Consider the following 62062-nt stretch of genomic DNA (forward strand, 5'->3'; position numbering starts at 1 on the left):
ATACTACTACTGCTTCTACTACTACTACTTCTACTACTGCTTCTACTACTACTACTACTACTACTGTACTACTACTACTACTGTACTACTACTACTACTGTACTACTACCACTACTACTGTACTACTACTACTACCACTGTACTACTACTACTACATGTACTACTGTTCGTGTGTTGCTAAACATAGAGTTTCGAGTTTCGAGTTTCGAGTTTCGAGTTTCGAGTTTCGAGTTTCGAGTTTCGAGTTTCGAGTTTCGAGTTTCGAGTTTCGAGTTTCGAGTTTCGAGTTTCGAGTTTCGAGTTTCGAGTATCGAGTATCGAGTATCGAGTATCGAGTTTCGAGTATCGAGTATCGAGTATCGAGTTTCGAGTATCGAGTTTCGAGTTTCGAGTCTCGAGTCTCGAGTCTCGAGTCTCGAGTCTCGAGTCTCGAGTCTCGAGTCTCGAGTCTCGAGTCTCGAGTCTCGAGTCTCGAGTCTCGAGTCTCGAGTCTCGAGTCTCGAGTCTCGAGTCTCGAGTCTCGAGTCTCGAGTCTCGAGTCTCGAGTCTCGAGTCTCGAGTCTCGAGTCTCGAGTCTCGAGTCTCGAGTCTCGAGTCTCGAGTCTCGAGTCTCAATTTCAAATTTCAAGTTGCAGATTTTCGTTGATTGGTAATTGAAAAGCCAGCGATAAATCGGGAGCCTGTGTCTCCTTTTTTCTCATTGAATACTTCAAGCCTTACAGCAATAGCTTTGGAATCTGCCCTATTTTGTTATTGAATTACACTTTTACTGCAATTCCATATCAAATTTGTGATTGAGTTACGTAACAAGTGTACTGTACAGCCCTTAACATATGCAAGAACAAAAAAAAAATGGAATAGGGGAATGTCATTATAACGAGATCATCGGTCCGTCAACTGGTTACATGTATAGACGGATAATATGATGCGATATTGATGAACAGAAAAAGTACATGTGACGGGGAAGTGCTGACCGTAGGGAATTTACTCGCGAAAAACAAAGCAAACTGTTATTTTGTAGGCTTGTTATCAAATGTTTTAGATTTGACGATGCCGTAATGATATCGTAGACGGGACCTGCCTTTCGTTACACGATTGCATAGCTGATATACCTTGACCACCGCGTATAAAGCACCCAACTTTAAAAAGAAAAGGAAAAGAAGAGGATAAAAGAAGATGAAAAAGAATGGTGAAACTAACAGAGCTGTATCGCGCTAACCCTCCCGAAGCCGGTTGGAAGAATACTCTTTACGTTCGGCAATTTGCTTAAATGTCTTTGGAGTTCAGGTCTTTGTCAGACAGCTTCATTTATTCTGAGTATATTATCATTATATTTATGATCGCCCTGCTCTTCCTGCTGTTATTATTGTCAGCGAGAAAGTATTTGCAATCGAGCAAGAAAGAGGTAATTGAATTTTTTCCTCATTGTCGATTCAGGAGATTCAAGCATGGCACAAATTCGAGTTCAAACTTTGTCAGCGAATTGCTGCTTTCCTAAAATACCAATGTGACATTTTGTGATTGAATTATAAGTATGTAGCCCTTGTCTGGTGCAACATTAAATAACATGTCTTTGTACTGTACTATAATCACATCGTGTAGGATAATCAGGACATTGTGACAAGAGAAAGTGGGCACTAGACCACATATTCCTGAGCACTGTGGTCACTACTGGTCATTCAAGGACTCCTCCAAGCACACGCCTGTGTTCTGTCAGGTTCCGAAGTCCAGACTGTGTGGTTGTCATGGCAATGCACATAATATATGTATATACCAACTTCTGGTAGGAACCTGCGTCATCACCCTTCTCTCTCTCTCTCTCTCTCTCTCTCTCTCTCTCTCACCTCCCCCATGCTTTATTCACTCCCGCTGTTGGTTCCAATCTCCCTCTGTCCCTGTCTCCCCTTATTCTTTTAACCTAGACCACTTTCTCTCCCTACCCCTCCCTATCGTCTTTTCTTAGAAGATATAGGGTTATTCATTTCATGCGAAATGGACTCTTCCATCTGATGAAGCAAAGTTATGCAAGTATTAACAGTATGATATTTGAAAGTAATTAGTTTTAGAAAATGTTTCGTGTATTATGTGTATGAAAGTGTATTACATTGTGGTAAAACCAACCAAAAAATACGCTTCAACTGAAGACTCCACAAAACTCTCAAACTGCAGTATACCGTCCATCTAATTAAGCAAGATGGTACGTCTACCTCAACATGTTGCATCACTTTGGCTCAAACTTTCTCTTCATTTGCTTCTGCTCTTCAAGGTGCGAGGATGTGTTGAGCATCCCAACTTTTGACAGTCTTCACAACTTTTGGTATTTCAGGTCAACCCAACTACATTGACGTGACACAATGGCACGACGAGAAAAATGTCTGCAATAAAATCAATTTCTTGTAATGGCTCAACTAATGCAGAGGATGTACAAAATTTCGACTTAATTAGGAATTCCTTTGGCAAAACTGAACCATATTGTAAATGATGTATGATATTTTTTATTAGTACCATTAGGAATTCCTTTGGCAAAACTGAACCATATTGTAAATGATGTATGATATTTTTTATTAGTACCATTAAAGCAAGATATACATTTCCTTTAACCCTAAAGGGGCCGGGGGAGGGGGGGGGGGATAGATTCCGCCCCCCCCCCCCCCCCCGAGATCTCGGCCATCGGTGGTGCGATCGCGATGAAATTTTGCATGCGTGAGACCCGCGTCATAATCTACAAGATTGTGTCATAAGGTTTTTTGAAACAATCAATTTCTAATTTTAATTAATTAATTATGCAAATTAAGCTCAAGATGATATTTTAGCCTAATTAAAAGCAATGAGAGTCTAATTTTTGATCTGCAAATCTGTTTTAGCATATTCAACAATTGCACATCACAAAAACTTCCAAAACTCATTTCAATTCTTATGTATTTATTGTTTTCAGAATTTCTTATGTATTTCTTTGTTTTTCAACTTTTGTTTTTTCTTTGTTTTTTCATTGGAAATTGTCACTGACCACTTTTCTACCATAATTAGCACAAAATTAATCAATGAAAGTGATTAATTGTAGAAATAATCAGGTTTTTATGACTTTCATGACAGAGCCCTGTTTTCCATAGGAAATGTACACAAAATCACAAAATTGTGCCCATTTTGGGGCGACATTCCGTTACAAAAATGGGCGTGGCTTCGCAAAAGTATGCGCGGACATTGCAAATTTGGTCTCAAAAGTTGCGCGAGACTTGAATGAAGAAAGTCAAGAAGCCTCGCGACGAGGCCTTCTCGCGTTACAGAATCATAGTGCGAAACGTCGAGGGGGCAAAATGACTGGCCAAAATGGCCAAAATTCGAGTCAAGTCTTTCTTGCCCAATATCAAATCCGTTTTCGATTCCAATATAAAGATCAGGACAATCTATTCACAATTCAATCACAAAATGTTACGTTGCTATAGTAGGAAAGCTGCAATTCAATGACAAAGTTGAAACTCGAACTTTTGCCATTTTCGAGTTTAGACTCGAAAATGGCCAAAATTCGAGTTAAGTCTTTCTTGCCCGATATCAAATCCGTTTTCGATGCCAATATAAAGATCAGGACAATCTATTCACAATTCAATCACGAAATGTTTCACTTCTATAGTAGGAAAGCTGCAATTCAATGACAAAGTTGAAACTCGAACTTTTGCCATTTTCGAGTCTAGACTCGAAAATGGCCAAGATTCGAGTTAAGTCTTTCTTGCCCGATATCAAATCCGTTTTTGCTGTCACTATAAGGATCAGGACAATCTATTCACAATTCAATCACAAAATATTACATTGCTATAGTAGGAATGCTGCAATTCAATGACAAAGTTGAAACTCGAACTTTTGCCATTTTCGAGTCTAGACTCGAAAATGGCCAAATTTCGAGTCAAGTCTTTCTTCCCCAATTTCAAATCTTTTTTCGCTGAGAATATAAAGACCAGGAGAATCTATTCACAATTCAATCAAAAAATTTTACAATACTATAGTAGGAAAGCTGCAATTCAATTACAAAGTTGAAACTCGAACTTTTGCCATTTTCGAGTCTAGACTCGAAAATGGCCAAAATTCGAGTTAAGTCTTTCTTGCCCAATAACAAATCCGTTTTCGATGCCAAAATAAAGATCAGGACAATCTATTCACAATTCAATCACAAAATGTTCCATTGCTATAGTAGGGAAGCTGCAATTCAATGACAAAGTTGAAACTCGAACTTTTGCCATTTTCGAGTTTAGACTCGAAAGTGGCCAAAATTCGAGTCAAGTCTTTCTTGCCCAATATCAAATCCGTTTTCGATGCCAATATAAAGATCAGGACAATCTATTTACAATTCAATCACAAAATGTTTCATTTCTATAGTAGGAAAGCAGCAATACAATGACAAAGTTGAAACTCGAACTTTTGCCATTTTCGAGTCTAGACTCGAAAATGGCCAAGATTCGAGTTAAGTCTTTCTTGCCCGATATCAAATCCTTTTTCGCTGTCAATATAAAGATCAGGACAATCTATTCACAATTCAATCACAAAATGTTGCAATATTATAGTAGGAAAGCTACAATCCAATGACAAACACAAACTTACAATACAAGACACGCATTAACCCAGGAGCAGGAGCAAAAGAAGAGAAAGTTTGGGCCAAAATGATGCAAGATGAGGTAGACGTACCATCTTGCTAAATTAGAGGGACGGCATACTGCAGTTTAAGCGGTTGTGGAGTCTTCAGTTGAAGCGTATTCGTTTTGGTTGGTTTTACCACATGTGTAATAAGCACTTTCATACACATAACACACGAAATATTTTCTTAAACTAACTACTTTCAAATATCATAATGTTAATACTTGCATGACTTTGCTTCATCAGATGGAAGAGTCCATTTCGCATGAAATGAATAACCCTATATCTTCTAAGAAAAGACAATAGAGAGGAGTAGGGACAGAAAGTGGTCTAGGTTAAAAGAATAAGGGGAGACAGGGACAGAAGGAGATTGGAACCAAGAGCGGGAGTGAATAAAGCATTGGGGGGGGGGGGTGAGAGAGAGAGAGAGAGGGGGGGTAGAGAGTGAGAGAGAAGGGTGATGACGTAGGTTCCTACCAGAAGTTGGTATTTACATAATATATCATGTGCATTGTCATGACAACCACACAGTCTGGACTTCGGAACCTGTCAGAACACAGGAGTGTGCTTGGAGGAGTCCTTGAATGACCAGTAGTGACCACAGTGCTCAGAAATGCGTGGTCTAGTGCCCAATTTTACTTTGTCACGATGTCCTGATTATCCTACACAATGTGATTATAGTTTAAACTATTCAAACTATAACACAGCACAAAGACATGTTATTTAATGTTGCACCAGACAAGGGCTACATACTTATAATTCAATCACAAAATGTCACATTGCTATTAGGAAAGCAGCAATTCGCTGACAAAGTTTGAACTCGAATTTGCGCCATGCTTGAATCTCCTGAATCGACAATGAGGAAAAAATTAATTACCTCTTTCTTGCTCGATTGCAAATACTTTCTCGCTGACAATAATAACAGCAGGAAGAGCAGGGTGATCATAAACATAATGATGTTATACTCAGAATAAATGAAGCTGTCTGACAAAGACCTGCACTCCAAAGACATACAGCAAACTGCCGAACATAAAGAGTATTCTTCCAACCGGCTTCGGGAGGGTTAGCGCGATACAGCTTTATTAGTTTCACCATTCTTTTTCATCTTCTTTTATCCTCTTCTTTTCCTTTTCTTTTCAAAGTCGGGTGCTTTATACGCGGCGGTCAAGGTATAGCAGCTATGTAATCGTGTAACGAAAGGCAGGTCCCGTCTACGATATCATTACGGCATCGTCAAATCTAAAACATTTGATAACAAGCCTAGAAAATAACAGTTTGCTTTGTTTTCCGCGAGTAAATTCCCTACGGTCAGCACTTCCCGTCACATGTATACTTAATTTCTGTTCATCAATATCGCGTCATATTATCCATCTTTACATGTAACCAGTTTGCACCAGGGCATTTTATTAAATGCACAATTATGGTTGTATTCCATGTGTCAGGATACAATTGTCTCGACATAATCAAGTAAATTAGACGGACCGATGATCTCGTTATAATGACATTCCCCTATTCCATTTTTTGTTTTTGCATATGTTAAGGGCTGTACAGTACACTTGTTACGTAACTCAATCACAAATTTGATATGGAATTGCAGTAAAAGTGTAATTCAATAACAAAATAGGGCAGATTCCAAAGCTATTGCTGTAAGGCTTGAAGTATTCAATGAGAAAAAAGGAGACACAGGCTCCCGATTTATCGCTGGCTTTTCAATTACCAATTAACGAAAATCTGCAACTTAAAATTTGAAATTGAGATTCCAAACTCGAAACTCGAAACTCGAAACTCGAAACTCGAAACTCGAAACTCGATACTCGATACTCGATACTCGAAACTCGAAACTCGAAACTCGAAACTCGACACGACACTCGACACTCGACACTCGACACTCGACACTCGAAACTCGATGTTTAGCAACACACCTACTGTACTACTGCTACTACTACTACAACTACTACTGTACTACTACAACTACTATACTACTACTACTAATTCTACTACTACTACTACTGCTACTACTACTGTATTACTACTACTATACTACTACTACACTACTACTACTACTTCTACTACTACTACTGCTACTACCACTTCTACTACTACTACTACTACTATTTCTACTACTACTACTGCTACTACTACTACTACTATTGCTTCTTCTTGAAGGAGATCTACACCTGAGATATAGTACATCACTGTAATACCTAGGAACCAAAAAGTTTGTATCTGTGACCTCACCATCACCAAATTAATGCTTGCATGTCGGTAATAATGCATGTCTTTCATCCCGTGTAGTGTAATTCACCATAGCACAGAGGTACTCTTCCTCTGCATGAACGGGGAAGTCTCAAGGAACATGCATCAGCGACGCTTTGCACCATGGCACATGGAAATATTGACTAGGAAATCGTACCAGCCACGAAATTATAGAAGAAATGGATGAAATTTCTTCATTATTAGTATCTCCTCTTTTGTTTTGTGCATGCTCTCTCATTTCGATACTCTGTCAAAAGAAGTTGAGTCTAATTTTAATGTGCCAAATCAAACCTGTCCTGCCGGGCCATTTACATGGTCCAATGCTCACATCATATCAGAGTAGGCCTATACTTTCTAGACAATGCTAATATCAAAGGGATACATTTCCCAATAGTGTTATACCTATATGTACATATTCATAATGTACATCTGTGCATTCCCATGAGGCTCGATTTGGGGTTGTTTGTCCTCTGTTGATCTCATATATCTACTCATCCCAAGCATGCAAGCCTCCTTCAAAGCAATCTTCTTCTTCTTCTCCTCCTCCTCCTCCTCCTCCTCCTCCTCCTCCTCCTCTCTTCTTCTTTTACAGTTTCTGTCCGCGAAGGAGCCGCGGTGAAGACAATGGGACAGCGCATAGTGGCCTGGTTCTGCGGTTACTCCGAGGAGACCGCGGAGGCTCGGGAGATGGCCCGGCAGCAGGCGCTTCAGAACCAGAAGATCTCCACGCTGAAGCAAGACCCGCGGGCCAAGGTGGTCATCTACGCCGGCATGGTCACACTTCTCGGCGTTGTCGTCTTCTTGTACACCTTCTTCTCCGTCGACTGGTTGTAGACAGGCTATCTAGTCCTGGGCTAACTCGTGCAATGATGCCTTACACCCACCTTGCAAGTGAAAGGTTTTATCCCAAAATGGGTTAAGCTCCTACATGAACCGCTTTTTATCATTCTACAGAAATTCCTCCATCAGATAAAGCAAGATTAAGCATTTCCAAGGTATCTTATCCTCGTTCTATAACAAGGATCATTCATAAAGTTAGTTATTATCTATATTTTCCTATTATTTCGTTCGTGAGCAGCAGCTTTAATGACAAAAAAAAAAGAGAGGAAAATGACTGAGATATGTAGAAGCAAAGAGATCCTACTGGGACCCACTTTTTATTAGGACCACTTTTTTTTTCAAATGATAGAATTTATTAATTTCTCGAAGCAACATAATTTTACAGAGGATAAATGAATTACAAAGTTATTACTTCAACACAAAAACATTTCTTTGATACAAACAATTTAAACACATATCTGTGTTTTTTATACTTTTTTTTCAAATATTTAAATATCTTCTTACTAAAAAACATACTATAAAGGGTCGTACATGCGAGAATGCGAAAATAGGATAAAATAACTTTTGGCAGTCCGAAAGCCCGCCTAGGCCCGCCCGACATGGCGACGACGAGTGCACATTGAATAACTTCCACAGGACCATTGCAATTGACTTCACACAGCCCCGCCGCCGTACACAAGTGTAACACTTGAGCACAGCGACAGGGCCGCGCACAGCCACATTGCAATGTACAGCTAATAAAAGGAAATTCGTAAATACTAATAGGCCCCATGGAAAGAAAATCTAGAAATTAGCAAACAACATTCACCCGCCGTCCCCACGCTCAGGCAGGCCCCCAGCGGACTTCCGGCAAGCCATTGGAACGCCAAGGATGCACCCTGCCCGAAAGTATGTACAGTGTATACATTTACATTACACACGCCACACCCAGGTAGGCTCCTAGAAAGCCACCGGGTTGCCACGAACGTACCCTGCCCGAAAGCATGCATAAATTAACTTACATCATAACGTTAAAAGAAACTCGCGGGTACATAGACCTTTAAACTATTTTCATGCATACCTCCCCGGCAAAGATTGCTCCAGGCAACCCGTAAACACGTCAATATCCACCTGACGTTGCAACAACTAAATGTATGCAAGGTGGATTCCAAGTATGGAATTATTTTCTACAGACAAAATCGAATGTTACCAGTTTCCGAGAGAAAATACCTCCATATATTTGACTACGAACCAAATGAAAGTGTTGCATCAGCCCCATCCTTGAATCATCAAGAAACATGAAATACACTATATTAACGAAACAACATCAGACAGTTCAAATAAGTTGAACATGTCTCCATTTATCTAAAAACACAGTGATTTTACCTTGTTTTAGATATATAATTTCTTCAATTTCATAATAATGTTTCAAAGCTTTTTGAAATAACGCCAAAGATAATGTACCGTTCTTACATCTTGTGGCGAATATGTAATATTTGGCATATAAAAAAACAGAATTCAATGTAGTGAAAGGACCATTTAAGATTCCAAATATGAAATCGTTAAATGTGAGAATAACTTCGTCTTTCAAAACTTGTCTTTGGAACTCTCTCAAAAAACGTTGAGTATAAGGGCACTCCCAGAACAAATGTGTAATTGTCTCGGTTGTATCTAAACAAAAGGTACATAAATCAGAATCTGACAAACCAATTTGTTTTAGCAGTTTATTCATCCCGAGGATGTTGTGTAGAATCTTGAACTGAAAATAACGCAATTTTGTCGACAATGAACTTTTAAAAGGAATGAGATAGATTTTTTTCCAGTCAGTGACTGGTTCTATCAAAATTGAATTCCATTTTTCTTGTGATTTTGGAACTTCACGAAAATTATCTACGCATTTTCTATGAATAAATCTACATACTTTAGGAGCTTTCTTAATTTCAAGAATCAGTTCTTCTTGATAATTTTTATCTTGAGTTTGAGGTTTTTTAACAAGATTTTTCCAGTTAAGAGGAATTGCAGATATGATGGAAAAAAAATCCAAAAAATTGCATTGAATTTCATATTTATTTCTAAATTGTGAAAATGAAAGAAAATTACCCTGTTCATTCAAAATATGATAAATTCTCGTAATACCTTTATTTATCCAATTATGCTTAATAACAACTTTTCCATTAATTCTAATGCAAGAATTATTCCATATAACCTGATTATGAATATATCTGTCAGGAGGGTTCTGAGAAAAAACTAAATTACTCCAGCAGACAAGAATTTCTCGTATGAATATATTTCCGACCTGATTAATCATATCCTTGCAATCAAGATTATAAATCCAAAATAAGTCTCCACCGAGATCTTTCATTGACAAGTCAAAAAAGCATTTCCAGCTACCCCTACTATCAGGGTTTAAAAAGCGTTTTACCCATGCGGTTTTAAGACCAACAATCATTGACTGAATGTGTATCATTCGTAGTCCTCCCTCACTATAATCTCCAATAATAATTTTACGTTTGATCTTATCTGGCTTCTTGCTCCATATAAATGAATATATAACAGACTCAATTTCTTTTATGAAATCATCTGGAGGCTTTGGAAGAACAGAGAATAAAAATACTAATTGAGATATACCGAGAGATTTAACAAGAGTAATCTTACCTATTGGGGTTAAATTTCTAGGAGCCCAAACTCTAAAAATTCTTTTCAGTAATTCCATTTTAGGCTTAAAATTGAGTTCAAATAAGTCATTTGGGTTTGTAGTAAAACGTATACCCAAAAGGCGATAAGGCCCTGGTGAATATGTGAAACCCAAAAAGGATACATCTGGAGGATGGGCTTTGTAATATCCTAAAGCAATAACATCTGATTTGTTGCGGTTAATACACAAGCCAGAATATATTTTCAGTTGATTTATAATATACATAATTCTGGCAAGAGAGTTTGTGTCTTGAACATAAAATGTTGTATCATCAGCATACATACTTATCTTTATTTCAACATCATTGATTATGATCCCTTTAACGTTATCATCTCTTTTAATCCATATACTCATTATTTCATTGCAGATTATAAACAGTAACGGGCTAAGGGGGCATCCTTGGCGCACACCTCGCGTAAGATTAAAGAACTCAGAGGCATGACCATTATTTAAAACACAAGAATGAATATCAGTATACAAAATTTGCACCCAGGAGATCAAATCATCTCCAAAGTTAAAGTATCTTAAGGCTTGAAACATATATGACCATTCCAGTTTATCGAATGCCTTTTCTATATCTGCTAACAGCATAAAACCAGTAGCTTCACAGTCAATCATGTCTAATGCCAGTCTAATATTTTCACCAATGAATCGCCCCTTCATAAAACCGGTTTGATCACAACTTATTATATCAGACAACACTTTCTTTAACCTTTGGGCAAGACATTTTGCCAAAAGCTTGTAATCAGTATTCAGAATAGATATGGGCCGCCAATTCTTCAAAAAAAGTAAATCCTGATTTTTTTTTGGAATAAGATTAATGATTGCTCTCCTTTGGTCCAGGGATAATTTGCCTGAAGTAAAAGAGAAATTGAAACTATTAAGTAACATTTCTCCAAGATCTGTAAAAAAGAATTTGTAAAATTCACACGGGAAGCCGTCAGTTCCTGGAGTTTTATTATTCTTCATAGTTTTAAGACTGTGTAGACATTCATTGAGTGTGATCAAACCTTCACATTTTTCTTTTAAATTTTCAGACAATTTAATTTCCTGAGTGTCTCTAGGTAACAAATGTTCAAACTCTACAGTAGGAGGATTACACGACGTGTAAATCAACTTATAATAATCTTTGACAGTGTTTAAAATATCTTTTGTCGATGAAACAAGTTCACCATTATCATTGTAAAGTTTGGTAATAAGTTTTTGTCTCTGATTCCTTTTCTCCAAATTCAAAAAATATCGAGTGTTCTTTTCACCATTCTCGACCCAGTTTGCTCTGGATCTAATAATGACACCCTGAGTTTTCTTTTCATACAAAACATTTAAATCATCTCTGTAACATTTTATCTGTTGGGCCAGAGAATCACAAGGATTAAGAACATAATCAGATTCTAAATTACCTATTTTCTCAAGCAAATCATTTTCATATTTCTTATTCTGTTTTGCTTTCTGAATAGAGTATCTAAGAGTCAAAGATCTCATTTGACATTTCAAAAAATCCCAAAAAGTATTTGGGTCTAAAATTTCAAAATATAAAGTTTTAGTTTCTTTAATACAATTACGAATCTGTTCAACATATGTTTCATCTTGTAAAAGAGATGTATTAAATTTCCAAAAACCACGTCCTCTGATTTCATTTACTACAGAAAAATTAAGGGATATTGCTGAATGATCTGTTTTAAAACCAGGAGAGATCTCACATTTGTCAACTTGAACAACTAAATTACATGATATAAGAAAAAAATCTAAACGACAAAAGATATTTCTCGAATGCCAAGTATATGTACGAGTTTTAGGATTTCTAAATCTCCATACATCAATAAGATTATATTCTTCCATTATTTCATTTATACAAGCAACACTATTATAATGAGTAATTGCTCTGCCTCCTTTCTTGTCTAGGTTAACATCTAAAACACAATTGAAATCACCTCCCCAAACAATTGACTCACAGTCAAATTCAGACAGTTTCTCCAAAACATCAAAAAAGAACAAAGAGTCATCAATATTTGGACCGTAAACGTTGACAAGCGTAATTTTTTGATTATCAAGCAAAGCGTCCAAAATAAGAAGTCTTCCATTATTATCACAATAATGTTTATTAATTGTAACCAGCGAGGCGTCTTTAAACAATATACAAACACCTCTACTGTTTGAGGCACCATGAGAAAAATAAATTACACCATGTCCCCAATCTTTCGCCCAAATACTTTCATCTTGAGGGGAGGAATGAGATTCTTGAATGAAAAAAATATTTGCGTTTTTACTACGTAACCAGTTAAACATTTCTAAGCGTTTAACTCTGTCACGAAGACCTCTGACGTTCAATGAATATATACCAAATGCATTCATAGATAACAGTAGGTTCTTTTACTCAAAAAACACGACCTCATTAAAAACAGACTTTGTAAGTTAACTGATCCCGAAACACTTCTAATACAATAGTATGAGAGCTTGGTACCACACACATCAACTTGCATTGAAAACGTAGAGCTAATACGACATATGTATTTGTTCTTTCCTCTATCCCTTTTAACATGAAAATACAAAATCCGGCTTGCTTCGAGAAAAAACAAAAAACATTTCCAAAACATGGCTGCTATGACAAACACGAATCAGACTCCGATTCCGAGAGCCGCACTGCTAAGCACGATTCCTACAAGAAAACATATAAAAAGCCGTTTAGAGCAAAAACAATTTCGGCATAAGAACTGAAACGGTATCACATATTGACTCGCGTGAATATGGAGCTGCTGTTTAGGTGCTTAGAATATGGCAGAACATAAGGATGTAAATGCACGACTACAAACTCACAGTGCCGTAAGCCGATCTTGGCCGTAGCTGCCGTGTCTAGGACTGAAATAGTAACGAACGAAACCCCGAGCGACCGGCGTGAGGATTCACAGACAAAATACCCAGCTAGCGGCAGCAAAATGAAATGAATGATAGTCACAGTGCGATGTGCCGGTCCTTTGGCCGTAGTTGAGTGTCCAAAGACTGATATAGCGACGTTTTTTACACCGAGCGACCGGGCAAAAGGATCCAAAAACGAATGATACCCAGCTACAGTGGCTGCGGATGAAATAAACAGTGGTCACGATACGATTTACCGCTCCTTTCGCCGTAGCTGCGTCTTCGAAACTGATGTAACGACGTTCTTACCACCGAGCGACCGGGCACAACGATGCATAGACGAATGATACCCAGCTAGCGGCTGCAAATGAAATTAACACAGGCGATATACCGGTCCTTTGGCTTTAAGTGCATATCCGAAGGCTGATATGGCGCCCATCCCGCCATCTCCTAAAGATTAAGAGTTAAGTAATAGCGACTTACTAGTAATTTCAACCTGTGGACACAACTACTCAGGGTGGGTATGAACCATGGCAGTGACAATACGGGTGAGGGGCGGAGGGGTGTCATCGCTGTGCGAGTAGGTCACTGTAGGGCTGTGTGCGGGATCAATATGCGGTGAACGGCCTTCGCTGACTCGGTTCCCGGAGCTACTGGCCGAGGAGAAGCGCGTAGTGCGATGGGGAGTGTCATCCCGAGTGTCAAGAAAGATATGATAATAATTATTCACACAAGCACTTGTGAATGCGCTCTTAAAAGTACTTGCAGATTATAAGTATATGGGCCCTATCAGTACCAATTTGACATACTCATGTATTATCCGGCATGCATACTCTTACCAACCGGGCATCCTGTCTAAAACCATCAAAGGGACCGGATATACATACTCTCTAAAAAAATCGAGTGAAAATTTTCACTCTTAAAAGAGTGAATACAAAAAAGAGTGAATTTAGATTGAAATTGGAGTGAATTTTGAGTGAAAATGTTCATTTTCACTCATTTGGGAGTGACCTCAGGGATCACTCGAAGATTAATAAGCGAGTTCACCGTTGTGATCTGCGCATGTGCAAAATAAAGGTCACAATTATGAAAATGTTTGTGTATTTACCGTTGACTTCCAAACGAAAAGAATCCTCAGGCGAATGAGGATCATATGTTTCACACCTGTTCGAACGTACAGGTGAAAGTGTTTCATCAACAAAACTGTAAATGCTCTCCGGCCATGCTATCTACATTTATTACGAAGATGGCATACTTCCACAGAGAACGTTTCGCGCATCACCCAGGACCCTTCTTTGTTATTTGAAAACCTGTGGGCAGGGGTCAAGTGAGACATAAGAATTATGCGCCATTAAACGTGAACTCCCTTTATGGCAATAGTGTGCATGCATTGCAAATAAGCTTGAATGCACGTGGGAAAATCGTGAATCGTCAATAGATAATGGACTTAATATATATATACGCCCACTTTTGAGCACGTTGTACCAAGATTTCGCTAAAAAAAAAAACCCACTCCGTTTATCAGTTACAATCTTGCTGAGAATATACTAGCATTGTGTTCGTTTGGATCATTATGACATCGGTGTTCCATTTAAATCAAGTCCTAACCCTAAATTCTGATAATAGCAAGCGACGTCTGTACCACAATGATAATTTCATTTTATGCGTAACGATGAAATTTTACCTTCTGAACGTCTTTTGTTGATGTTACCAGAGAAATTCGAGTTATATCCTTTTCCACTAACCTTTATGTGTATTCTGTTTGTTGTTGTTGTTTTGTTTTTCGTTGATTCGAAGTGACATTATTGTAAATGATACTTTTAGTTTCATTCCGTTTTTCCTATTGTTTGTCCAGAGTATATAGAGCTGGTCTTGTTATAGTGTTAGCTTTCATTTGCTTCCATACAAGTCATGTACATTGTAGTTTTACCGACAGTACTGGAGGTTAAAGTTACCGATCAGAGTCATCTTAATTCTACACTCACAATACCGATATTATGCTCTTTTTCGAGAAGGAATGCCACGTATGTAGCTTTCAAGAGATTTGCCATTCGACTGAAGCTGCATAGGCGTTTCGAAAGATTCGCGAAAGATTCACGAAAGATTCACGAAAGATTCACGAAAGGTTCACGAAAGGTTCCGTGTCTATTTAGGAACTGGTATGTCGCAATAATGCCGACAAAAAGTGTGCAACAATGTATGATCTCATACGGTTTGTGTTGCTTTTTTTTTAATGGAACACAGATAAAAATAAACTGTCCAGAGTCGACCATGTTTTGTATTTGATGTTTCTACATTAGTGTTTGTTTTTAGTATCATGTACAGTACATGTACATGTATATGTATGTTATAAAACAAAAGTAGGCTAATATTTGTACAAATATCATAATGCTTTTAGTCCACGTGTTGAAAGAGAGAGATCCAGAATGCATTGTTATCAACGTCCAACGAATTTACATAGATGGTTGCTCAAAAATAAAATTATGTGTGATAATTTATTACGCCGTCTGTAACCTTAAGAGAATGCGGGGCTAGGACTAAATAGGGAGTTTGATATTCTTTTTGAAAATGCATTCTCACATACATGTATGTATATGTTATATGTATGTATGTTATATAGGCCTATAATACACTCAGCAAAAAAAGAAAGTAAACACTTTTTCGAGTTCATATTTTTCATAAAAGATTTTGATGAAAATCAATGTATTATATACCAAATTGAAGGTAGTTTAATTGGCTATCAAACTAGTAGTCAATATAGAGGGAAACGTTACGCATGAGTAAACGCATTTATTTTTGTCCTCCAAGGTACATAAGTAAAAATTGCAAAAATTGACATGTTGTCTTTCATTTGGAAATGCCCTTTAAGATAACAATAATAACAAAAGACCAGTTTAACAGAGTGGGAGACATGAATGAAATAACAAAAATAAATTTTGGCTCTCTTTATGTCTTTATAACCTCAAACAAAATCAAAGTTAAAAAACTAAAGGGGGAAAATAACAATTTTCTGTCAACTTAAACTTTAAATGACATAGGGAGTAAGGGCACAATGATGATTAAATGAACAGAGTATCTTCATTTCATTCTTTTAATGTCGTAATTTAAGAATTTATGAGACAAATTCAAGAATAAATATGATTTATAATTTTCCTAATTTGAGAAATCAATTCAAATTCCTACCATTTTTGTTTATATTGCTTCTTCTCGCATTGCATTCTAATTTGGATTTGACTGAAAATTCTTCATTTTCCTCCACTATTTTAGCCTTTATTGATCTTTTGGGCTTCAAAGATATAACAGAGCTCATAGCTCTTTATTTTTGCAACTTAATTCATCTTATTTTTGTGTTAAATTCGTCTTTTGTTCTTATTGTTACATGGAAGAACACTTATGAAGAGCACGCATGAATGAAAACTTGTTCATTTTTGCAATTTTCACTTTTGTGCCTTTGAAGAGAAACACGAAGGTGTTCACTCATACGTAAAGTTTACTTTTTATCGACCTACCAGGTTGATAGCCAATTAAAGTACCTTTCATATGGTATATAATACATTATCTTTTAGCTAAATATTCGTCCTGAGGACGGACAGTCAACTGTCCGAAACGTTGAGTCTCTTCTAACTCTTCTATACTTCCTTGGTTCCATACTTCCTTGGTTCACAGTCCTTTTCAGGACTATACTCACTTGAGAAAGAATACTCTTACTCAATTTCTCACCTCTCATCCAACCTTTCTTGCTGTCTTTCCCCTGTCATTTCAACAGTCCTTATAAGGACTATACATACGTGGTGAACCGCAAACCAAGTGTATCTAATATACCACACCATGCAAACACCTCTCTCAAAAATCATCTTAGAAATATAAACTTGAAAAAGTGTTTACTTTCTTTTTTTGTTGAGCGTATATATATATATATATATATATATATATATATATATAATTATATATATCTAGATGGCACCTTAGGGAGACATATTGGGGGGAAGTGTCTTCATTAGGGAGACAACTGGTCATTAAGGAGACAATTTTCGTGTCTCCATTGCGTAAACTGCCATTGAACATGTATATAACAAATTTGCATATAAAACAAATGGAAATGTCTTCCAAATGACCCATCTAGGAGTATATATATATATATATATATATATATATATACCGGGTGTCCCAAAAAAAGCGGAACGGTGGATTTTAAGTACCTTGCGGTCTAAAAGTTATATATCTTTTGACATCATTAGAAAGAGCATCTTCCGCAGAAGACTATGATACCAAAATCATTAAATTTGGTTCCGTACTTTTAATTCTACGCCAATTTCTGAAAATGCAGTCATTGTCAAATTTCGCCGGATTTTTGCGACTTATGAGATAATAATTTGAGCGCGACACGCGATCCATACGGTGAACATTGTGTAAGCTCAGTGATCCATGTCAACAAAAGATACAGCTTTCACATTGGGCACGGGCCAGGAAAAAACAGTGTGTGTGTGTGTGTGTGTGTGTGTGCGCGCCCAATATGAAAGCGTTATCTTTTGTTGACATGGATCAACGAGCTTACACAATTCACCGTATGGAACGCGTTTCGCACCCAAATTATTATCTCATAAGTCGCAAAAAATTGAAAATGACTGCATTTACAGAAATTGGCGTAGAATAAAAAGTACTGAACCAAATTTAATGATTTTGGTATCATGGTCTTCTGCGGAAGATGCTCTTTCTAATGATGTCAAAAAATATATCACTTTTAGAACGCAAGGTACTGAAAATCCACCGTTCCGCTTTTTTTGGGACACCCGGTATATATATAATATATAAACGTACTCACACACACGCGAGCGCACACACACACACACACACACACACACACACACACACACATACACACACTTTATAGCAGGTATTACTGGCAATGTGAAAGAATGTGCAACATACATAGTTTGCTTTCTTCCGAGGCAATAGTCTGCAAAACTTATACATAATTATTCGAACTTCAACTCGTAATTTTCAAGTTGGCGCTAGACCCTTTTTGCGTCTCTTGTTTTGTGTGTGTATGTGTATGTTTTTTATCTCACGAATTCTCCGCAGAAGACAAAATTCACAATGATCAAGGAGTCACCCGTCCTTGCAATGATCAATGTGAAATTCAGATATTCTAGTCTCCTGTTCAGGGATTCATTGTATCCAACGTTACCACACTGCATAACGTAGACTTCAATGTTGTGCGTGACTGATATTTACTGACTAAGCAGATAAAGATCTAGACCGTCTTGAAATAGACATGCATTGAGACCTTCAGTTGTGTCGTCAAGACACAGACATAAAAGCATTGCATGAATTCACACAAGTAGTATAGTTTGTTCATTTAAGACAAGGAGCGATGATTTCGAAAACTACTCACCCAAACACATTCGCCATGGGCAATGGTAATGCATACACACGTTCACGAATAATCTTTGTAAACTTCATCTATTTTTGCCATAATAAAGGCAGATCATGCAATATTCGGAGAAATAAATGACGTCAATACTTACACATATTACTGCCAATAAAGTTCATTAAATTAAATTGTAGGTACAGTGATTAGGCCTTTGACTGTGCACAATCAAGGCTACTTGACTTTGATAAGTTATTGCCATATAAAAACAGCTTTTAACAGCAAAGTTCTGTCTGCAGGGGGTACCCAATAGTCTGACTGATTTGTCAAGGTCAATATAGCAAAGTTTGTTCTGCCAATAGGCGAGATTCCAGTGACGTCGTGAAGTCATGGATCAACTTGCTGAGGAGCATACAGTAACTACACATGTGTGGAAAGCAATCGTTACATTCTGTGTTCCACCGTCGTGTTGAGATTTTATCAGGCCAGCGGCCTTGTAGGTGATGCGGATATGCGGTAAGCGTATCGAGAGATAGATTTATGCGTTTACTACACACATGATTTGTGTTGCCCCTCAGGCAACACGTTTTTTTTTTTTTTTTTTTTTTTACGTTATTCATTTTTTCATTCATTCATTCATTCATTCATTCATTTAACATCTCCAACAGAATTTGTAATTACATTTTTCTCACATATAATAATTACATATATGTGTCAACAATTACAAAATATGAAAAGAGATATTTATGGATATAAACAAAACTAGGGTGGGAAAAAAAGCACAAAACATTTTGAAGTCTAGAAAATGCAGGAGATGGTTCAGGTTCATATTCAGAGCGACATGAAAATGAGCAATTTTTAGGGCCGTGAATTTCTGTTGCCTGGGATTTTGTGGAAATTTCATCAAGACTTGATAGTCTATACGTTGTAAAATGCCTCCTTTTCATACATACTAGTACATCAAAACGATAAAATTCCACAAAACGAAAGAAGTCTTGTTCTTGCATTATCACAAGCAAGTGTCGATTTCGTGGGAGTATTCTTTGTGAAATTTTTTTGGACCATGTCAGACTAACAAAAGGCTTGTTGTATAGCTTCTAAGAAGAAGCTCATGTGCTTTTGAGCAAAATAAAACCCACAAACAAAAAACAAACAACTACAAACGATTAATCACACATTAGTGCAGGACCATATGTAATTACCGCATGGTATGATAAGACGCTAAGCCTATTAATACGTTATAACGAAATTGATGAACCCAACATTTCTCAGAAACCACATGTTTGTAGTTTAAAGTGGTATCATTACTGACTTTATGACCTTGCAGTTGTATGCTTATAGATTTAGAGGGTGTGCCTATGAGAGTCAAATATTAAAAAAAAAAAAAAAACCAATCAATTGAACCCTTTAACATCGTTGATAAGTGATTGCATTTACTAGTGTTTGCTGCACATTGAAACAAGTTCGGGGATACCTTTTTTTTCGCCATTCTTCGGTTTGGATATTAAAAGAAATAAAATCATACAAATAGAAAAGGTGGTTGTACATGCACCAACATAATACACCCCAACTAATTCATCTACAATTTGTAAGTATGCTTGCTATTTTCACCGTTGCTGTTTAAATACATGTACAGGTGTAGGTGGTATCATGGGGCTATATGGCATATATCACCCCTGCCCCCCCCCCCCCCCCCCCCATATAGTGTGTGGGGGGGTGGGGTGGGTGTGTATGTGTGTGTATGTGTATAATACGTCGGGTGAGAATGAGAAGGGCATTTTTATGACTCGTATCGTATTATTGTCCGTGATTCGTATATTATTGTCCATAATCGTGATGGTCCTCGCAGCTATATATATTATGGTAACGATTCCACTGAGTCGTGTTACTGTCCAGTCAAATCATTCAGGCCACAGGGAATAGCAAAAATTGGAATTGGGTAATCTATTTCTAGTTTGCTTGTTTCAAAACATTTCAGTCTTTCATTGACCAAAGCAGCGTATTCACAACACATAATCTGTAATGATGCAGTTGATTACACCATTTGCAAGTTTACATGGAAGATATAAACGACCTTTTTAACATACCATTTTCTGGTGATAAATATATCGGACCCCCACCCATTCTCGTGCTTCTTCCTCTCGGAATGCCTATTTCCCCCATATCTATGCAATGCCTGAAGGTATTTCATTGATAACTAGTGTATAGAGAATGAACTACCAAATAGAAATTCTCCAGAGAGAGTTTTTGGTTGCGGGGTCAAAGGTCAAAGGTCAAGTGAAAATACTAAAATTTCCCTTTTTTCTCCATATCTCACAAATGGTTCAAGGTATCTTCATGGAACTCAGTACATATGTATGCACTGACTCTCAATGATTATCTACATTGTAGGGAATGCAGCGGTCATGGGTCAAAGGTCAGGGGTCAAAGTTAAAGGTCAACTCCTCAAAATTTCACTTTTCCCTCTTACAATATGTATTTATGCAATGCCTGTAGGATTTTCTTGAAACTTAGCGTATGCAAGTATTACCAACAGAGATTCTCTTGGAAGTTTCTTGCAATAAGGTCAAAAGGTCAAGTGAAAGTGCTGAATTTCACTTCTTCCTTGAACTTTTGAATGTGTTAAAAGTCAAGTAAGAATCGTCAAATTCCCAAAACCGGCACTCTTAGACAATATTACCATTCATCCGATTAAACCTAGTTCAAGAAAAGTGAACATTCAACACATTTGTGACAAACCTGCAATTTTTATAATTTGCCAATATTGTGTGAAACTGTCATTACACATTGTCAAGACATTGGACTCTACACCTGAACCGTGCATGTATTATGGCGGAGGCATACCAGTTGTCATAGCCAGTACTGGTCATAGCGATATTTCTAGTCTACTTGACTATGTTGTTTGCAGAATGCTGTTCTGGATCATCCACGTGTGACAATAATCTATTCGGTGGATCAAAGATAGCCTACACTGTATTTCCTTTTGGCCCATTGCTTGCTTTGAATCAATGTAGGTATGGTATAGCAAACACTCCTCTATTGCTGATTCTTGAATAGACTAGTATTTGTCCTTTCTTCATATCGGAACCAAACTCCCACTACTATTTAACCGTTCATATGCATGGAAGCATGAAATAAAAAATATGGAAACCGTAGCCAGATTTTGCACAGATATCTTGAAACTAACTGCCAGTGAGTAGGACAACTGTATCCTTCCTAATCAATATTGTGTCAACATGCATGATTTCCCGTTTGTTTTGTTGTGTTTTTTCCCGTATGTTTTAATCAGTTTTTGTTTGTTTCTTTGTTTGTTTGTTTGTTTGTTTGTTTGCCTGTTTGTTTGTTTGCAAAATCAATCAACAATTTTTGAACGGACTGGGATGAAAAGACTATAATGGCACAAGGAACAGATGGTTAAATTTTGGTATAAATTTGTATGAACTCTTGAAGTTTTTTAATGTTTTTTTTTTTTAAGACAATGTCAGTGAACTTGGGAGTTCAAACTGAGCGAATTTGAGGTTTGCATACGAGCACTAAAGCGCGTGATCTGGGCCCTGTTTCATAAAGCTGTTCGTAAAGTTACGAACGACTCGTGATCAGTTCTGATGTGCTATACTTATCAAAATTATAATTATTCAGCACAAGAACTGATCACCAGTCCTCCTTAAGTTGTTCGTAACTTTACGAAGAGCTTCATGAAACACCCCATGCTCGGGCGCCGGGCTGGGCTAGGCGGCGCCAAACTGGAATGTTGTGACGTAAACAAAAGGTTTCTTTATTGGGAAATGGGCGATATTCAGCATGCGTGCATCGATGGAAATCAGCTGCTTCACACGGCTTATTTCATACTGCTTAGTTTATACTTCCCCTTTTCGGGTCACAGTCAGCATCTGACACGCATTCAGTTCGAAATGGCTGAGTCCTTTCTCACTTTGATGTCAACGCCGTTTCAAAGCGTCGTTTCAAATCGCACAAATATGTGCATTTACAATCGGCGTCTCTGACTGCAATTTTCATGGGGAAGCATAAAGGCAAATCACACGCAGTACGCGTGTAAATGACGTCATCTTCATCACACTTCCGGCTCGCGTGAAAATGTGCGCGCCAGCTCAGCCCACCTCTGTACGTACTGTGCTGCACAATGTACAGTCTGCAAGTGTGTTAATCACTCGAGCTCCCCGTTGGTACATTTTGTACTCTGTACTTACACAGACACGTTATAGTGCATGCAAAGCTCATTAAAGAACAATCAGATTTTGTCAACAATTTGTCGATGATATGAATACTCGTATTTCCTATTATTGTCTACAGTCCTAGATGTGTATTACTAAAATAATGGAAATGATATTGGACATAGTAGGGAACGTGAATAATGCAGGTATATGATAGGCCACTAACTTCCGAAAAAGCGCCCCCCCCCCCCTTTCCTCTGCTGAGGTCAACGAAGCAATCGTAAACGCTCTTTCCATTAAGCTCAACGTCAATGAAAGAAAGCGCGTTTTTTTAGTCAGCATGCTCAATCAAAATCGCAGATTCGCCTTCACAAATTGAGCATAAACACAACCTTGGTTACTTTGTATTCCTACATGTTGTTTGCGTAGGATGCTGTTCTAGTTCATCCATGTCTATTCCGGTGGATCGAAGGTATTTCGTTTTGGCCCATTGCTTGAATAGGCATGGTAGAACCCACCCCTTCTCTATTGCTGATTCTTGAATATTTGTCTTTTTTTTTAAATCCGAACAAAAACTCCCACTATTTTCTAACTGCTCTTATTCATGGCAGCATGAAAAAAGTTTGGAAACGGGAGCGCTTTCTTTCATTATAGTTTTGCTCATATATATTGAAACTAACTGTCGGTGAGTGGGACAACCTTATCCTAAATTCCTAATAGTACGGTCTGCTATGTCGAAATATTGGATCCCGTGAGATTTTCGTGCCAAAATTGATTTTTTTTTTTAGCTAACTTGGTCAATTTGGGGGTGCTGAATTTTAAAAATCTTTAGTTCCATTTTTTCGGCCACGTCTTCAGCCGCCATTTTGAATTTCAAAATGGCCACCATAGCAAACTGTATTTTGACCCAGTTCTCATAATGTGAGCATCATAGAAGGTTCAAATCTGATGCAAAAAGCAAGTTTATGATGTCAGACATTCTGATACACCATTTCCTTATATTGTAGATTGTTTTGATACAATTTGAGGGCTGCCATCTTGAAATTCAAAATGGCCGCTATAGCTAAATGTATTTTTACCTGTATCTCAGGTTGTAAGCATTACGGAAAGTATAAATTTGGGACAAAAAGCAAACTTATGATGTTAGACATGCTAATATACATTTTTGTTTTAAATGATGGATCATTTTGGTTGGCGGCCATCTTGAAATTCAAAATGGCCGCCATAGCAAATGAAATTGGGCCTATATCTCATATCGTATGCAGTGTGTAAGGTTCTAGCTTGGGGCAAAGAGCACGCGTATTCTATCAGACTTTCTGAAACATTTTTTCTGAAATGATGGTCCATTTTTATATCACAGGTGGCCATCTTGAAATTCAAAATGGCCGCAATATCAGAATGTATATTTTGACCCATTTTTCATGTTGTAAACAACACAGAAAGTTCACATTTCGGGCATAAACCAGGCTCATGATGTTGAGCATTCAGATGCACCTTGATCCCCTCCCTAAAATTGCAGATCATTTTTGAGGCTACCATTATTATTATCATTCAAAATGGGTGCTTTTCAACTAATATCTGTGGTTACAAGCAACTTTTAGGCATATCAATGTTTATGGTGGTGTACATTGTACATTCTTTTACAAACAAACACACACACACACGTAATCATATACACTCTGTAATAATGGATTATTCGCATTGGCTGCCACTCTTGAAATTCAAGATGGATTTCGACCCATATTTGGTGCTCTAAGATCTTTATCCTGCAATTTCAATCATGCTGGAGCACTTTCATGTAGGACCTATGTGTAAGTCAATCACTTCAATAAATAGTGTATGTTTGTACAAGCGGGACTGCTTCCTGTAGGTACACTGCCATGTTGAAATGCAAAATGGCTGCACAGAATGGAAAATCATGTGATTCTGGTGTCAAAGCAAATGACTTTCAAAAGTGCCTCAATAACTGTGTCTGGGTGACTAAATGTCCCCATTTAGATGATTTGGTTGTAGAGTTTAAATAAACAATATTAGCCGTGTACTAGAAAATTTATCGGAAATTGACTTAGTTAATGTCTTCTAGGCTCATTCCCTGCATGTGTTTTTGAAGTCACAACACTTTTATAGGGCTGTACATAGGGGAAAATTGGTTCTAAATTCTTCCAGAAACAATGAATTTTGCATTTCTTGCCATATGAACATGATAATGAATTCTATGGCTACCGTTTGTGTAGGAAGCTCAAAGCATTCAATTGCACAGTTTATGTATATCCGCTGGAAATAATTACAATGTACCATATCATATTCCCCTGTGATGAGTAGAGGCACAAATTAGGTTGTAAAGGTTTACGAGGTTTGTTCTCTGGATGTGTTGTATCAAGACTCTACGAGAGCAAAGCGGGAGATTGTCCAGGTTGAAGTCATTCACGCCCAACTTCTGGAAGGCATGGACTGTGTCATTGCACATTCTGCATGATTCAAGGCTTAGATAATTCTTCATCCATCTGCTCTTTGAGATATCCTCAAATTTTCAACTTCAGCCTGCGCCATGAAAGGCATGACCAAGTAGACCTTTGTTTTTCGCAACAATTTGCAGAACATAATCTCTCAACAATGTCAATTGTACTTTATCATCTCCTTTTCTAGTGATGGAGCAGACGACATGCGATGCAGTATCGAAAGTAAAGCAAAGATCCACTAGGGGAGTGAAAATGTCAGTGTCTATACGTAATAATCATCAATATTTCTCTGAAATTCCCTGTTGCTCTTGAAGTAGCATCTAATACATGCACTGGAATGAGGAGATCTGCTTCCTTGTTGTGACGGGTGACAGCTCCCATGGTATCTTTGATGAACCCTTTGTTTCCTTTTTTCCCCGTTCTGTGTCAGATGGAATTGACTGATCAGTATTTCAACTTTCAGGCTGATTATTTGGCTCAGTTTTGTGGGTTTCTAAGGCATGGGTATGAAAAATGAACCCTTGTTGGTGGGAATGAGGAGAAGGCCATAAGATTGTGAGATGAAGAGTGATTGTGGAATTACTTAGAGCAGTAGAACTTATAACTTCCGATAATTGTATCGTCCAGTAATGACTGGATAATGACAGGTGTATCAGACTGTTGTCCCATAGAAGTGTTAAAAGAAGGTAGTGGTCCTCGTAAGCTTAATGACTTCTGATCAAATCTTACATGGTGTATTTCAATTGCAAGAGCTGAATGTCTGGCCTTTCTCATATTATCCCAGACAGATTTTTTTAAAATACTTTCAGATACAAATTCTTAGTACAGAATATGAAAACCTCCCCTTTCATCTCTTTCTAGAATATCCTTGAATGTTTCCGATACCTGATTGCCAAACACCACATTCATCAGTTTTAATGCAGCGACAATTTTTGAGATTACCCTCATTTATTGTGATGGTGTTCTAAATTGGTGAGGAATTCTGATGCATCCAAAGTGCCACAGAACTGAGCTATCATTGCTCCTTTGTAGTTTTAGAATCATTGGCGGTACAGCAGTAAGCATCTTGGAAGTCTTGATAATTTAGGATGACCCACACAAGGGCAATCAGGAAAAACCTACTCATTGGCATTCCTTATTCATTCTGTATTATTCCAGAAATACATCCGGCAATTATGAGCTCCCTGATGAGTTGTTTCATTTTGTGGTCAACAAACAAGCTTGTTAATGGGATGCCTGGTAGGATGACCATGGTATTTCTTGACATTGGGAGACTTTTCCTTGTTTGTCTTCATTCTCTCGAGGCAGCATCAAGTTTTTGAAGATCACCTTTAATCCTATTAATGCTTGCTTTTTTACAAATATTTGATAACTGGGATTAAATATAACTATCAACGAGGATCCACGACACCAAATGATGTTTTGCCTGAGAGGCAAAAACAAATCACGTGTACGCGAACCACATACCCGCTTGGCTATTATGAGACGTGAGATGTAACGCTTTACACGCTTGTCCACACTTATGGGAAGCAGTATGGGACCCCTCCTCTCCCCCCCCCCCCCCATGCAGATTTTGCCCCACAGGATGGCCTGATGACGTCATTGGAACCCGTTCTTACAGTCTTAATTTATGGCGGCCATTTTGAATTAAGGGATGGCTGTCGTTCTGCGTGACCTGAAAATGAATTCTGTCTACATAACTACAGTAAGACAATTTTTGGCAAATTCATCTATGGCGCTAACCACAGTAGGACCTATCATAATGTTTTTCTATGGCCACCATCTTGAATTTCAAGATGGTGGCCTATCTAATGATCCACAATAGAAAACAGCTGTACTGGAACGTTGGACACCACAAGCATGTGCATTACTGAAAATTTGATGCTCCTACAATAACTGCAACATGAGATATGGGTAAAAACGCTATATGGCGGCCATTTTGAATTTCAAGATGGAAGCCTATAAACTGTATCAAAATAATCCACAATATCAGAAAATGATATATCAGAGTGTCTGACATCACAACCATGCTTTAGGCAGCAAATTTGAAGCTTCTACAATGCTCACTGTATGAGATATGGTTCAAAATACTGTTTGCTATGGCGGCCATTTTGAAATTCAAGATGGCAGCCTACAAATTGTATCAAAACAATAAACAATATCAGAAAAAGATATACCAGAGTGTCCGACATCACAACCAAGCATTTTGCACCAAATGTGAAGCTTCTACATTGCCCACTTAATGAAATATGGCTAGAAATACAGTTTGCTATGGCGGCCATTTCGAAATTCAAAATTGCGGCTGAAGACGTGGTCGGAAAAAATGGAACCAAAGTTTGTTGGATTCAGCACCCCCAAATTGACAAAGTTAGCCAAAAAAATCAATGTTGGCACAAAAATCTCACGGGATTACATAGTAGCCTCTACTATAATCAATATTGTGTCCCCATGCATGGTACAATGTATTTCCGTTTAAAGGAACGACTCAATGCAAACGCATCATTGTGTAGATTCATACTTGCCAAACGAACTATATCTAAAAACATGCCATTATCATATCACATTCAATTCAATTCAATTCAAATGATTTTATTGCCATATAAAGTAATACAAAGTAATACACATTACATGGGTAGGCCTACATAACATCAAGAGGAACTTTCAATCCCGTAATTTCCAACAAAACATCATAAGTTTATGGTAATAAAACGATTACTTGTATTCGCCAACAAAAACCGTCTAAATCAATATTCTGCCCGTGACATCTTTTTTCTTTTAAATCAGTCATCACAAAGCGCTATTGGAATACATTGTTCCCTAGACTGAGCATAACTTGCGTGTTTCCACCTTTATACTATAGGGGAACATGGGGCAGGATGGGCCACATTTCACTAAATGTGCTTTATTTCAAATACTACGTCACAAACTTCCACATGAAATAGGATTTACAAAGATTGTGTAAGGCGACACTATCACACGTGATTATTATCATAATTGCCTACTTTTATTTTACGTAATAGCCATCTCAAAATAGCCAAATCTGTCCCATCCTGCCCCACATACGACGGACAAAAAAAAAAGAATCTATCCGGCGCATAATTCGCAGAAGAGAAACAATAAACCACGTGGGAAACGTCAGCTTAAGTACATATCATAACACACCCACTTTTACGATGTGACCTTGGTTGTGTATACATTGTGTGTGTGTCTGTGTGTGTGTGTGTGTGTGTGTGTGTGTGTGTGCGTGAGTGCGTGCTTCAGCCAACTAACAAGAGAGAAACATGAGTGAGGAGCCATGATAATTTATTTCAGACTAATGGTCACGTGGTAGTCTAGGACCAATTAATCAAAAGTAGTCATCTCTTGGAACCCAGTCTCTCGTAAAAAAAAAAAAAAAATCAAAATACAAAGAAACATAATCAAACAACCCAATTCTTCAACGAAATCCTTGAAAATGAAATGAATAAAACAGAATGAAATGAAATGAAATGAAAAGAAATGGAGACGAACGAATTCGAAATACTTGAACCCCAGTTTTCGACGAGCCGTGGGCTTTTCATTATACACTGTGAAAACTGCTACAAAACAACGATCATCTCGTACAAACAAGCCTTTGCTTTCAATTGTGCCAAGGTGATTCAGTTTAGCGATGCCGTATCTGCGTTAACGTTCATGAGGTCCCCACTCTCCCTAGTCTACACAGGTTAACATAGGATCACCATGCTGCGTTCTTTCGTGCATTCTCAAATTAAAAGACAAGGCCTTATGTCTATGGTACTCAGCTATGGCTGCGGCAGTGACAGTCGTCGTAACGGCGTGGTTTGGCCGTCTGTCACTTTGGCGAGGAATTCTGTCGGATCTGCCTTCCATCGTGTGCGCGGACATTCAACTAGGCCAATGCCAGTCGCTTCTCCAGCATTAGTGGTCCATCCTCAATCTTGCCTAGCTGATGGTGACATCGATATCCAGGTTTCTGGTCTGCATTCTGGCCAAGAGGTCACTCTTCGCGCCACCGCCTGGACGGACTGCGGCCGGTATAGCTTCCACTCTCACGCCACGTACAGGGCAAACCATTCCGGCAATATTTCGCGTAATGTACATTTCTATTTTCTTTTTTCTCTATTCGTCTTTACGTTAACAAATGGGTGTAAAGTCCTTTCATGCAACTACTGTTTTTTCTTTGCTAGAAAACATATCTTATGTTTATACACATATTATATGTCAAGGTATACATGTATACAGGGTTTTACGTTACCAGTGGCCCGGTGGTTAGTAAATGAAAATAGCAATAAAAGTTGATGTGCGGTCATCAAATTCATTATATATATATATATATATATATATATATATATATATATATACTCATCAACGTACCATAGGTTACAAAAATAAGTTAAAGAGCGCTCCAGCAAAGCGAATAATTAAAGCGAATATAATAATGAAAGCGAATATTATGATTTCATGTTCTCATCTTAATAATCAATTTACTCTTACTTTGTATTATTTTCTATAGATGGATTCACACTGTCATCCTATTACTCATTTGTATGATACAATCAATTTCACACTTGTATGTTCAAATCTATTTAGATTTCAGTGAGACACTGAACTGTGACTTTTGTAATTGATTATTTCATCTGTTTCTTAACAGGAATTATTATATCGACTTCTTCCTACCGATGAATATCGCATTCTAAGTCATTTGATTGTTTGAGCGCTCTTTAACCTATTTTTGTAACTTATGTTGATGATTATTTATATATATATATATATATATATATATATATATAAGTATTGGAACAAGTTCACGCGGTTGACTGCAGGTTCATCCATATTTATTGCTACTTGGAATTTCATGCAACCTCCATGAGGCGCAATCATCAGGCAATTGCCTGATGATTGCGCCTCATGGAGGTTGCATGAAATTCCGAGTAGCAATAAATGCGGATGAACCTGCAGTCAACCGCGTGAACTTGTTCCAATACTTCTGTCTAAAGCTCTTCCTTTGAGGATATCGAGCACTCTTCATAGAAGGATAGAATCGCCATGTATATATATGTATATATAACTTGCGCAGTCTTGATGTGTTACGAGTAAGTGTACCTCATGTATATTATGACATTTTTTCTTGCGTCTTTCTTCTCTCCTTATTCCCTCCTTTCCTACTTTTTGCTCTCTCGTCTCTCCTCTGTATATAATGCGTACAAGCACTTGACAGATTGTATCACTTCATTGCCATTATGACGTTTCTATTATCGTTCATAATTATTGTCTCCTTTGTGCAGCGCGTGCCATCTCAGTGTGACGTCTTCTCTGTTATAACGCACAGTATGGCACTCATATATTCACGCAACTCAGCATGCGTTTATTGTTATTATTTGTTATCCTTTGTTTTGGTTACACTGAGACTACGCGCGCTGGTGGGATATTGACATATCACTGTGAAATTCCATTGGCACCTTCATTGTATCATGTTAACTTCATTGCCTTTATGACGTTTCTATTATTCCTATTATTGTCCCATGATCTTTTTGTGCAGCGCGCGCAATCCTAGTGTGACGTCTTATCTATTATGACGTGTAGTATGACACTCATAAGCGCACAACATGCGTTTGTTGTTATTATCTATTATTTTTTTGTTTTGGTTACACTTATTGCGCGCGCTAGCAGGGTAGTAACACCTCACTCTTAATAATCATTGTGAATATTCGCACTGTCATCCCTGAAGAAGAGGAAGGTTCCTCGAAAATTCGGATTATTCATTAAATCAAGATTGGCTATCAATGCATTCCCTGCATTCCTCTGTTGTGACTTTATTATTGCTATATATATATATATATATATATATATATATATATATATATATATGTATGTGTGTGTGTGTGAGTGTATGTATATATATATGTTTATATATATATATGTATTTTATATATATATATATATATATATATATATATATATATATATATATATATATATTTATATCGTTTGAATAGAGAAGCTGAAATTTAAAAGGAAATTCTATCATCTTATATCCTTTCATTTCGGGTCACTTAAATGTCAGAGTCAAAGATCTAGACCCATCGGATACCAGAAAGAGAGAGAGAAAAAAAAAAAAGTTAATGTCGAGTTCAGATTCATTTATATACACACATTTCACGTGTGTGTGTGTGTGTGTGTGTGTGTGTCTTTGTGTGTGTCTTTGTCTGTGTGTCTTTGTGTGGAGAGAGAGAGAAGGGGGAGAGAAGGAATGAGTGATGACTATCTGCAAGACGCTGAACTGCATACAGGGTAAAATAATGGCAGTTACTTGTAGCCTAATGGAAAGGAGAACTTTCTCATTTTCAAAGCTGTAAACGACTGCTTCTGATCGTACGAGTGGCATACAAAGGAAAATGTGTTAATCATACCTACAATCGAAATTATAATTAGAAGTTGAAATATTACATGAACGAATGTGGCAAAGAGAAGTCGATATTTTACTGATGCCTATCAGTGTAATAATTTCTATCTGTGCAGTTAAAGAGGACGTGTCCCTAGGAGGAAGCTACGAGGGATTGGAACCAGCGGGTTTGCTCTGGAGTCTGAGACCGTCACCCGAGGCGGCTGACTGCCATCCTCGATTTGCTAAAGTTGACACCACCAAACCGTTCGTCTACCATCTTGACCTCCTCGATGGCAGAGGAGGGGATGGATTCGACCACACCCTGCCGACCCTGGCGTCGACATCATTCGAGAGATGGTATCTCGCTGATTACGTCGAGAGAACTCCGGCAAAGATGGGGAGGGCTGAGGGGGTGTGGTACATTCCCAAAATAGGAAGTAAGTGCAGAGCTATATAAGGGGATAATCAAGTAGCTGTACCTACTAAGTGGGGAGGGCTGAAGGGGTGTGGTACATTCCCAAAATAGGAAGTAAGTGTCTGAGCTATAAGGGGAGTGCCAAGTATCTGTATCTACCAGATGGGGAGGACTGAAGGGGTGTGGTACATGCCCAAAATAGGAAGAAAGTGTCTGAACTGTGTTACAAGTGGAGTACCAAATGAGTTTACCCACTTCTTGGTTAAACGTCATTGGTGGTGATTTAAATCTTGCAATAACCATACATTCATGACGTCTTTTTATCTTATTTCCTAATTCTTGAATACCCAAGTTGCATTATTTGATTTATGTAATATGTCTATAATGTCTTTATGTGTTTTAGTTCATGTGTATGATGAAAATAGAAATCTTCCAAATCAAATCAAAAGCTAACAGCAGTTACTAGTAAATATTGAGAGTTTATTTCATTTTTCCACCGTGACGCCAACTACGAAAACATGAACCCCCCCCCCCCAGAACACTGAAAAGCGTTGAAACTTAAATTTGATAAAGACATTGATTAATCTCCAACAGAAAGACCTTTTGAGATCTTTGCAGAGTACCAACGTGTGGTAGCAATCAAAACAAAAGAAACGTACGGTCTTTATTTCCCTTATACTTCGGTATCCAATATCGTAAGAATACAACAAATTTTGTGTCGGAATTTCGGAGATTTTGCATGGGTGAGCGCAGCTCTCTTGTTTTGAAGGGGGTTAGAATTTACGGTTGACTGCCATAGCAGTACGAAGTGTTCAATTGTTGTCTCTTGTTAAAGGGGAAGGCTAGTAACTGATCAGTGGGAATCAGTGGAAATGCTGGGAGATGATTGTTCCAATCCTTATGGGATTCATTCAAGAGTTCATTGTATATCTATTGTTGTGTGAAAATGATTTGCTTCAGAATGGTCTCATATTCAAGTAATGTGCAGTTTAATGCTTCCAGGTTAGCGTCCCTGGTCAGTGACGGGGCATTAATCTGCACATTACTTGAATATGAGACCGTTCTGAAGCAAGTCATTTTCACACAACAATAGATATACAATGAACTCTTCAATGAATCCCATAAGGATTGGAACAATCATCTCTCAGCATTTCCACTGATTTCCACTGATCAGTTACTAGCCTTCCCCTTTAAAATTCTTTCTTCCAATGCTCGAATTCACCTATATTTCACCTACAGTATTTTGAGCACAGCTTTCTGGGAAAACCTTTGTACGTTACTTGAGTGGGTGACTGGCGGGGTTTTGATACCATTTAAGTGGCTTTCGTGTCAATACAGAATTGTAAACAAATGACATGATTAAAGAGGACAAGCCCGTGCCATTTTCTGACGGCTATATTTTTAACTTCAGACAACAATAGATGTAACTTCATCTTAACAATCTCGTGCCATTTTCAAATTTCTGACGTTTTTTTTTATAACTTCAGACAACAGTAGATATAGAACTTTATCTTGGAATTGGATATACATGATCAACCATGTCGACCGTACAGCTGCTGATCAAATCTTGAATATACGCCATGTTTAATCGTTGGAACATCACAGACATGCTCAATTTGCCGTCTGTATCTTCGATTTGTTGACACCACGGTGACACTAAATGCCCGATGTGCCTTTTGAAAGAAGAATGTTTGAACATTATCGCCATCATACCTTTACACAAGTGATTGACATAAAACAATTATATACCGATCTTAACATTTCAGCTCTTCACGATTGCACTTGTATAAGGGACTTGACGTTTAGTGATTTCCTTCAAATTTTGACAGCTCCAGAATGACTCAACCAACCTTATGGTGTATAGTTGTTCTAATCTGATTTTTTTTTCAATTGCCAGTCGAGTTACAACGTTCATTTTTGTCATTTTTTTACTTACTGACAAATGCATCTAGATATCATCAGAAATTTAAAAAAAGAAGCTTTCTCAGTCTTATTTATGAAAAATGGGTCCTATTTGGAGAGGACAGCTTCTTCGATTTCAGTACCGTTCTTCTAGAGTGCAGGATTGCCAAAGCCATTTATACACCTAGGTCGAGAGGGGCATGTGGGTTAAAACATACAGCTTCGTTTAGTATGGTTCCCGTAATTTCACTTGAATACATCAAAGTACAAACAAATATTACATAGAAGATAAATATTATTTGAATGGGATCAACAAAAAGAACTCAAATCTGCGGCACGGCTTAAAGAGCAAAGCATAGTAAAGCGTCATTAAGCATTTGGCATTACTCGAGATAGGCAGGGCCGACGGAGTGTTTTCACAAGGAAGGGGGGGGGGCACTTCTTGGTTTCATGAGCTAACAAGCAAAAAAAAATGGTCCTCAGCTCATCTCTCCTCTTCCACTTCCGAGTTTCTTCGACTGGCACAAAACAAACAAACAAATAAACAAAAAATGGTCTTCAGCGGAAAAAACATAAGGAAAGTGTGGGGGCAAAGTGATGGCACCTTATGTATTCTTTTGTATGGTGCACAAAAAGTGGGGGGGGGGGCGAGCCCCCACCCCCCGTTCCGCCGACCATGCTAGGGACCTGCTGTTCAAAGGAAAGAGTCTTTATCGACTTTACCATATTGTACCCACTTTACCTCTTCGCATTACCATCCAACATGCTTTGCGCTCGTTTGTTTCCCTGTATTCTAGAGACACAAAAACCTCTCCCAGTCGTCCTGGACATACGGGGACTGGTGTATCCGCTGCCGGATTACCGAGCAGCCCTGCTCGCTTCGCACGGATTCGCAGTCTTTGCCTTTGATTACTTGAAGGCATACAAGAGCGTAGCGAGTGACGGTCCCTTCTACATCGAACTTGCAGCGTTTGAGGCAAGATAACCCCTCTGGAATACAGTACTGTGCACTCCCATTTTAGCGAACACTGTTATCACGAAATTCTCATTACAACGAAGTAACAATTTAGGTCCAAAAATTATTGTCTATAACATCTTTGTATAATTTCTTGCTCGGCTTTCTTGATATAACGGGATTTTGATGCACGGCACTCCCGTTATAACGAAACTCTTATTATGAAGGGGTAAGAATTCAGATCCCAAAATTATTTCCTATAATTACTGTATATCTTTCTGTAATTTGTTTTTTTTTTTTTTTCGGGTAGGCTGCTAACGAAATATCCATATAACGAAACAAGACTTTCATTCCTGAAGACTTCGTTAGAACGAGAATCGCCTGTATTTATACACTATGTGGAGCGATCAAAAGCTGTAGTGGCACGCAATAATGTCATCCGCTGCTCAAAAGTTTATTGATATGAGAACACTTTCCCCAAAGTAAACCTACATTTGTACTGTTATTCAGGGATGTGATGTTTTCTAGCAATTGTATTTATCATGCTTATTTTCAGTAAATAATCCCGCTTAGCATTAATTCCTCTTCCTTTTCATTATACACTTTTCATATCAACACGAGCATTTTGCATCTGTTTCAAAGGAATCGGTAATGAATGCAAACGGGATGAAAGGTGATCACATTCTTTTCCCCTCTACAAACAGGATATTTGGGAATATATTGAGTCGCACCATGCCCTCGACTCAAAGCGAGTGGGGATATCATGTTCGTGCGTTGGAGCGGCAATGGTTCTCCAAGCGGCTACTCGGCTTGACCTACCGATTAACTGCATCGAAATTGCCGGATTTGTAGACTACTTTCCGATCAACGTTGGGATGGTACTGAGCGACGGAACAAGAATTCCACCGTACAGGTAGGCCTTACTCACCAGGCCGAGGTCATTTATCACTTTACCACTTGTAATCGTGTTTAGTCCCCCTCAAGGGGAAAGACTGACGGCAGTATACCAATCATCTATTGTCAGGTCGTGGATGTCAAAATATTGGAACCTTGAGCTCTTTGGAGTGATGGGTCACTTGTATCATTTGTGACCCTGCATCACAAAACCAACAAAAAGTCGCCAGAAATGGATTTTTGGTTAAGGGAATATTCTGAAAGAGCAGGCTTTGAGCATTAAAATTCTATGTAACTCAATTCAAAAAGGACTCTCCTGACATATCTAGATATAACCGAAAAGAAATCACACAGTCTGGAAAAGTGTGCTGACAGTGGTTGTTGACTGAGAAAAGAGGCTCCGAAGTACAGGGTCTATTCGAGCGCTTCGAGCCGTGCCAACTGTGCAATAAATAGGACCCTAGAAAAAGATGTTCACGACCATGGCAACATCATCAATAAAGGGATTATTAGATTAAGCTGAAATTGACCATGCTTTACAGGGGCGGATCTAGCTTTTTTCCAAGGAGGGGTCTCAGGGGCTAAGCTGGGTATTGCGAGGGAGCGTAGCGACCGAGCTCGAGCGAGCAAAGCGAGCGAGGGGGGGGGGGGTGTGTGAGGGTGTGTAGGGAGATTTTTCATTTTTAAGGTTGCCAGCTTGCGATTTTAAGCATACTGCATGCTCTTTTTTGCCCAATTAATTATTTTCTTTTTTTGCCGAAATAATTGGGGGGGGGGGGGGGGTGGTGCTGCACTCGGAACACTTCTGGTTTCTTTTTTTTGGGGGGGGGGCGGGCAAAATCTCGACGGGGGCACATTCATGTGACTGTGTGAGATCCTCGGTGAGGGAGAGAAGCGACCGAGCGGGGGAAGTTGTGGGAGGGGAATACCCCTTCCCATGGTAAAGACTTTTTGTAAAAACAGAGTATAAGAGTCGCGTTTATAGAGCATTTTAATCAAATTTCTAGGGAATTAAACATAGAAACAAAAATCGCTGCGAACTACTATGATCATAACTTATGCAAACTATTTATTTTACTACTCTCTAAAAAAATCGAGTGAAAATTTTCACTCTAAAAAGAGTGAATACAAAAAAGAGTGAATTTCGAGTGAAATTGGAGTGAATTTTGAGTGAAAATGTTCATTTTCACTCATTTTGGAGTGACGTCAGGGATCACTCCAAAATCTTCGACAGAGCGAGCGAGCCACTCTCACTTTGCTATTCGTCTGAAATGTATTCTGTAAAAGCTAAAACGTAATCGCATTGCTCGAGCAATAAAATTTATTCTTATATTACTAGAAAGCATAAAAGAAAAGGAAAAATATAGGGTTTACTAAAGTTATGTTCCACGGGGCACACTCGAGGACGCGAGGCTACCATCTTGATATACACTTAATTTACTCATAAGTAAATATTAGTGTATAGATATAATAATGTATATTGTTAGTGTATTATAATTTTCGCCCGGTTAGGGGCAAAAATTGTGCATTTTCAGTTATGAAATTGACAATTTTTAAACAAGAAAGGTGCCTTTATGTTCGTTTTGGTCTTAAAATAATCAATTATTTGATGTTTGTTCAATAATGTGTGTTCTTTTTTTTACTTGGCAGCCGAAGGAGGGGGTTTAAGCCCCTGAACCCCCCCCCCCCCTAGATCCGCCCCTGCCTTATCAACACACTCTATCCATGACTTAAACCGACTTTCAAAGCAGTAGCATCATCTTTTCAAAAGTTATTACCGTTGAAAGTAAAGAGTGTTTAAAGCATTTTCGAAAAATGAAAAGGCAGGTAAGAACCAAATTAATGAGTAATTTTATCTTAAATCTTATACTGTATATCATCAATGTTTATTAAAGCAAATGACCATTTAATTTACACTATCTTCCAATAGCTTTAGGCGACAGTAAGTCCTTGAATGTTTAGAAAGCAATTTTAACTGGTACTTTTTTTCTCACTCCATTTTCTTCCAACTAAGGTGTGCCCAAGGAACGACAGTTGATGGGCAGGGAAGGTTATGGCTCGCAATGAAGAGTGAACACGTAGGCTTGCGAGAGACTGACATTCAAGTTCCTCCGGTATTACTCCGCGGCAGTTATTTCACTTGTCGATTTCGATTTATTCAACACTTTCAGTAAAAACAGAGGAAAAATACAAAAAAATTGACAACACCATACTATAACAGAGAAAAGAATGATCACAATAAGCATCGGTATAACATTACGAATACAGTGTATATGGGTGAGAATTTTGAACCATGTATAATTGCCAATTTTCGCACCTTATGACATTCTTTCCCTTAGGACACGCCAGGATGATCTAAGAAACCAGATTTTTTCTTGTCATCTCAAAAACTGGTAAATTTCCTTTCAGGAAATGTATGGTTTGTTGACTTTTACCTGATATTTTTCATTTGACGAGGACTAAAAGCGTAAAAATACGGTAAAAACGCTATTTTCACAATAATTTTTGTTTTTCAAACTAATGATGTTCCTTTTTTATGGTACGTGGCATCTAATTTCTGACCATGTTCTGGATCTGACATATCATGGGTATGTATCACAAAATTATAAGAACTTTATGAGCACGTATGAAATTACAGAGAACAATTGAAGTATCAAAGCCCTAAACAGACGAACGTCCGTGATGCTCTCAATTCTATCGCTGCTGCAAATTCTACTTCGTTGTCCCAATTGTAATGTATATGAAAATTTGATGTTCCACCTAATAAACATTTCCTGCAAAAATTGTACGTCTGCTGGCTGTACATGAGACTTTACATTCTTTTATACAAAATTATACTCAGGTTTCGTCACGGACGTGGTTCCGTTATTTTCTAATAAAGATCGTAGCCCATTAAACGTTATTGGCGATATTGTTCTGAGTCGTAATCAACTATTACAAGATCTAGCCACAAGATAATATGTTTGTTTTGAGTTTCTGTCCATCCTTTGTCGAATAGGAACCGAAATTACATTTTTAGACGAACCTCCGAGAAAGAAAGAACGTCCGTGATGATTAAAACGTTTTCGAGTAAGACACCGTCTTGCTTTGATGGTGAAGGTACATTTTACCTTTGGCTCTCTAGCCGAGGACCTGCATGTCATTTTGGGAGCGAACTGAGGTTTGTCCGCAGTTTTTTGACCATGCAATTCACCGAAAACCAAGCAGATAATTAATTTTTTCTCTGAAAATTCACGTTCTGTTCCCCCTCTGAGCAATACATATGTTGTAAGGATGTCAAAATTCTTATAATTTGCATTGACAATACCTTTTCAAAATTTTGAAAGAGTGAGGAAGGCTAGGTACTCTCTGCCGATTAGTTATCCGTCCTGGAAAATGACCCTAGTTGTAGAACGAACGTCCGTGACAATTCCAGCGAACGTCCGTGACGTAAGCAACCCCACCGATAGGTATAACTTGTCCCGAAAGTGTCCTGTATTCTTTAAAACTTTTGGCACCAGTAGCGACACGGAAAGTTTTAAAAAGTAAATAATGAGTTTACAGCAGTAGTCTCGGAACTTTTAAGGCGTTATGTGATCATGATGAACAAGCAATTGAAAATTTACTTAAAATTTTACGATTATTTTCCCTCTATTTATACAAAAAAACAGCTTTACACTGAAAACAAAGTTATAGGAAAATGGAATTTTGCGTAAAATGTAATTTTGGTGCATTCAAATTTCTTTCTAATGAGGTTCTGGAGACAATTTGTACTGTTACAGGTTCTGAAAGTTTCGTTCATGGACGTTCTGTCCGAGAAAGGAAATTTCTGATAATTACAAATATATCACTGCATATTAAGTTAATGTTACTTGAAAATATTACCAAATCACCGAGTCTCTTATACCCAAAAGTGAATAACATTCAGCTCTTAATTTACCTGTAATAACAAACGGAAAACGTTTTGGTCACGGATGTTCGTTGGTAGAATAAGTCAATGGATTACATAGAAGGAGACAGAAGAACAGTGCCACTTTTTAGTGACAGATGCGCCAAGTGTTTATCCTTTGAGTATGGTAGCTGCCGTCTCAAACAGAACACATCCAGTTTTGGTCTCCATAACGGACGTTCGCTGTAATTGTCATGATATTAAATGCCTTAATTCATTCTTATTTTTCTTTTCACGACGATTTTCTCTCATTCCCTGAGTAGCCTTAACATGCTGCGACCAAGCAGAAAACAAAAACAAACCAAAACAAACCAAAACAAATCCGAAAACTGCTACGCAATCACATTCAGGATAATGACGGATGAAGTATGTAATGGGCATGTGTTGAAGAAGAAACGGAAAAGTTTCAAAAGGACGTGGAAGCAGTTGAATGAAAATGAGAAGAAACAAAGAAGAAATCGGGCTCCAACAAATAGAGAAAAGAATTGCCAGTGCATTCCCGTTATACTAAATTCCTGTGGAGATTTTTTTTTCGTTTCTTTGCTTATTTTTTTATTCATCGAAATGCGATCACAAGCGAACAAAAATAATGCAGTACACAATTACTATCTGGTGAAAACACGCAAATCCTCCGCTTATCATGACATAGTGTTTTTTTATACTAATCAATGAAAAGCAATGTTAATCTTTAATCATTTCCAAGATTTTTTTTTTTCATTTTACATTTAAGAGACAGAGAGATCGTCAATTTGTTAGTGCTTTTGAGCTTACTTTGAAAACACATACTAAAAAAGCAGTGATTAAGAATAGGTTAAAGGTTGCACTTTGATACGTTCGCTCTTCCAAAGATTCGTTAATCCGAATGTCCAAAGGTTTGCTTTTCCGAAAATTGAAAAAAAAAAATTGATAGGTAATTCAGAAGGTTTCTTATCAAAAATGTTCTTATTCAGAAACTTTGTTAGTCCGAAAATTAGATATTAAGGTTCATCACTCTTCGGTCCGTTCTTGTAAAAGTGGAATTGGCCTGACATTCACTTAGGTGAAAACGGTTATCATGAGGTTTTGAAATTTGGAGGATTTGGTTGTTAACTTGTTTCTCCACATTGGGATAAGCGAACCTGATTGTTCATGTTCCAATTAATAAACCTTTCGATTAACCTTCGGAGATTCCTATCATTTACCGAATAAAAAAAGCTTCATGATTATACGAACTCTATCAATTTTCGGATTGACAAACTGTATGAATAACGAGCCTCCAAAACGACGTGTTACAAATTGTTTGTTATAACAAACCGTATTGTATAATATCGAAGTCACAAACATCCATCCAAGTTACATGGACTTATTGTGTCTTGTTATGACGAAACTTCGCAGTATCGAACCTAATATCATTTCTAACTAATATAATAACACAAATTCTCCTCGGTAACAGTGTGTAACACAAGAAGCAAACGAAGAGGGATTTCTTCCTAACGTATTCGTTTGTCCTCCCAAGCTAAACTTTGTATTTCTATAACGGAGCACATTTCTTTTGTTTTTCTTTGTTAATTCTATGTCATAATTAGCTGTAACCATGTTCGTTAAAAGCGAATTTTGCATTGTAGACTTTAGATAACAAATTTAGGACCTGAATCTTTACTTCGTGATAACGAAATTTTGATAAATATATTCGTTCTCAAGGATGGACTACGTCACTGAGATTACACGAACGATTCTACTTTCATTTATGAGAGATGGAAAAAAATCTTTGATTCCTCTGCATGAGAAGATAAACAAGCTTTTATAATTCAGAATTAGTAATATCTATTCAGGATTTTGCGGAGGAGTTTGTTCTTGACATGAAATTGCTTTTGGTTTTGAGTAGAAAGGGTTTCAAACTCAAGAGAGCTGCATTGTTCAATATCTTGTTTGTTCCGAACGTCCGTGAGCTATATACGAACCTCCGTGATGAAAACAATGCTATGTTTGTTGAGTTATAGAGACTGCCTAGATCAGATACATGATAGAAGGGTATGTTTTTATTTGGGAGTGAGGATTAAAGTATGGGATAGTGAAATAAGAGGTCAAAATGTTGAGTTTCTGTAAAATGCGCGTAAAGTGGAGAAAGTGTTTAGCGGAAGAGCAATATTTCAATTGAAATGACGAATTCGGTTAAATCATCAGTTGTCTACTATTACGTACAGGTTAAGAGTACAAGCTTGATATTCTGCCAACATGTCCACCTGTCCCTTAAGATATTTCGTTACGATTTTGAACTGAATCAGATCGTTGCAAACTATGTTAAATGATATTCAAATGTAAGTGCAGTACTATTCCCCACGGACGTTCGCTGCTCTGGACATGGTTAACTTCCTCGGTGAATAAAAACTTGTTCCTCTAGGAAAATCCTAGTATAATTGGGTTCATATTAAAGCTTGAATTATACTCTTTCAGGTAAGATAAATGATTTGAAGAATTTCCAACTTTTTAAAATTTGCCTTGTTTTGGCTCAATTGTACATCGTTCAAAATTCTGACCCATATACAATACATTTGAAAGTGTTCAGAGACAGACAGTAAGGTTATGCCTTACATAAAAGCCTTGTCCCCATACTATTTCATTAAAAAATAGCAAGATATTGTAGAATTAAAACATTTCTTTGTGAATTAAAACACACATTATGTGCGCGCGTAAACACACACACACACACACAGACATATTTCATAAGAGAACAGTTTGTCATACAATTTCAGCATACTAATTTAAAATAATAGTCATGCAATCTTAATTTTCTTTTAAACATTTCTGTCTCCGGAAACACGATGATTCTTTTTTTTAATCCTTTGTTTTTATACTATGTAAACAATGCATATGAAGACAGGCACATTACCATCAGCCGGAAAATTACACCTTGAAAATACCTGGATGTCATTATTCTTCTTCCTATTGTCATTTGTCGGAACATCACAGATAGAGAACCTGAAGTGTCCAATGCTGATGTTTGCCTTAGGAGCGGAAGATGCCCTTGGATTCAAGTGGCGCGCTGATGCTGTAAGTACCCGGATGTTTTGTAGCATTACCTAATCTTGCTGGTTTTTATCATGTAGTAACTGAACAGACTTATCAGACTTATCGCTTACTAGACTTATCAGAAACAGAGGGAGAAAAGAAAACCGAGAACTTCGCAATTTGCTCTTAAGACTTATTTTCAGTCATCTAGTTAAATACAATATTGTTATTGTAATCCCAGCTACATAGACATGCATACTGTAATATCGTTAATTTCTTTTTATATCGTTGTTTATGCAAGTCAAACGACTCTGTTTCAAATATACTTTGTATGTTTCCCATGTTCACGATTATTCAATCTATGTATATATTGATTTGCAGAAAATAAAGTATCTACCAAACTACTTGATTAGACGTACAAAGTGTACATTGTTCAATTCTTAATCTATCTTATGTGGAGAACATTATTGTTTTGTTGATTGTAAGAGTAGTTAAATAACCTATGATTAGAATACTAGAAATCGAACTGTCTTTGTTGTATTCGATGTTAATAATGCTTTACATAAGAAAGAAATCTCCAAATTTTCTGTCTCAAGATAAAAGCACGTCTTGACAAGGTAGGAAAACAGCACCTGGTCTCATACGAATATCTCCCTGCAACAACTCATTTTCTCGACGCCCCTTACCTGCCCAACTGCGATACTGTTCGTCTCGTCACCTATGGCCTTCGGGCGGACGGGCAGCGGGAAGGTGGGTAACACGTCAACGGCTGTATCAACTAGACGCGTCTGTGGGATAAGTTTGTTTTGCGGTCAGGTAGCCAAAATGTTACAGGAAACCAAAACCCCGATGTACAGGTGGATTGAGCGAAAGCAGCATTATTAGTACAAGTGATCAATGAAAGAATGGGGATAAGCAGACAATTGATTTGAAGTTTTGAATTTTTAGAGTTTCGGTGTCATTATCCCTAGATAAAGGAGACTTCTACACTTCATGAAATCATTTTGGACCATAGTTTCAAGAAATTATAATGAAAAATTAGCCATTTGAACTATACTGGCATAATGGAATAACACTTTGCACGGTACTTAACACTTTCAGAAAGTAGGGGTCAGCATCAGGTCGTTGGAATGTGTACTGTTATGCAAATATTAATTTCGTGAAATTCTCCTTCAATTTTCGTTCTAATTATTGTTGTCCGTACGACGCCATGAACTGCATGTAGTAATCTTCCTGTCCAGCACTTAGGGCTCCGAACCTTTAAAATTCTTTTTTTTTCCGCTTTTCCCTAATCTTTCACTGACACGTTCTATCCAATATTTCTTTTTGGTGTTTTATTATTATTCATTCGGCAATTCAACATACAATACAAGTGGACATAGAATAAAAACAGAAAATCGTATTACATGACAATGCGGTGATTCCAGGTGCATATGCCGCTGGACAGGTTGCCAGGGGATGAAAAGGCAAACTTAGTCACCGAGGCTCGAGGCTTTCCTCCCCGATTTGTTTGTTCTTGTTGTTTTTTGTCTTTATTTTAGCATTGGTTTCCTTTCATGTTAATAGTAGTAAAAGTTGTCTTTCAATGAATTTACGAGTTGACGCATCTTTATCTTTTTACTGACTTATGGAGAATATTGTGATAACATTAAAAAATGTCAAAAAAAACCTTATAATAATCCTTCAAGAGTCATAACGAGACACAAAGTCAACTTCAAACCCATAACGGTCGTCCTCCTATTTTCTCTTTTTTTTCAGATTACCTCATGTCACTTGGAGACGTTGCAGGCAACAGTCAGTTTGCTCGGGACCAGGAGTATGCCTGGCGGAGGAAGCTCGGCTTTCTTCATGATCACTTAGGCGCCGATCTGTACCGCAGGGATTGGTTGTCGTAGCTGTAATCTAGTCATGTCGTAAACGCTCGATGCGATTATGTTAAGTCGTCGAACTTTTTCCCCACAGCTCTCACAGTTGATGTAAAACTGAATCCAACCCGACCAAGAATCTTATGTTACAGCAAGGAGAATATGATAAAGAATATGATAGAGTATAATTTCATATTATAATGAAAATAAACAATATTATACACTGTAATTATATATTATAAGATATTGTATACATTATTTACGATATATGTATGCATGTATATAATCTAATATACATATATGTGCATATGCATAATAGTTGTATGCATTAACACACGTTGATATATTGTGTATATGTTAATAATTTGTATGTATGACTCATATATTGCTCTATTTTGTACAAGTAAACCAACAGTATCTGTTGGCAACTTTCTGCTAAGTTGACAGAAAGAGAAGTAATAACTCATCACCTAAAAAAAGATATGACACAAAATTTCAAGTTATATATTAAAAGGCTATCATTGGTTTACATGATTGTATGTGATTGCTTATTCTTCATTTTATGCAATGTTTTGAATGTCATAATCGAATAGTCGATTTACGCTAAAACACTTGGTATGCTTTTTTATCACAAAGAGACGTAAGAAAAGTGCAGATGTATGTCAACCAGGGATTCATAACAAAGTCAGTGACACATTTTTGAAGAAGAAAACAATTATCGAATTCAAAACTACTGTTGGATTATCAAAAGGCGGAGAGCAGAGATTGGGATTATTCCTATACCATGTATTTGCTGTATTCCGGTCCACTGTATCTGCTAGTAATAAAGTATTCCTTGCCCTCGTTATAATTTGTCCAAAGTATTTACAAAAATGTGACATCTTTGACTCTTTCCAACGAAAGACCTTGATAGTTTTCTCGCATCGGTCTCAAAAATTCATGAAAAATATCGTCATGACAAGGTTTTAACAAAAACAGCAATACAATTTATTATCCCCGACGGGCATTTTTTTTTTAATGGGAAACGAACTGTTGCACATGCCGTTCTATGCCCTGCTATTTTATCCATAATATGGTAGCAGTCCTGGACAGCCAAGGTCATATCGCTCGCTGAAATAAATCAATCACAAGTACAGCTTCACAAACTTTACCACAAACGAGGGCAATTTGAAGACCTTGGAGTGGTTTGTTTGTAATAGTTTGTTTATTTATATATTTATTTCTTAACCATAAAACTACGGGAGAACAATAATACGATACAATTGGAATAAAACGCTGAAGAGCAACGGATGGCTTTCCCCGCCCGCCATCTCGGAATTATCATTCATAGTGTCGCTGGTTTTCCCAGGTTCCAGCTCCAAATGATTAATTAATTATACTTGGAACTCAGCAAGATGAAACCATCTCAGTGACTGATAACAGTAGGTCACTTTCAATGACTCTGATTTATTCCAAGTGTATATCCCTTACGGCGTACCATATGAGTTTCAGTATATTGACAACTATGGACGCTTCCTCTCTCTCTGTTATGTTCATGACCTTTTTTAAGGACTTTATATATGCCCTTTCAATAAATGATAAATAGTAATTAATTCAATGACTCTGATTTATTCCAAGTGTATATCCCTTACGGCGTACCATATGAGTTTCTGTAAATTGACAACTATGGACGCTTCCTCTCTCTCTGTTATGTTAATGACCTTTTTTAAGGACTTTATTATGCCCTTTCAATAAATGATAAATAGTAATTGATATTTAACAACATTTTACAACATAAATTTCATTAAATGCAGAAAGAAAGAAATGTGGGAACAGAAATTAGGTAGAACTCTAGAACTCTAGATAAACTGTATATGAATAAAACTAAGTTGATCTTGTGTAATAAGACAACAGATATCGATAAAAATAAAAACAGCTTTAGAAAGTGCAGATGGCCACCATGTTATTAGTATTGCTTGAAAGAATAGCCGGTCTTATTAAGTTTGATACCCTATGACGTGGGCTGTACATATATGCTGCTTGAGGATTTAAATTGTAGTAAGGTGCTATGTGATGCGAGTTCCTGCATGTGCTAGTGAGAAAGCTGTAGAATAATCTCCCCTTGAATGGTAGGCATTCTCTATCAACAATCTCTTTAAAAAAAGCTCTTAAAACAATGTAAAACTCATTTATTTTAAACATAATCTCCAGGTTTTTATAGGACCTGGTGTGTATGTATGTACAACAATACAATCATATTGTTTGTGTTATACATGTATTACCCATGTGGACGTATTGTATGAATGCAGATGTCCTAATGACAGATTGACACCTGGTGAAAATGACTCCATTATTATTCTAAATCGTATTCATTTATAGATGTTCAATTTCTGTAATTCTGTTAGCGCTCGGATCATTACGTTAAGAGCCCATTGAACATTATTTGTATTGTACCGTCTTGTATTTTGTTGTAATGCATTGTATTATACTTCATATTGAAATATGTATCAATTAGAAGAACTCCAACATATCTAAGTATCTGAATGTGTGCCTATTTTGACAGAACGTTTGTGTTTGCACGTGAGGTTTACTCTATAGCTTTGCAAGAAAGCTCTCTAATACCTCTTTAGCCGAACCGAAGCACATTGATCGATATCAGTGAGAAAAATAGACCTTGAAAGAATACATCATGACTTACTAGTATTGTATATAGCGGAAAATAAGTTTTCATTTTCGCATATATATTTAGATACATCTGTTCATATTTATATATCTCTTTATGTCTTATTATATGTCATTATGTCTTTATATCTTCCTTAGATCAACTTGTCCAGTTGTTCCCTATACAAGCTTGACTTGATTCTAGAGTTTATAGCCAGTATAATCAATCGGGTGCATTAAAAGAAACCTGTACTGACATTTTCTACTTGTCTGATAATTCTAATCTACATTTTTTTTATGCCTACAACTGGAAAGAGAGGATTCTAAAACCCAGGATAAGCCTGTAATGATTTTTTGAAAAAAATGAAAACGAGCAAGCCAAGGAACGATCCACACAATTTGGCATACGTCACAGGTGCCAACCTCCGACTTTAGCAAAACGAACTACACATGTCAATTTACTGATGAAATCTCACACGAAGTACTGCAAAAACTGTTATTTAGTAAGATTGCAATATGGAGCTGAAATAAACATGTTAAACAATATTTATCAATTTTTAAAAGGAATCTCTTCAAAAGATTTTTATTTAGATAAAATTCGTGGGGAATATTCCAGATATGCAAAATGAAATTGGCATCATTGTTCGAACGTGCTGCCCATAGAAAACTGTGTGTAAGTAACGTTGCACTAACTATGCATTGATGATAAGCGATAATGGTTCGACATCACAGTTCAAACTATCTAACGAAGATGAGGACTGAGTGATTCTTAAAATCTAAATCCAAAAAAATAGTCAACGGCAATCACGGTTTACGCCTAGTTAGAAGAAAACAACACCCAGTACATATAGACTCGAGACTAGAACTAGGACTAGGTCTAGTGAGCAGTCAAGGACCGAGAAGATTCTACTCGCCGCCCCGTCGACAGCTGTACGTGCACATGCACAGCGCTCAATAGGCACAGCGTAAACGTTTAGTATGCAATACATATCCCTGCTGCCAGAACTTGAAGAAAGTCCAGACGAAAGTCCAGACTCCAAGGTCTAGCGTTGCCGCTAGATCTAGGCCCTTGTCCTGCAGGCCCTGTTGTTTCTGTGCTGAATTTTGCAGGTAAGGTATCTGTTTTATGGATTTTCAATGTTTTTGTAGTCGAGATAAATCTCATGGTGGTCGTATTAACACCATGGACTAACTTAGATCTAGTTTTAGTAGGACCCATACCTCGGAAGAGTGGCCTGACCACGTAGATACAAACAGTGCCGCCGCTTCGCGATCCAAGCGCTGGTGTAACGCTAGACATAGTGCTAGAGTACTTCCGTATCCATGTAGATATCTCAAAATTCACTTAACCAAATTGCACCAAAATCACAAGAAATATTTTATTACTCATGTCCACTTGCTCACGCTAATTGGAACCAAATCGCAAGTCGGGAAGCATTAAAGTGAAGTTGTCGACTTTCCTGTCGTCGCTAAAAACAATCTGCTCTGTAGGACTAAACAAGAGTGATCGCGGCGTAGTAGCCCAACGGCCTGCGCACGCACAGACTGAAGTTAGCCATCTAATATCATGAGACAAATCTTTCGAGTAATCGGGAGCAAAAAATCAATTTATAGTTCCCGCGTAAATTCCCCGTTCGCAGAGTACTAGTAGGCTAACTTCAGCTTTAGATTGTGCATGTCGTGTTTACCAAGATCTCTCGCGAAGAGTGAGTTTTTTTTTGTGACAACTTGAAAGTCGGCGTCAATATTGATACTTCTCGATTACCGATTTCGATCAAATATAATACAGTATTTTGAAATATACTTAGAAGTATATCCTGTAATTTTGGTGCGATTTGGTTCAGCGAAATTTGAGACAGCTGCATGGATAGGACAGTACACAAGTGCCGCCTGCTAGCTAAATTGGGCCTAAGCGTCGTCTGCTACTCGGCACGATTTAACGCACGCGTATGCGAGGGCTTGTAATCAGAGATATATTTGGCACCTGTGACATCACGACACCCGGGCTCGTCAGCTCATTAGCATAATTCTCGCCAAAAAAGTTCCATTTTCAACATGAAGTTATGGGCTAAATCGTTATGAAATTTTGATTCTGTTTGCACCTCTGGGTCTTTTAGAATTAAAAGAACAACATATAAAAAATAAAAAACCGGTACAATGCCCTTTTAAGGCTTCTCGTCGTCTGAGTATTCACTACACGTTCTGTGCTATTTTTACGTCCGCTCAATTCACGACGTAGAGAGGTATTTGATGCACCGGTTGCGTCTCCGCTTATAAATCTAAAGCTATTTTTTACCACGACGCAGGGAGAGAGAAGAACTTCTAGCGCAATCGTCGTCTCAAACGTTCGTGACGCCGCAAATCTAAAGCTCCCTACTGTCAAAGGTCATGGGGACATGGAGATATATAAAGCTAGATTCTATACTCATTGACAATTAGTTTTTCATAATATGAATTTGAGCCATTCTGCAGAAAAAGCGCTTGATTACTCTCTAAAAAAAATCGAGTGAAAATTTTCACTCTAAAAAGAGTGAATACAAAAACGAGTGAATTTCGAGTGAAATTGGAGTGAATTTTGAGTGAAAATGTTCATTTTCACTCATTTTGGAGTGACGTCAGGGATCACTCCAAAATCTTCGAGTGATCCCTGACGTCACTCCAACATGAGTGAAAATGAACATTTTCACTCAAAATTCACTCCAGTTTCACTCGAAATTCACTCTTTTTTGTATTCACTCTTTTAAGAGTGAATATTTTCACTCGATTTTTTTTAGAGAGTATGGGCACCTGTTGGCGAGGGAGATTAGAAAGTAGTAAATAGCATATAACAATATATATGTGTGTGTGTGTGTCTGTGTCTGTGTCTCTGTCTCTGTCTCTGTCTCTTTCTGTGCATGTAATGTTTATTTATGCATTATATTTTGTAGTATTTTCTTATTCCGCAAACAATGTGTGTATTATGTACATAGGTCCCTGGGCTACCACGTGTTCAAGCTTTTGCTTATAGTGGCAGTCCTTCATCCGCATAATTTCTCAGATAATTATTTGGAAATTTGGTAATACGATATATATTTTGTTAATGGAATTAATTTTCACATGAGTTTTCCTTTTTTGAATCATGTACATTGTAATCTGCTTACTGATATTTTATGTGATATTACTTAAAAGAATCTTGATTTATATATGAAACTGTATTGAAAGAAAAATAAATCAATAAATGAAATAAACATCAATTATATATCCTTTGTTTTGTTTGTAAGCTAAAAAGTTGAAATGGAGTCTTGACATTAAATAGATAAGGTGTTCACGAAATGAAAAAATAATAGAGAAGAAAAGGAATGGAGTGAGGTGAGTTAAGGAGCAAGGACGGAGAGATGGATCGAGCGATAAAGTGAGAGGGAGAGAAATGTATAAGTTTATGAATCAAATAAAACAGATTTTGACGCTGTGTCAGTTTATCATGGAGTATTTTTTGATTTTCTTGCAGGTGACAGCCTATATAGTTTATTGCATGAATATATTGTTAGATAACATGATAAAAAATGCTGAACAAAAAAAAGTATATGTATATATATATATATATATATATATATATATGTATATTATATAATACATAAATGTGTATGCAATTCAATCATATACACAATATGTAACACAGATATAAGATGAGATGAGATGTAGTTATTGTATGTAAATGATAAAATGCAACCAATATACACTGACATTACGCGCATTAAAACAAACACGTGCACAAGTGAACACACTCAATTACACACACACACACACACACACACACATGTATAGAAATAAACTGGTAATATATTTTTTGCCAAGAAAGAATGTTTATTCGACTTATTCATCTTATTCGACTTAGAGTGGAAAAAACTCCTCATATTGTATACACATGTACAGTGTATATATACAGTAAATGAAGAGCTTGCTTCCAAAAGACGAGGCTAAATCCTTTATTTTTCAGTGGACTTAGATCCTTGTGTTTGCAAGCTCGTCATATATACAGGTTTATATATTACATGTATATATATATATATATATATATATATATATATATATATATGAAAGAAATGTTGTCTGCACATGGGACGGATATCATACCTTGTGTGCTTGTGTGTCTATTTGTGGGTATTTGGCGCGCTGGTGTCCCTCACGACCTTACAGACAAGACAATGGATTTATGCAAATGAATTGTCACTAGATATTACAAAGAAAAAATATGTACTTTTTGCAACTCTTGTCGCATCTAACAGTACTCCCCGAGAAGAACTTTTTTCAATCAAATTTCTAGGCGTTTGTGGTGCTAATAAACTTTCATGAAAGTGTCGTTATTTACAGATTGAGAAGGTCGAACCATTTCTCGCAATGTAGGCGGGGTGAATTATAGTTTAAAACATTTTTCCTTACACTACACTGCCTTGTCTGGATTAATGATATTATATTCAGGTTAAATGCTATACCGTATTTGCATTAATACCTACAATGAACTACCAGATTTAACTGTTGGACTCCTTTTATTGCAAAAGAAAACGGGAAAATTTGCTTTGAATGTTTATTCTCAAATACACACCGATGCTTGGTTTTACGATTATAAACATTTGATAATAAAACTTTGTTTAACCATGACAGTTATCATGTGCCACTTGATTCCACGATTTATTTCATCGAAAAAGTTATGTGCATAGTTATCTCATAAGACAATATTATTATAATAAATTCCATCTTCCTCTTTTTGAGAGCAGCACATGCCCGAAATACATTTGTTTATATTAGACCAAACCTTTAAGATAACTTAAACGACGAAAAGAAAATGTCTTACGCTATTATATTTCGATAAAAAATGTTTTTGTTTTGTTTTTTTCACAAGTGCCTTAAATGTCCTGACGATGGAGTGGTGGACTCTATGCATACATACAACTGTACAGACCTTTCTATACATGAAGAATTTGTTCGCAAAACCGAAAAGTCCATATTTGCAGAATGGAGATATTTGCGATTAAAGGTCAAGAAAAATAAAGAGAATAACAAGAAAATTTTAGCTTCTTTTGACCATAACTTCAAAATTGTACCTTTGTATGTAGTGACCAATATATCATTTAAAAGGTATTATTTCGTTCCTTATGACAGAGACCGTACTTCGAAATCTTCAAAAATGGACTTATCGGTTTTTGCGAACAAACTCTTCACATTTTTCTCTGCTCCTTCTCCTTGTCTCTGTTCTCGATCTTCCCGTACTTCGTTTTTAAATAATCATATAAAGTCATTATGCTCTCTTCCTTGTACAATGTCACATTTTTGTGTGTATATCATTATATATATATATATATATATATATATATATATAATACCACGTTTTTAATGGCAAGCAGCATTCATGTGTATACAATGTACAAACGAAAAGCTATTGTGTATGTGGTGTGGGGTTTTTTTGTCACCATATTTTTCTATTGCACGTATTTATATACACACGTTTCAATTATCGTCAGTGCCTGCAGGATGTAGCATTGTTTGCTTTAATCAAAATTCATATTTTCATGTGCTTTTTAGTAATTACTGTTATGCATTGCTGTTCTTGGCTATTCTACTTCATTTGCACATGTATTTTTCTATCATTAAATTCATGATACACATTACATTACGTATAATCTCTTACGAATTGATTAAACGACATGATTTCTGTAATGTATGGTTAGTATTTTGGTTTCACTCTTTTGCTGGATGAAGATCTATGATATTTGAGGCAAAGTTCTTCCTCATGCCTTTGTGACCTTTCCAGATAACTGAATAGAGACATTGTCTTGGTTTTTTTTTTTCACTCCCTTTCTTTGTCTTGCCTATCTTTAGTTTCATTTTCTGTCCGTTCCGTCCCTGCTTTTGTTCTTGTCCTTGTCATAGTCTTTTTTTTTAATTTTCAGATTATTTTACCTGACATTAGGATATCAAAATTTATATATGGAGTCCTTGACGGATCTTGAGAGGCCCTCACCTTTTATAGTAATTCACAAATTGTACAGGCTATGCTTTTCTTGTGAATTCCTCTTTTCCATGTAGAGTTATAAATTAAGATTGCATTGCTTACTTGTTTATTTATTCAAACCAGAGCTGATACCAATGTGATAATATTTACCTATGTTTTGTTGAAATTTACGTGATTCAAAGTTCCTGTAGATATTATGTACTCATGCAAGCGTTATGTATTACTTTGTATCACTTTGTATGGAAATAAAATCATTTTGAATTGAATTGAATTGAAACGATAACTTTTTTTTTTCTTAGGTGAGGCGACGGATCTTCATTTCGGTCTTGCGGAGGGAATAATAGTAACCACGCCAGTCTGCCCACACGACGCCCGTGCCATATTCGGCGGTCTGTCCGCCCAGATAGCGGCCGTTGAGATTGGAGTAGTGGCATTCCTCGTACCACCACGCCCCATGGAAATCAACGGCCCAGTCCAAATCCGAGTCATGGTCTTTGGTGGCGAACAGACGATTCGAATGACCAGATAGGCTGTCTCCTGGAGAATGCAATACGTAACGAGGTCATAATTGACTAAAACTTTGCCGACACCAACTTTAGTCTCTCAAACACTGTCAAAGGGCTGACCACATTTGCCCGTCTTGCCGGTTGTGTGAGTTAAGATTACACTTCATGTACAGTACTTATTTATCAAGATCTTCGATTCATGTTCTATCCCACGAATGGTGTTTTTATACTTTCCTCACGGGCCTATACCCCCTCCCCCTCCCGCACACATACAGTTTTGACTTAAATATATAATTCTGTCCATAATAAATGCTAACTTTCAAGGTAGTAGCACTCTTTATTCAAAAGCTATTCGAGTTAGAAGTGAAGGATGTGCAAAGAATTTTAAAGAAATGAAACGGGACCTCTAAAACCGTACCTAATCGCACTACTCTACAAAAAAGGGGTAGTACAAGAACTGCTAAAAACACACTTTTCAATTCCTTTTATGACCCCAAACTGGACAGAAATGTAGACGAAGAATAACTCTTTCAGAAAGTATGAAAAGCTCAAGAATGACTTGGTTGACCCGTTCACCTTTTTGAGGTCCTGACTCAAAATCAAGGACTGCGACTTTTTGTTCGCATGTATGATTAACAATACAAAAAACCAACAACTTTTAAGGGTTCAGTCATCGGGAACGTTCCTATCTGATCCTCTTAGAGCAGGGGTCAAATATTTTCTATCTGCTTCATTGCGTACATGAACATATTGTACATCATTGGGAAAAGAGGATTACTATAACATCATGATTTATTCGCTTATTTCAAATGTTTGATGTCATGACACATTCATGACATTAATGAATTTAATACAACAAACTTTTGACATAAATCGCATATGATTATGCAGAATAATATAGGAATCTTGAAGGATTTCTTCGAAGCGATATTCTATCTCACGATGGAACACAAAAAAACAATGAAATTATGAATACAGGATGTTACTTGACGTCAGATACATTCTGCAGCCTAACTAGTTATCATTCAGTTTAGTCGTCGTCTTTGAAAACACCGTTAAAGGTATTGTTTACCAATTGGAGCAGTGATTTTATTTTTTTTAAGTTCAAGATATAAAATTTGATGCATGCGTGCAGATCAGTTATATCATAAAATATCATGCCATGCAACAGAAACTTTGCAATAAAACCTAAAATATAGGGAGATATCCCCACTTTTCTCACTAAACCATAACTGCAGACGGTTTAGTCTAGAAACAGTTATATTATAACACTATTGGTCACATTTTGCGTGATTGATAATACTTGACATTGATTATATTGATTCAAAATTTTGCACTGGTTGTTTCTATCCCTAACTCACATTTTAGAACTACTTTACAGCATTAAATATGGGTTTTTGTTTCATCTGCAAGTGGTAAATAATGTCTTTGATTCCAGAAATAGTACCCGCGTTTCCGCTGTAACCAGAGACAGTCAGGAGATAGCCCGATGACTCGTCGGCGACGCTGAAAGCATCGTACATCGCAAAGCGTGTCTCGTCGTCGAAGTCGGCCAAGTCCACTCGAAGCTGAAAGCTGGCCCCGGAGGTCAGGCGGTGGATCTTGTCGTTGCCAAGCCAGAACTCGGACAACATGTTGCCAAACCCGTGCTTGTAGTCACACCAGCCCCGATAGAAATCGACTGTGCCATCTTGCCTGCGCTGGAAGACCTTCATATTTATAATTATAGATGTAGATGTAAATTCGATTATATTAATGATGTCACAACAGAGGAATGCATTAAATGACAATTGCCTTGATTTTATTCAAATTTTGGGAGGCCTCCCCCTTCGTCAGGGATGAAAGTGCTTTAAGCATACGCTTTGCCCCAAAAGAAAGAGGAGATTTTACACTTGCAGAAGATATCTTTGTTATCATATTCATTAGTGGGGAAGTTTTGTCAATGAAATACCAGTTTGGGGAGGGGGTGGGAGTTAAGCCCAAATTTTAAGGTATTTCTAAGAGGTAAACATTTGGATTTCCACTATTGTAATTGCATTAGAATGATATTATATTTGTTATGAAATAATCTTAACCAAATATTCTTGAAACATAATGTGTAAAAGACATTTTACCATAATTATATATGCGGGGTTTGTGTGTGTGTGTGTGTTTCTAGGCATTGACAATATATCTATTTTCTTTTCTTTTTTTGTTTGATTATTATTTGATTTTACTTGAACCTTTTTAATGCATTTCTGAGGGGGAGGATTTTATGTTCTTCAAAAGACAGACATTAAACATGTCGCCCTTCATTCAATTTGTCGTAGTCTTTCAACCGTGCGCTCATAATTTAGGACTTCAGAAGCACAGCCCTGCCGAAGAAGAAAAACCAAAATTCTAGAGCGATATGGTTCTATCAACAGAGAGGTTCTCTCAACAGAATCGATAACGTACTGGAATGTTGAAAAGAAAAGTTTTCAGACAGTGAAGAGTCTGCTAAATTAAAACTGAGGAAAAATTAAAAATAGAATGGCATGAGCTGAACTGAACTGAAAAAGGTTGGAAATAAAAATATTTCAAAGAGTAGTATTGATACAGTTGTCAAAACAATCATTATTACCCTTTGCCGCTTTTGTTATAGGCCTATATCTTTGTCTATGCCTGTTAATTCTTACGTGTATTAACATCATACACACTTTTGGAAGACACATTTTATACCACACACCCCTCCCCCCCCCCCCCCCAGCTAAATAGACTGGACATGCTTACGTACTGTCCATCCACCACCATCAGTCTCCATGTCACAGTATACAAAGAAAGGATCACCGTTGTCATCCGGGTATATGGCGTAGCGCCCGCTTACGTTGGTGCTAGCCGCTAGGTCCGAGCAGTCCCTAGGTGGCGTGAGTGAAGCTGGAATTGTAGAGATCAGGGGAATATAGTTGATGTCGTGTTTTGGATCAAATATTTATCCTCTATCAATTGGTTGACAGAGCTCACCTGATTATAGGTATTTTCAGCTATGTCAGAATGATTGCATGTCTGACACTCCATGAAGTACTATTTGCAAAATGACGTCACTTCTATGACGACACATTGCAATGGTACAATATTTGCAAAATGTAAGGTTTTTCCAGCACGCAGGAAAATTATCTCGCCCGTAGTTGCCCGGAGCTGCGCACGCAAGTCCGATTTACCCGCAGCCAGGTTTTGAGCAGCACTTCGCAGGCAACTCCCACGCAGGTACTTCGCAGTCCCCGTATGCGGCCAGCGCGACCAAGATAATGACATATTGTTATTTCTGCTGGACTTCTGTCATTCCTTCAGATGAATTTCTGAGTTGTCAACCCCCACGCGTCTGGCACGCAGGTCACCAGAATACCCGCAAGAAGAATATAAGTAGCACGCATCCAGCAAGTAAGACACATGCCCAACTCGCCCAAATCCTTATCCGCCCTCAGAAATTGTCCGGTGTGCTGGAAAATCCTCACACGCAACAAGCCCGCGTAGCTTGCCCGGAAAGGTGTGACAAGGCCTAAATATGGTTACTGTAAAAAAGGACTTGCGTGCGCACCTCCGCGCGACTACGGTTGAGATACGTGCTAGGTACTGTTATGTGCAGGTCATCTGCGGGGACCTCCGGGTAGTAAAAATTGTTCTTCGCAAGTCGCACGCAAGGCTTGCCCTGGGATTGCCCGCAGAGGTACACGTATGAATTCCATGGTCTGTTTCGACAGGTTAGGCAGACAGATCTACGGAACGCCAGTAGGAGGCCCTTAGCGGCAGCACCTCGCAGGCAACTCCCACGCAGGTACTTCGCAGTCCCCGTATGCGGCCAAATTAATTACATTCTGTGGGTTTTTAGTTCAGTTACCAAAATATGCAGATTGTCCAAAATGTGCAGGCAAATCCACTTTTAACTGCACATTTTGGTGACAGTTGATCCCGTGCACTTATGACTATCGGCACATTTTGGTAAATTACCAAAATGTGCAGTTACCAAAATGTGCCGTACCTTAGTTACGGCACATTTTAGTAACTTGCACATTTTGGTAATTTACCAAAATGTGCCGTAACAGACGCCACAAAAAGCATCCGAGGGACAAGAGTGTTTGCCTCTTTGAGGGGATGGACGGTGCAATTACAGACCACAATGCTCTGCAAGACTTAAGAAGTAAAACCCGGATCGTTTGGATCTGGGGGCGGACGCGCTAGAGACTAAGCCAAATCATCACTCTTTTTTAATTATCACATTCGAATTGGTATCATAGATTTTTAAGTAGACCTACTTTGACTTGTCGATGTCTGCTGTTCTTCGATATTGTCTTCTTCCACGATGAATTCTACCAAGGCCTCTGTCAAGTTCAGTATGCGTTCAATGCGGCACCTGTCCAACGGTGACAGGGAGCACGGGACTGGTTCGTTTGACTAAAAAATGAGAGCACATTATCATTAGATTATGAAATGCATGCGTCGTGCTCGTCTTTACTTCTAGGCTCGTACCCTCCGCTACAGCTTGTTTGTATTCTGGTTAACAATTATTATAGCAGATCTTGCATGTACGAATTCTATGGTCTGTTTCGACAGGTTAGGCAGATAGATCTACGGAAACGTTTACAAATGGGAAATGGAGCTTTAACAAGAAATAGAAGGGTGCTGTTGATCATTACAGATAACAGAATATTGTTTACATTCATTAATATTGTGGTAATCCTCTGAAGCTATATGGATATAATTTACGTAATAATATACTATGATCGCGTGTCGAACGCCTAATTTAAATCGAGAAACACACCAATAATAAATTCTTTATTCTAAATTGCAGTTACAACTTCATGTGCAAAAGTCACCATTGCAGATGATGTGGATGACCCCGGCCTATAACCATATTTATTTTTATTTATTATATTGTACTGTGTAAGAAAATTAAAAAGACTATTATGTATAACCACTTTTCCAATATTTTATTTTAAAATTCTGGCAAGACAAAAATTAGTCAATTATTGCAAACAAATTCAGGAGTTCTACTTTTAAAGACAGGAATCACCCTGGCAATTTTCATACTTTCTTTGAAAATGGTGATTTTGTAGTTGATTTCATTCTTCATCCCAATAACTATCAATTGTGAAACTCTGTGCCAATATAACCAAAGATCCTAGTCTGTAAATACTAAAGTATGAAAATCCCTCTGAATTTTGAAAAAAAAAATTTGTCACAGATAGATTGAATTATTGTAACAATTTATTTTTGTATACTTGACAAATAATTACGTAAACTATAAAGGGTGTAAAATGCATGTGCTAGATTAATTTGCAATTCTCCTCGTTTTTCTCAATGTAGTCAATAAACGTGCGTTACAGTGATTGCTTGTAAAGCAGAGAATCATATAAAACTCTGTTGATTGTATAAAGAGCTATTCAGGATGAAACATTATTGAAATATCCATCATGGAAATCTAAAACTACCCTATAGTGACAGGGTGTTCTTGTAAGCTACACCGAAATTATGGAATAATCTCCCTCTGTTTGTATTGGGCAAGCAGCTACAGTTAATAGGTTTAAGACAAGGATTAAAAAAATCATCCTGGGATTATTGCATTTTAAAAGGTTTGAATTATGTACCAGTATGTCGTGGTTATTACTTTGTAATGCGAGGTAGAGTATATCAGTATAGTACCTCTCCTTTATTATTATTATCATTATTATTATTGTTATTATTATTATTATTATTATTATTACTATTATTATTATTATTATTACTATCTTTATCATTATCATTATTACGTTAACTTACACAGCTGTTTTGGTGCGTTGTGTCAGGAGGGTCTTGCGTAGTACTTAACCACTCAGTAAAAACAAAGCTACTAGCCGAATCCATCGCTACAGTAGTCTGCTGTAAAGGTGACGTGAATATCAAGACAAGAGAGGAGACACAAAAACAAACAAACAAACAAACAGCTTCAACACCATTTCCTTTTGTGTTTGTTTAAAGGTATAGTACAGTTTCAGCTGAGGTGAGGTTTGAGGTTTCCAACATTTTTTGATGATTGTCTCTTCTTCTTTTTTTTTTTGTCATAATGATAAACATCTTATAAAACATGGAAAAATATTCTAAGAGGATTTCAAAGTTTATTTAATGCAAAGTGGTTTTGAAATTGCTGAGATATCCAAGACGAGGCAATCGTGATAAAAGGTAGGACTCACCTTTTATTCGAGATCGCTTTGTTTTACTTTGTGGATATCTGAGCCGCTTAACGAACCACTTAGCAAATTAACTTTTAATTCCTCTCAGAATTGTATGCTTTTGAACATTTCAAAATGTGGTTCTAAGTATCTCACGAAACTTTGCAAAAAGCTAAAAGCTGAATTCTTACCTAAACCAATGCTACATTATCTCTTTCAGGGGAGTTTCTGGCCAGTAAAGAGTAAAGAGTTTGAACAGAAAAGTAACATTTCACAAGCATGCACATCTTTAAAATGTCATCAAAAACATTACGTCAATTTACTTTTTAGGGAAGTTGTGAAATTATGAAGTTTTGCTGATTTTCACCAAGCATTATTTGCATAGTCAGTATGAATATACACAAAGTGAGTTAATGATATATTTCTTAATGATAGTTTGTATCTATGCATAAACTCATGAATATTGATTTCTTCTTGTTGTTCAAAAGTCAAAACCTAATATATCTAACAGGTTATTATTTTTGATATTATAATTCAGCCAGGAAAAACAATATTTTTCAAGTTTATAGCAGAAGAATTACAATTTCATGACTTTTGTCTGTACACTATTAATAGAAAACTGGGAATTGTAGACATCAACATCGTGCTTATTTTCATATTCATAGCTGCTGTTCGACTACTGTCAATAATAGACAAAAAAAAAGTGAAAATAGCGAATGTTTCACATTTCCTGACTTCAGTATTCGTACTCCAACTTCGAAAATTTTGTCACAGTTGTGTTTTACTCTTTCTTTTTAGACTTGGCTTTAAAGGAATGATATAATATTGGCTGAGGTAAAGACTCAGACTTTAACTTTTTGAGAGATACATAAAAACCACTCTATGAATTGTTAAAGGACATACAATTTAAAGAGGAATTCAAAGTTTAGTCGATAAAATTCGGTTTTGAATTGGCTAAGCTATCCAAAAACAAAGTAAATCAAATTGATCCCAATAAAAGTTTCGTTGCACCTTTTATTATTATCGTTTTGTTTTTGATATTTTATTTATTTCAAAACCAAGTTTTATCAAACAAGCTTGGAATTCCTCTTAGAATGATTATTATCTCTTTCATAATAAGTTATAAGAGGTTTCTCATCATCATAAAAATTATCATCAAAAGAAGTTGGAATTTGAAGCCCCATCTCAACTGAAACCGTGCCATCCCTTTATTAAACCGGTCCGGTATTTCCCTCTAAATTTGGAGGACACGTGGATTGCAGCTAATCAAGAATTCATATACGGCCTGCGTTTATAAAAAATACAGAAGCATTTGAAAATCTTAACCTCCATGCGTTTGCTTTTTTGTTCTTTTATTTTAACATACTATATGGTGCTGAAAAACAGTTCCGAAAAACAAATCCATATTTCTGTTTTTGTCGTAGAAATCTTGTTTTCGAATTGATGTTAGTAGCAACAATTCTTCTTTTCAACACTGGGGTATTTGTATATGTATAGTAGCAGAATATTTTATAGCATTTTATTGTATTCCAATTTCTGTATTAGGTACACAAAATCTGTAATAATGAATGTATCGGCCTACCTTATAGTAAATTAATAGTTTCTTATTTTAAAGGACACGTTCACCTTTATAGACATGTGAGTTAAGTGAATGCAGCAATATTAGTAGAACACATCAGTGAGAGCTTGAGCAAAATCGGACAATCCGTTAAAGAGTTATGAATTTTTGAAGTTTCTGCTCAGTCACGGCTGGATGAAAAGACTACTATAGCTTGTGATGTCACATGAGTACAACGATATAAAGAAATAATAAAGAAAATTCAACATATTTCCGTTTTTCTCGCATAAGGCAAGGGGAATAATATTACCCTTAAAGGGACTGTACAGTACTGGTTGAGGTAAGGGATTCACGTTTTGAACACTTCTAAGTGAGATAATGATAAACCTCTTATGAAATTTGAAAGAGCATGTAATTTCAAGAAGGATTCAACGTTTATTTGATGAAAATTGGTTTTGAAATGGCCGAGATATCCAAAAAAGTGATAATAATAAAAGGCGACAGGCCACAACTTTATTAGTATCTCTTTGTTTCACCTTGTTTTTGGATATCTCAGCCATTTCAAAACCGATTTTCATCAAATAAACGTTTGATACCCTTTAGAATTGCATGCTCTTTGACATCT

General features: G+C 37.2%; 2 protein-coding genes across 2 annotated transcripts in view; one reads left to right on the plus strand and one right to left on the minus strand.

Moving 5' to 3' along the window:
* The first annotated feature begins 7503 nt into the window (after positions 1 to 7503).
* On the plus strand, positions 7504 to 44610 carry LOC139716821 (acyl-coenzyme A thioesterase 1-like). Its single transcript, XM_071628353.1, has 10 exons — positions 7504 to 7706; positions 8547 to 8607; positions 29195 to 29306; positions 31768 to 32070; positions 34748 to 34926; positions 35610 to 35818; positions 37814 to 37877; positions 42677 to 42757; positions 43312 to 43465; positions 44474 to 44610. The coding sequence occupies exons 1-10, from the start codon at positions 7504 to 7506 to the stop codon at positions 44608 to 44610; spliced, it is 1503 nt and encodes a 500-aa protein (XP_071484454.1).
* Positions 44611 to 53242: 8632 nt separating this feature from the next.
* Positions 53243 to 62062, minus strand: part of LOC139716822 (microfibril-associated glycoprotein 4-like) — a 20828-nt gene continuing 12008 nt past the window's right edge. Inside the window, exons 4-8 of the mRNA XM_071628355.1 lie at positions 59491 to 59589; positions 57987 to 58125; positions 56471 to 56610; positions 55163 to 55424; positions 53243 to 53746 (exon numbers count right to left, since the gene is read on the minus strand). Coding sequence (XP_071484456.1) covers positions 53505 to 53746; positions 55163 to 55424; positions 56471 to 56610; positions 57987 to 58125; positions 59491 to 59589 — 882 coding nt within the window. The 3' untranslated portion in view covers positions 53243 to 53504. The remainder of the gene's footprint in view (positions 53747 to 55162; positions 55425 to 56470; positions 56611 to 57986; positions 58126 to 59490; positions 59590 to 62062) is intronic.

The sequence above is a fragment of the Diadema antillarum genome, unplaced genomic scaffold (assembly GCF_040938485.1).
Source record: "Diadema antillarum isolate AM-2024a unplaced genomic scaffold, OU_Dant_1.0 scf00000070, whole genome shotgun sequence".
Taxonomy (NCBI): domain Eukaryota; kingdom Metazoa; phylum Echinodermata; class Echinoidea; order Diadematoida; family Diadematidae; genus Diadema; species Diadema antillarum.

What these genes read in the sequence shown, in the direction of transcription:
- LOC139716821 (XM_071628353.1), top strand. Translation starts at nt 7,504, where the DNA reads ATGGGACAGCGCATAGTGGCCTGGTTCTGCGGTTACTCCGAGGAGACC. An exon ending in AGGATGCACCCTGCCCGAAA is followed by an intron (nt 8,608 to 29,194) that starts GTATGTACAGTG and finishes AATCTTGCCTAG; the next exon opens with CTGATGGTGACATCGATATC. An exon ending in TCGAACTTGCAGCGTTTGAG is followed by an intron (nt 34,927 to 35,609) that starts GCAAGATAACCC and finishes CTCTACAAACAG; the next exon opens with GATATTTGGGAATATATTGA.